The sequence below is a fragment of the Silene latifolia genome, chromosome 6 (assembly GCF_048544455.1).
Source record: "Silene latifolia isolate original U9 population chromosome 6, ASM4854445v1, whole genome shotgun sequence".
Taxonomy (NCBI): domain Eukaryota; kingdom Viridiplantae; phylum Streptophyta; class Magnoliopsida; order Caryophyllales; family Caryophyllaceae; genus Silene; species Silene latifolia.
Window position 1 is genome coordinate 136,124,482 of NC_133531.1, and position 72,089 is coordinate 136,196,570.

The window sequence follows — 72,089 nt, forward strand, 5'->3', positions numbered from 1 at the left end:
TGTTAAACCTCTATATATACCGCGTATGCATTACACGGAATCTATACTAGTTAAAAAATAACTAATCTCATACGAGAAGTATTTTAAATAAGGATAATTGATAAATAATAATTGAGATGAAGAAGCAATTTTTTGTAATTCATGGATTATACAACCAGTTGTATATGTTGTACGATGTAGAATATGAGCTTTGTGATAAAGTATCCGAGCTTTGTGTTAAATAATATGAGCTTTATTAGAAAGTATTCAACTCATCCATTTACACATTAAAAATATGAATGTTGAATTAGTACAGAAAAAATACATATAAACTCGGATTCTTATACCTTGGTTGTACAATGATTATGATACAACTAAATGTATTTGTGAATTTTTTGGGAGACACGAACAAACTCAGGTCTAGGAAATAGATTGACCGATCTATATATATCTTTATTTTCACGCATTTGATATGTGTAATGTACAAATACAAGTAGTTTTAATTAGGGCTGAGCATCGGTCCAAGACCGGACCGGACCGGACCAAACCGGACCGGACCGAAGACCGAAAATAAAATTTTTGTGGACCAAAGACCGGACTTAAAACTTTCGGTCTTGTACCGGACCAAACCCGAAATATTCGGTCCGGTCCGGTCTTAGACCGAAATGGACCTAGAACTAATTCTTTCACTATTTCGTGTATGATAATTACATTTAAGTTTCACTAAATTAAATGTCGATGAATAATTATACGATTGTTTTCGAGAAAAAAATACTCAATATTAATTTATAATGTCTTGTGAAGATAAAATGGTAATTTAGTTTATAATATTCTAATGATAGTCTTTAGAAACATAAAATTCGGTCCATTTGGTCCGGACCTAAAATATCCGGGTTTGGTCCGGACCGGACCAAAGACCGAAAACTCAAAAAATGAGGACCGAGGACCGGACCTAAAAAATTCGGTCCGGGTTTGGTCCAGACCAAATGGTCCGGTCCGGTCCATTTTTCCGGTCCGGACCTAAACTTGCTCACCCCTAGTTTTAATAGCATAGTGGACACCACCAATTTTTATAGACAACGAAATAATTAACAATATTTACTATTTATATTGGACATTATCTAAATTTTAATAACTGTCGAGTTCTTAATTAGGCCATGTTTTTTGGATTGAAACGGATTTGAACTGAACTGAACTGAATTTATAGGATCGGAACTGAACTGAACTTATAGGATCTGAACTGAACTTATTGGATCTGAACTGAACTTATAGGATCTGAATTGAACTGAACTTAACTTATAGGATCTGAACTGAACTTATAAGTTCTGAACTGAACTTACACGATACGAATTTAAATTAACTTAAATTAATTTAAGTTAAATATTATTATTATAATTGTTTTTGTTGTTGTTGTTGTTGTTGTTGTTGTTGTTGTTGTTGTTGTTGTTGTTGTTGTTGTTGTTGTTGTTGTTGTTGTTGTTGTTGTTGTTGTTGTTGTTGTTGTTGTTGTTGTTATTGTTATTGTTATTGTTATTATTGTTCTTGTTTATGTTTTTGGGCTCTGTTCTTTTGGACTTAATTTCAGCTCCATTAAGTTCAGTTCAGCTCCATTAAGTTCAGTTCAGCTCCATTCAGTTCAGTTCAGTTCAATTCATATTAGTTTATTTTAACATCATTATTATTATTATTATTATTATTATTATTATTATTATTATTATTATTATTATTAATGTATTTACTATTGTTATTACTATTTTTACTATATTATTTTAATATTTATTATATTACTATTATATTTATTAATAATTAATTCGTATTATTTATATTATTATATTTATATTTAATATACTTTATTATTATTATTATTATTATTACTATTATTATCATTATTATTATATTATATTTATTATTTTATTAATATTATTCATTATTATTAATATTATTCATAACATATTTATTATTATTATTATATTATATTTAATATTTTATTAATATATTCATTATTATTAATATTATTAATCACGTATTTATTATTATTATATTTAATATTATTATGTTAATAAGTTATTATATTAGACCTATTATTATTATTATATTATTATTATTATGATTATTATTTATTTTTTAGTTATTATTATTATTATTATTATTATATTATTATTCATAATGGTATCATTTATATTATTAATATATTATTATTACTATATTAATTGTTATATTACTATTTTATTTTTTATATATTTTATTATATTATTATTATTATATTATATTAACATATTATTATTCTTAATGAATAATATTATTATAATATTTATTATTATTATTATTGGTATTATTTCTATTATAATATTTATTATTATTGGTATTATTATTAGTAGTATAATCTTTTTATTATTATTTCAGTTCAGTTCAGATCAGTTCAATTCAGCTCAATAAGTTCAGTTCAGTTCAGTCCAGCTCCATTAAGTTCAGTTCAGTTCAGACAATTTCAGTCCAAAAGAACAGGGTCTTGTTCTTGTTCTTATTGTTATTATTATTATTATTATTATTATTATTATTATTATTATTATTATTATTATTATTATTATTATTATTATTATTATTTTATAAAACCACAACTTTTATTATTATTAGTATTATTATTATTATTATTATTATTATTATTATTATTATTATTATTATTATTATTATTATTATTATTATTATTATTATAAAAACGCAAACTTTTATTGAGATTAAACAAAAAATTTACAAGAACTTATAGTGGGCAGTCAAGAGAGAACACTGATAAGAAAATATAGTCTAAAACACAAGGTAAGATAATAACATTTTTCCGTTTTATATACATTGGTTTGTTCATACATTATACTACGGTTACATCACGATAAAAAATAATGAGAAGAGTGATAATTTTGTTTTAAAAATAATAATGTATATATGTATCGAATAATTAATAAAGTCAAATGTTTTTGCGTCGATTTTAAAAATAATACTTTGTATATAACTTTTCTAAACTAAATTTATAGGATTTGAACTTATAGGATCTGAACTAAACTTATAAAATCTGAACTGAACTTATAGGATCTGAACTGAACTTATAGGATCTGAACTGAACTTATACAATCTGAAGTGAACTTAAATTAAGTGACTTTAAGTCCAAAAGAACAGTGTCTTAGATCATCAAACTTTACACGTGGTTTTAATTTGGAGATTCAAAAATCTGAGAATCACCAATATATTTCAATACATTTGCTAATTACAGATACAAATTACTGATTAATGAATGTTGCAAGGTTTTCTTTCTTTTTGAATAATCGATACAGTACAATGTTAATTGTACAAATATTCAAGTCTCAACATGTGTCTTACAATGCTTTATAAACCGAATTCACAATATCGTGATAGTTTTAGAATATAATATAGATTTTGAAATTACCTTTAGATATTCTATTATTTATAGTTTTGTATATTACATTATGTCAAATATATCTCTAAATATAATTCTAATTAGATTATGTTTCTAATTATCGTGCTTTGTAAGGCCCTGTTCTTTTGGATTGAAATTGTCTGAATCGAATCGAATCAATGAATCAACTTAATGGAGTGAATCGAATCGAATCAATCGAATCGAACTTAATTGAGTGAATCGAACTGATCTGATCTCAATCAATCGAATCAATAATAATAATACCACTAATACCAATAATAATAATAAATATTATAATAATATTATTCATTAAGAATAATAATATGTTAATATAATATAATAATAATAATCTAATAAAATATATAAAAAATAAAATAGTAATATAACAATTAATATAGTAATAATAATAATAATAATATAATAATAATATAAATGATAACATTATGAATAATAATATAATATAATAATAATAATAACTAATAAATAAATAATAATAATAGGTCTAATATAATAACTTATTAATATAATAATATTAAATATAATAATAATAAATACGTGATTAATAATATTAATAATAATGAATATATTAATAAAATATTTAATATAATATAATAATATTAAATATAATAATAATAATAATAATAATAATAATAATAAATATGTTATGAATAATATTAATAATATTAATAAATATAATATAATAATAATTTTAAATATAAATATAATAATATAAACAATATGAATTAATTATTAATAAATATAATAGTAATATAATAAATATAAAAATAATATAGTAAAAATAGTAATAACAATAGTAAATACATTAATAATAATAATAATAATAATAATAATAATAATAATAATAATAATAATAATAAGAATAATAAGAATATCAATAAGAATATAAAATAAGAATAATAATATTAATGTTAAAATAAACTAATATGAATTGAACTGAACTGAACTAAACTGAACTTAATGAAGCTGAACTGAACTGAACTGAACTTATTAAAACTGAAATTAAGTCCAAAAGAACAGGGCCTAATTGCTATATAAGCAACCTTTGTCATTAATAATACTCAAGTAATTAATTAATTCAATTTTATTTTCTACACCTTACACAAACACTTGTCCACTATCCTACACAAACATATTATAAAGTAGGTTAGATTTGTAAATATTTTTTCACGAATATGCGTCACAATTTCTTGATTATCCGTTTGATACTAATTTGTATAAAACGGCTTTATAGGAGACTGTTGGATGGTATACTAGACTAAAGTACTTTATATCCATGCATTAACGTTGTTTTTTTTTTTCACATTTAGACAAATTTTTGTCGTGAGAGACAATACCAAAAAATGAGTACATAAAAGAGAACCAACTAACACGGCTTTAATTTCCATGTGACACATTATTCATCTTTTTTAACTCACCGTACCACTTTTAATGAAATGACCCTACTAATAATAACCCCAAGACGAACTAATTAAACACATAAATACACTTATATGGTGAAATGGTGATGACTCGATGTGGACCTATTGACGATAAATTGATAGCTGATTGGCTGCTGACTTGGATTTTATTCAAGTTTTTGTACTCTTGTTTAGTTCAAAGTAGAGGATATACAAGTGGGCAACTAGAAGATAAGGGGCTTAAGAAGAACACCAATGAAATGATGGGTAATTTAGGTTTTGTTTATACCGTTGACGAGATTTGAACTTAGGTTATAAATAACATTTTTTTGTGATTTTATCAGTTAAATTGACTAACTTACTAACTTACGTTGATTTGGATGTTCATTTTAACTCAAATTTATTACGTAGATGTCCGACAAATAAATTAGACGGGCCAAACTGAATTACAATATAATAAAAGCTAATGTAAAATAACGAAACACTATTAGACCATGCAAACCAATAATATAAAGTAGAAAAACAATAATTGCTCCATATTATGTTAAGATATTACATTACTTGTTACGTCATGTCTTTTCGGCTGAACACAGCTGAATTGAATTAAATGAAACTGAGTTGAACTTAACTGAATTGGCTAGAGCTGAGCTTAACTTAATAAAGCTGGAATACGAGTTAATTTGTGATGAGATCAGCTGAGTTGAACTGAACTGAATGAAACTGAATAAAACTGTCTAAACTAAAATAAGTTGAAATTAAGCTAGAAAGAACAGGTCTTAGCCTCTTCTAAACATTGATCAATATTTACCTACATTAATTTCAAATCTTATATAATGTAGGCATTGTAAGTTGTAACTCTTGTAAAACGAATTGGTCCTAACTCCAAAATAATTGAAGCTATTCCCTTCGTCCCGGTAAATATCTATTTTTATTTTGAAGTGTATGTATTATTTATTTGTTTATCTATTTTTATTTTAGGCAAATGTTGAACAAGTGATTGACGTATGCAAGTGGAATTAGATTCTTTATTTTACTAGTTTTTGAACCCGTGCATTGCACGGGTGGTAGCGAAAATTTTTATTGAAAGTAAAACTTGCGCGTAATTTTTGGATTTAGAAAATAACTAAATTTTAGGAATATATTGTCTACACTCTACCCATACATTTTTGATGAGTTTGTGTTGCTTAGTTTTATTCGAAGTATTCTACTTTTTTTTCCTCAACTATTCAACTTATGAGAGGTGAAATTGAAAAAAATGGATATAGATTTTATAAGCTGTTTACTTACGCAATAAGCAATTAATTTTACTCATTCTGGTACACTTTTTTTTTTTTTTTTTTTATCATATTACCCCACTTATTTGTCATCCTCTCAATTCTCTACCTTCTCTCCCATTTCCTCTCTCACAAACACCATCATCAGGACATCTAAGCAGCGTTCGCCATCATTATCACTAACCGACAGCCTCGAAACCCACCTGTAAACCCTCCGCAGTGGTGACCACACCCAACACCTCAGACGTCAGCCCCCACATACCTAACCACCACCCTACAAACCATACTCGTCCTCCAACTACATATCCCCACTACCATATTGCGTCTCGCACCTCCAGCATAACCATATAACCATAATCTCGGCCCTACTCTATGCGTGACCCCAAGCTCTTCTCGTAACGGTATGCGACTTCCCACCCTATTATTACCCACCCACCGCGACCCCTCATCTATCACGACCTCCCACCATCAACATACACCACCCATTCATTCGCTTTTCAAGTCTCGAAACACTAAATTTTTTATTTCTTTTATTTTGTTTAGTGAGTCATGTTAAAAATCCGCCTCTCAATATTGGAAATCTTTTTGTCATGCAACACAATTAATTTGAGATATTTAAAAGGGGAGATTGAACAATCCCCCTTATACTAAAAGAATAAGAAAATTGAAAATTTTCTCGCCTAAATGCTTTTAGCTAGAAATTGGGCCTAACTTTATCTTTGATATGTATTGGACCTAATATAAGGCCTTTGTGTGTCACAATATCTTATCAAACACCGCAGCTTTTACAGTTGGACCCAATTTACTTTATTCATTATTATCTCATTAGTCCAATATATGTATCTTAAATGTCGTAAATTTTATATTTAAAACGTATGCAGATTTTACTCATATTATTAAAATTAGTGTGTGTTTTTCACTTTTTTATTTGTTAAATTTTTTACTCCGTTTAAATTGTTACTCCGTATATTGTAACAAAAATTACAAAAATAGTTATATGCTTCAAATGCGTAAAAATAAGTATAAGTTTTTGTAATTAAACTAACAATCTTATTTTTTTAATCATAAACTTATTTCGAGTACAAATGTAGAATTCGTTCTATTTTAATTCTTCGTATTTTTACACATTAACAATTGTAGATAATTAAAAATAAAATTCAAAGTTCATTTATATAATATTATTATTACTTTTTTTTTTTTTTTTGCTAAAAGGTAAGAACTTATATTAATCAATGAAGAGCAGCAATTACAAAACAGTTTTTAGTACCATACAATTTCAGTGCATATACTTAAACTAATTGCACTCTAGACAACCAACAAGTATCTTTATCGTAGATAACTTGAGGTTTACTGACTATGAAAACGTTGAGAGATGCTAGCCTTAATGAAATTAAAAACATAAATGACTCTACGAACTTTGCCATTAATCCAAGCCATTCCTCTCGAAACCAAATGTGATACCATCTTTGCCAGGATAGTAATGGTGCGGACTTTCTTCCTCAATTTACTCCACCTCTTCTTTGGCTATCTTGTTAAGTATAGAAGGATTTCTTGAAATCAAGAATCAACCAGTGCAAGCAAATTGTAAGATCATTCTTATCGTAAACACACTCGGTGAAGAGATGCACATGAGTTTCAGGATGATTCAAACAGATACAGCATAATTCATCAGAACTGATATGAAGCTTGAATAATTTCTGTTTCAGCATCAAGGCTTCATTTGCAATTATCCATGCTATAAAGGAGTGTTTTGGTATGGCCATTGAATTCCATACAACATTACTCCAAGCAACTTGATTCCTTTTAATTCTCAACCAGTTGTAACAAGAACTAACCTTATAATCACCCTGACTGATACTCCAACTTTGATTAATAAACCCTTCCTGAATTAGATCACGAACCTGGCAAATCTTCCTCCAATGCCAGCTAGCACTAGAAGAAGGTTGATGTTGATGCCAAGCTTGATCCTTACAATAAACATGATGCACCCATTGCACCCAAAGCTTGTCTGGTTTCTCTGCCAACCACCAAACAAGCTTACCAATGATAGCTTGATTCCAAACCTGACTTTGCTTGAGTCCTAATCCACCTTCCTTCTTAGGAACACACACTTTTGACCAAGCAATAAAGGAAGCCCTGTTATGCTCTGTGCTACCCTCCCATAAGAAATTTCTACAGATAGCATCAACTCTGTGCAAAACTCCTTTGGGAAGAACAAACATAGAGGCCCAATAATTATACAGTGAAGCAAGCACAGAATTAACCAGGACAAGCATGCCTGCATAAGATAACCTTCTGGCTCCCAAACTCTTAATTCTAGCAACAATCTTATCAATTAACACTGCACACTCCTTCTTTGTCAATCTGCCTGCAGTGATTGGAACTCCAAGATATTTGAATGGCAATTTACCTTCCATAAAACCAGAAACAGAAAGAATATCCTTCTTGATCTCATCATTCACACCATTAAAATATGCACAAGACTTCTGTGCATTCATATTCAAACCAGATGCTACAGAGAAAGCAGAATAAGATCTCAAAATAACCATGATAGACTTAATATCACCCTTACAAAATAATAACAAGTCATCTGCAAACATAAGATGAGTAAGTTTCATTTTGTGACATAAGGGATGATAAGAGAAAGGCAGCTTCCTAGTAGCACACAAGAGTATCCTACTCAAATACTCCATGCAGAGTGTGAACAACAGAGGTGACATGGGGTCACCTTGTCTAAGACCTCTATTCCCCTTGAAATAGCCAAAAGTTTCACCATTTAAAGCAATTGAAAAGGAGGTACTCCTGACACATTCCATAATCAGCTGACAAAATTGAGGAGGGAAATTGAAGGCTTGCAAAATCTCATCCACAAATTGCCAACTCACAGAATCATAAGCTTTCATCAAGTCCATTTTAAACATGCACCTAGGAGAGCTAGACTGTCTATTGTACAGCTTAACCAAATCCTGGCACACTAAAATATTTTCAATAATGCTCCTCCCCTTGATGAAGCCACCTTGATTTTTACTCACTAACTCAGGCAACACATCAGCAAGTCTAGTACAAATGAGCTTTGAAATACATTTATACAAGACATTACAACATGCAATGGGACGAAATTGGGACACCTGAGTAGGCATTTTACACTTAGGTATGAGGGTAAGAATAGTAGAATTGAGCTGCTTGAGAAGCTTACCATTGATAAAAAAATCATGGATTGCATCACATACCTCAGTACCAATGATATCCCATGAATCCTTAAAAAAAGCACTAGAAAAGCCATCAGGCCCAGGAGCCTTGTTGTCTGGAATTGAGAAGATGGCAGCTTTGATTTCTTGGCTAGTGACAGGCCTGAGTAACTGAGTCCAATGCTCATTATTACACACAACCCCTTGCTTAACAATCTGAGGATTCACAGAAGTTGTAGCTTTCTCTGTCCCTAAAAGCTGAATATAATACTGAAGGAAGGCATTCTGAATCATTTGAGGATCCTCATGCTCCTTCCCAGCCATATCAGAAATGGACAACACTTGATTCTTCATAAAGTTGCTTTTGATAACACCATGAAAGTACTTAGTGTTACTATCACCATCCTTAATCCAAGCGACCTTAGCTTTTTCGACTCGGGAAGAGAGTGCAAGCGTCTGCAATTCCTTATATTCACCAATAGCATCCTGCTCTTTTTGCAGCCACAAGGAATCTCTAGGATCAATAGCAAGTGGGCTTGGATAAACTCCAGGTTTTTCAGGGCTAGAATAGCACTATTCTCAATATCAGAAAAGTAATCCCTATTGTATTGTGCGAAATAGGGCTTCAATCGCTGCGCATTTTCTTAACAAGACAATACATCTTAATGCCATAGCCTGAGTTTTTCCACCATCCTTGCAGAGATCAAGAAAATACGGAGATTTTCCCACATATTGAAGTACTTGAATGGTTTTTTAAAACTATTCTGGCGACTTAACTCTTAAGCGGACAAGGGGTGTGATCAAATATGCCTTCAGGAAGAAAATGAGCATACATAGTAGGCATTTGATCACTCCATTCCTGATTAATTAGAGCCCTATCCAGTCTGCTATAGACTCTAGAACTGACATCCTGCTTATTGTTCCAAGTGAAGAAAGAACCTCTAGCAGGACTATCCACTAACCCACAGCTGGTCAGACACCCTTGAAAATCATCTATTTCCTTATCACTACTATTACCTCCTAGTCTTTCAGCATGAGACAAGACACAGTTGAAATCCCCACACACTAGCCAGGGGTCCTTGATATGAACAGAAAAATCTACCAACTGAGCCCATAATTCTTCCCTTGCTTGAATATCATTGAAAGCATAAACCATGGATAAGTAAAAGAAGGTAGTAGAAGCCAGTTCAGTAACCTTCATATTAATACATTGAGCAGAATAATTAAGAAAGTCCACATGAAAGATAGAAGGATTCCATAAAATCCACACCCTACCACCCTTATGAGAACTATTATTAGTAGACAAGCTCCAACCATCCATTAATAAATTTTGCAAACTATTCAGAGCCAAGGATTTAACCTTGGTCTCTAGGAGACCAAACAACCCCACTTTATTCATATGCATAAACCACTTTATATGCCTTTGCTTAGTAGGATTGTTTAACCCCCTGACATTCCAGAATCCAAGGTTATACATTCTCCACCACAAGGTGAGGAACACTACCACTCGTCCCAATTCCTACCTTGGGTGTAGTCTTGGATTTGTTCAAGGCTTCCAGAAAAGATTGTTGACCAAATTTGTGAACACTATAAGCTCCATCTGTAACCTCTTGTCTACTCATCCTCATGATAGGCCTGGCTTGAGAAGGACCAGAAGTATAACTGCCATTCTTATGCCATATGACAGGAGTCTGCAATTTTATTTCAACTCTGGGAGTATACTGACTGGTTTCAGCAGGATTGACAACTAGAGGTTCTTTGTTCTTCTCCACTACCTTAGGTTTCCACACTTTAGAGACAGGCTTTTTGGATGGCACAGTGGGAGCAGGTTGCTTCTTGGCTTTCCTGCACTCATTTGCAGCATGACCAATACCCTTACACACACTGCACACTATTGGTTTCCACTCGTACTCCACATCTATCTCCACAACTTGCCCATGTTCATCTAAAAATTTAACTTTGTCCTTCAATGGTTTCCCAAATTCAATATCAATCATAACCCTAGCATATCCAATTCTCACCTTGTCATCTGTAGCAGGATCACACTTCACAAATTTACCCAAAAGCCCAGAAATTTTAGGGATTCCTTTACCCCAGAACTTAAGAGGCAACTTGTGTAATTTAACCCACATAGGAACAGATTGAACAGGATGCTTAACCAACTCAATTTCAGGGGTCCAAGGTTTAACTATCAATGGTTTGTTATCAAATAGAAAATGCCCCTGTTTCAAAACTGCATTACAAGCCGCCAAAGACTTAAAACGCACTAAGAACACACCATTAGGAAGGAAAGAAATCTTATCCACCTGATGGTTAGACCACAATCTCTTAATAAATCCATCGACAATTTCCCAGGGAGGATTAGCCCCAAGAATGAAGCAATAAACAGAGTTTTTCCAATAATCAAGTTCGATTTTTACCTCTGCTTCCGTAAATTGCAGCAATTCCTCAGGCTCCTCTACAATTGTTTCCAAGACAGCAGAAGCAGCAACAGTCGGACCCTCTTCCACTACTGGCTCTTCCACTAAGTTCTCTAAATTCAGAGGCGCAATTCCAACCACCTCACTCATAGACCGTTCCTTGCTTGCATCCGCACTAGACGGACCTGTATTACGTGACAAAACTGGAAATTCATCTGCACTAGTTGAAGAAAGGAGATCAAATTTATTCGAATTAGCTTGTGTTTTTTGATTTTTTGTTGAAGAAACCGGAGATTTACTCTTTATTACAGTCATTTTGTTGGTCTCAGATCCCTAGGGTTCCTTGTTTTCAGAGCTTTCAATCGCCTTTTTTTAGGGTTTTTTTCTCTCTCTCTCTCTTCATTTATTATTATTATTATTATTATTATTATTACTTCTAATTGTTAAATTCTCTACACATGACAATCTAAAATACCGTGCATTCGCGCACGGGCTCTATACTAGTAAAATTAAAATGGATAAAATAAATTTAAGTTAAATATATTTTCAAGATAGAAAATATATAAAAGACATGATCAATTTTCAAGTGTCTTACTTTGAAATTGATCGGTCAAAACTTTATTGAACCTGATCGGCCCGTTTTATTAAGGTCTATTCCCGTAAAACTTGACGCCAAACCTGTAATACCCGCCCTTTTTAGAGACCCTTTGACCAGCATTGACTGACCTTGGGAGCGGGATTAGTCTTAGAATTGTGTGCCAAAACCATCTTGGGTTGCGTGTCATGAGTGGTACTCGATAGAGTAGAGGCTACTCGATCGAGTAGCTAGGTTACTCGATCGAGTAGGGGGTCACTCGATCGAGTATGTTGGGTACTCGATCGAGTACCGACTTTTCAGCGACGGTTTTATATCGCGTTTTGTTAAATCCGCAAATCACTTCCGCCACTTTCCTCCTCTCCTTCAGTCGCCTCTTTCCTTTCCCTTCACCTCAAAACCTCCATGGAAGCTTTTTTGAAGATCCTTGAGCCTTAGGAGGGCGTCACTTGAGTCGGGTAGCGGTCTTTTGCTGAGTTTCTCCCTATAGGTATGTCATAATCATCATCCGTGTCCTTGTTCTTCGCGATTAGGGTTTGCTTGGTAGTAATAGATGATTGTGTTGTGCTTATAGGCTTTGCTTGATTGCTGGATATGTCATATGTTGGCATGGATTGGTTGCAGTTGCTTAAAGGTAGGTTCGCCTACTCAGTTTCTGTAGATGGTCTAGCGTGTCGGTCGTTGTGATTGTTTTGTGATCGCTTAGTATCGTAATTGTTTGGTGACGATTGTGATGGTGATTGTGGTTGTGGTCTCTGGTTCTCGAGATGCGTTCTCAGCTTAGTGGAGTCACTTGCGGGAGTGACTTCACGCCCTAGTTTCGCCCTTCGTGGAACCCGCCACGGGAGGGGATGTGCACATTAAAGGACAGGGTTGTCGCTCGATACGATGAGCGGGGATTTGGTGGGAACGGCTGCGGTCCCCCACTGGCAGGGCTGGTCCAGTGGACAGTCAGTGTTAGAGTATAGTTGGTTATCGTGACTATGTTTGAGATTGATAGCTTTGTATCGAGTTAATGTTAGTGGTTGCTGTTGTTGTGTCTTATCTCGGTACTGACCTTGTGTGGTTGTTTGTTTGTTATGTGTCTGCCGTGATCCCTTATGGTGAGCAGTTGTTCTTAGCAGGTGTTGATATTGTTGATAGCTGAAGTCCGAGCAGGGATGAGTCTTCACGAGATATGATGGTCATAACGAGTAGACTTTGAGTTGTATCTTTTATACCGTTTGTTGATTTAAATCACTTGTAATATAACTTAATAGTTCTTTTATCGACATTTGATTATTACTATCCTTGGGCAACCGAGATGGTAACGCCCTTATATGCTAAGGAAGGCCTAGTTAAGGCTCCTCTGAATATGGGGGTGTTACAAAGTGGTATCAGAGCCACGATTTTGGAACCTGTAACAAATGAATTTAATGAACGTAGCGAGTCTAATAAAATGAACCTGGTGAATGTATAATGGGAGCCCCAGCTGATGCTAGGTTTTGGGTGAGTAAGCGCCCTCATTTCAAAATCTTGGCCCCATGACACTTAAGCCAGTCACATGGTATGGGAATGTGGAGTCCGTGTGTCTATGTGTGATATGTATGTTAATTGTGCCGGAGCTACCCCCGGTTAAGTCTTTGTTAGAGTTAATAGGGATGTGATAGTGGTACTTGGGCCGCGTATAGTAATCGTTGGTGAAATTAGTGGAGTTTTTGGAATGATTAGTGAGTTTATACGATGGTTATGAGATATGTGACGAAAGTTTACGTAATAGGGATGCGTGAAAAGGTGGAATTGAATGTCGTGACATGAAGAGTGAACATGTGGGTGTTTGCTATAAGTTAATGATGACGGAAGTCATATACGAGTTTATAAATCCTACCGTAATTACAATGATGATAGTTATAGTATGGTTGAGTTATAATTCGAGTCATAGCATATAGTAATGCGTTTATGCCTTATTCGTTGGTTGGAATTTTTCCGCTGCGTAATATTTGATTCGTGCAAGATGAATTGCTTATGATAGAATGTAAGACATGATTGAATAATTTGTTTGAAAAGTATGTATTTATGTGATAAGTGAAAGAAAGAATTGATGTTAATTATATTCTTCAAATTGAAGTGAACACGAGTTTAGTAGTAACAAGTAAAGTAAGTTTAAGTGTAATATGATGGCATGATTATGTTTATAAATAATTCGGTGGCAGGTAAACCGAGTTGGGTAACTTGTATAGCGTAATGTGACGTGTATCTTATTTGTTGAAGAATTGCATTTTGCGCGATAATGATTGTAATACGTGATGGAGTATGACAATTCGTGCCAAATTCCGAACTTAGTTTGGAATCGACACACAATGTTGTTTTGCAGGAATCTTCAAGTTACTTCGTATTTCTAACCGAGTACTTAACCATACTTGACCGAGTGCGAGTGCTTACTAGACCGAGCAGACCTCACTCGATCTAGTTAGGAAGCTATGACGTCGGGATGTGGGGAAAATTCCTGCAGATACTCGATGAATTAGCTCCTACTCGATCGAGTAGGGTGGTACTCGATCGAGTACCCTAGGCACTCGATCGAGTAGGTTACTGTACAGTGAATCCTACGGGTTTCTTAAAACCCCTAATCTTTCTATTTCTTATTCTTCTTCCCCTATATTTCGAAACACCTAAACACCTAAGCTACTCTCAAATCCTTATTTCCTCTCAAATCCTCTCATACTCTTGGGTTAGTGGTAATTCTTGGGTTGAATTCTTTGTTTAATTTCGTTTCTTTACTTTGCTACTCAATCAAGGTATGATTTCCTTCCTAAATTACATGGTTTATTGATTTGAATGTGTTAGAATAAGGGTGCAATCTGAAATTTTCGATTCATATGGATAGATTGTTGCTTTTAATAGTTGAAATATGATTCACATGCCTTCTTTCCATGTTTGTTGGTGATTAATTGTTGTAAATTAGATTAGAAATTGCAAAATTGAAATCGAGATTTCTAGGGTTACGAAAAATCAAAATCGATTTTTGGGTATTTTACACGGATTAGATGATGAAATTGAGTATTATACCTTGTTTATATCATGTTGAAGGATGGAATTTGATGATTTGTACCTTAGAAAGTTGCCCTAAAACTCCGTCTTAAAAGTGCCTCAAATGAAAATTCGTGATTTATAATTGGAATTTGGTGTTGTGAATGACATTACAAGTATAAGTTGAACTTCAAGATGATGGTAGCGATGATAATTGATGAAAATATGCCAAAATTTTTACAGCTGTAAAGACCGTCTGAAAAGTTTACTGAAGTTATTTGTTTCTAATATGGAAGGTGATGGTGATAGGTTATAAGCTATTCTTTTTCATGAACTAGTAAGAATGCCTCACATGTGATTAGGAGTGTGTATGGGACAACCTTAGAATCATGCTAGGATATTCGAATTAGTTGAACACGTATATTCACTATGAGAAATCATCCACAACTGTGGATTATGAGTAGTTGTAAACCGAGTTTATATATATCAAATTTGGGAAAACTGCTGGTGAATGTGTGTGCCTAGCTAAGTGTTCAATGTTAATGGCATGAATTATGTGCTTCACATGTCGAATTTGTTGGCGAAATTTGTGTACTTAGCTGAGCATGTAAAGACCGAATTACGTGAAGTATATGTTTGCATGTTTATACAAGTTTGTTTGAACATATGCCGAAACAGATGCCGAGACTGAACCTAGGAATCCGCCAAAGTAAACGGGGAGGGTAATCCACCGAGATGGGGGAAGGGAGTGGACTGTGGTACCCGAGTTCAGTACCCTTGAGTGGTTTTTGTTGATTTCAAGCAGAGAGAGCGTTTTGTAGCCTTACAAAAACGCAAAATGAGACCTACGAGGTGTATAGACACTACTTTGTTGGAGGAATTGGAAATAGAGACGGATGTCCGTCACATATTTAAGACTTTGGGTCTTCTTGGGTTGTATAGGCTGAGGAAACACACTTATCCTTTCCTTACCTTGGAGTTCATGAGCTCCTTTAGCTATAACCATGTGGGCAGATTGTTGAGTTTAGATTGATGAATACCGTTTTCATTGACTATGGATTTGTTTGCCTCTCACCTTGGGTTGGCCAAGCCTCCCAAGGATTCTATCACCGACATCCCCCGGTGAGTGCGGCGTCGCGCCTAATGCCTTGCTTGACCGGAAAGCGGCCCCCACCTCAAGCAACATGCGATTAATGACGTTCAAAGCATGTTACCTTGAGGGTCTTTCTCCGATCTCTTTCAAACCTCCTTTATGACGAAAAGGATATCGTGATGGTCGAACAACCATGAGGTGTTACTTCTGATGTATTACTTGAACCCGGAGCGGACCAGGAAAGTGGTCTTTAATGCTTCTTCCATGGTTTGTGCCGCCCTTGCCTTGATGGCTACTGCCTCTTCCAGATACTTGAGTTGTGGCGCCATCGCCACTCGGTTAGCTGAAAAGCTAACCTCTTTCAAGGCTTCTTCGGAGTACGTGCCTCTAGTTACCCCGGTGCCCACCATGGACCGTGACTACTATCTCGACCTGAAATGGTTGAGGACTTTGGATGACGGTAGCCTAGCTTGGAGGGTGTGGGGCATGACTTGGATGAAGATTCCAGCTCCTGAGCACCTCCCACCCACGGAGCCCTTAGAGCCGACGGTAGTGACGGTGGACTCCGATGATGAGGAGGAGGAGGAGGATGATGATAGACCCCGTCATCTGCAGACCTACCTCATCGACGACACCATTCTCGAGGTGATGCAAGAGCCGACAAAGGGCGAGAATGCATCGGTCGTGGCGGTGGAGAGACCTAGGTTGGGGAGAGGACCCCGTCGAGTGAGGGAGAGGACCTCAGAGATTAGGCCACGGCTGGTGGCACCACAGCAGCAGCAGCTTTTTCCGTGCTACCCTTACCTCGACACCCCGGAGACGCGATCCAGCTACTTGGCAGAGAGAGTGTCATCTACCTTGACACTCCGGAACATGCACGAGATGGCGTACGCTCAGGGGATAGGGACCGAGGGACCGCATCCGGTGTGGTGGAGTGGAGTTGGGGACTACACAGGGGTTTTCCATTCCTACGGGGTGGATCAGTCGACGTGGGGGACACCTCAGTCCTTTGCCTACGGTGGCTTGACTCCATGGTACGTAGGCCCGGGAGCAGGAGCAGGAGGGGACGCGGGGATTGGGTCATCGGGAGCAGGTGCTTCTGGCGGTGGTGGTGATGATGAGGTGATGGAGGAGCAGCAGCAGGAGGAGGAGGAGTGATACTCCTTGTTTTATCTTTGTTGATGGTAGTTGGTGTTAGTGGTTAGTAGTGTTGTTAGACTTTAGTAGTTGTTTTGTTGCGACTTTGATTTTGGGACTTGTATTGTTGGCCATAAGGCCGGATTTGATATTTTAACTTGTTGCAGGATGTTAGAAGTCGGGGAGTCGTCCCGATTCGATTTATATGACAAATATGTGCATGTATGTTGCCTTATGACAGGTTGTATAGGGGAACTTGGCCTGTAGGTACTCGACAGAGTACCCCGTACTCTATCGAGTAGCTGCAGGAAGGTGGGATAAAAAGCATTCTGACCTGTAGGCTACTCGATCGAGTAGCCAAGACACTCGATCGAGTAGTATGGCACTCGATCGAGTACCGCTACATACTCGATCGAGTAGCACTGTTACAGGAGATTTTCGAAAATTAAAAATGTTCAATTGTTTTATAATTGCAAGTTCAATGTTTAATGTGGTTATTAGTGCGTAGTAACACCTTTGAACCGTTAGTTTCATATGTTGGAAGTCGTGTTTGAAGTTTTATAAGCGTATTTGTCACAATTAGTGAAGCGGTAATAGTTTCTTGTTACTTTAGTGTTGCATACGACCTATTACAAGCTATTTATCGGAGTTATAACTTGTACACTTGTGCATACCATATTAACATGTGTTGTCGACGGTGACTATATATTCTGGAGGTTTGTGTATGAATTCTAATTTAACGAGTATATAGTTAGTGAGTAATGTCCATAACAAATAATATGGTTTTCTTTAATGTTATGATGCAAATAATAGGTAATATGTGTTGTAATTTTGGTGGTGAACTTCGGGGACGAAGTTCCTGTTTAGAGGGGAAGAGTAATGTCGCGAAAATTATCGCGAAATAAAAGGCTGATATCGAAATTATGTTTTGTTTGCCTATAATGTTTTGTTGTTTAATTGCAAAATTTTCTAGTACCTTGGTTACTTTACTTGTATGAAGTGTATTTGGTTACCTCGGTTTGTGGAGTAATTCATGCGTTGAAGTGAAAATGATAGAATGAATTGTAAAGGACCGTCATAAAGAGTCTTATCTCGGCGCGATGCGTCGTAATAGAATGAATTGAGTAACACGGTAGTGTTAATTGTGCAGTATGAGGTTGATATGAGATACGTTTCGGGTTGATAAATTGTTGTCACGTGATGAGCGATGGTTGTTTGTGTTGGCTTATATGGCAAAGTCGATGTTTGATACATAGTCATTAGTAAGAATTGATGCATACATGTAGAGTGACAATTAACGGTGATAATGCTTGCATGATAGTGGTAAGAGATAGGTATAAAGTGTAGACGGTGATGATGATGACATGGGGGGGATGATATTTCCAAGGAGTAATGGTTTGAGCGGGAAGATGGGTGAGGTCGTGTTGTTTCCGTGTCTTGAGCGGGAGATAGGTGAGTTGAACTTCGGGGACGAAGTTCTTTATAAGGGGGGAAGACTGTAATACCCGCCCTTTTTAGAGACCCTTTGACCAGCATTGACTGACCTTGGGAGCGGGATTAGTCTTAGAATTGTGTGCCAAAACCATCTTGGGTTGCGTGTCATGAGTGGTACTCGATAGAGTAGAGGCTACTCGATCGAGTAGCTAGGTTACTCGATCGAGTAGGGGGTCACTCGATCGAGTATGTTGGGTACTCGATCGAGTACCAAGTTTTCAGCGAAGGTTTTATATCGCATTTTGTTAAATCCGCAAATCACTTCCGCCACTTTCCTCCTATCCTTCAGTCTCCTCTTTCCTTTCCCTTCACCTCAAAACCTCCATGGAAGCCTTTTTGAAGATCCTTGAGCCTTAGGAGGGCGTCACTTGAGTCGGGTAGCGGTCTTTTGCTGAGTTTCTCCCTATAGGTATGTCATAATCATCATCCGTATCCTTGTTCTTCGCGATTAGGGTTTGCTTGGTAGTAATAGATGATTGTGTTGTGCTTATAGGCTTTGCTTGATTGCTGGATATGTCATATGTTGGCATGGATTGGTTGCAGTTGCTTAAAGGTAGGTTCGCCTACTCAGTTTCTGTAGATGGTCTAGCGTGTCGGTCGTTGTGATTGTTTTGTGATCGCTTAGTATCGTAATTGTTTGGTGGAGATTGTGATGGTGATTGTGGTTGTGGTCTCTGGTTCTCGAGATGCGTTCTCGGCTGAGTGGAGTCACTTGCGGGAGTGGCTTCACGCCCTAGTTTCGCCCTTCGTGGAACCCGCCACGGGAGGGGATGTGCACATTAAAGGACATGGTTGTCGCTCAATACGATGAGCGGGGATTTGGTGGGAACGGCTGCGGTCCCCCACTGGCAGGGCTGGTCCAGTGGACAGTCAGTGTTAGAGTTGAGTTGGTTATCGTGACTGTGTTTGAGATTGATAGCTTTGTATCAAGTTAATGTTAGTAGTTGCTGTTGTTGTGTCTTATCTCGGTACTGACCTTGTGTGGTTGTTTGTTTGTTATGTGTCTGCCGTGATCCCTTATGGTGATCAGTTGGTCTTAGCAGTGTTGATATTGTTGATAGCTGAAGTCCGGGCAGGGATGAGTCTTCACGAGATATGATGGTCATAACGAGTAGACTTTGAGTTGTATCTTTTATACCGTTTGTTGGTTTAAATCACTTGTAATATAACTTAATAGTTCTTTTATCGACATTTGATTATTACTTTCCTCGGGCAACCGAGATGGTAACGCCCTTATATGCTAAGGAAGGCCTAGTTAAGGCTCCTCTGAATATGGGGGTGTTACAAAACCCATAGTTGAAAACTACCCAAACTCAAAATGATTCAGTAATTTAAAGTCAACCAAGAAAACCTATTATCAAGCCTAAGATAAATTTATGGTCAATATAGTTTCAAAACAAAGAAAATGAAAAATTGAAATGACGACCCCGCCCATACTTGAAGAATGCTCGATCAGAATTAAGCAGTATCTGAAATGAAGTCTAAAATACATCAATGACGTGTAAATATTAGTATATTACGTCCAACATTCCATATTGAATTAACTTTAGACAGTCTGATCCATAGTGTATCAGTTCCTTTGTACCTTAATGTATGTACTCCCTAGTACTCCTTATTCTTTAAGATCTTTCACATTTCCTAAAACAGCAAATTTACAAAGATCTTCCACTTTCCTTAATTGTCTATCTTTTGTGGTTATAATAATTTATGACTTCACATTCTCTCTCTTACTTTCATTTACATACACATATCATCACACCACTAAATTTTACCCAAAAAGTAATGTAGAAAAACATAGAGAATAGGAGAGAGTATGTTGTTACATCAACTTGTATTGTGAGTTATAAAAATTATGGGGTACGTAAAATATGCTACATTCATTAAAGTAGAAGGAAAACGTAATTAGTAATGGAAGTCAACCAATTTATACAATCATCTGCTAAATTTGAATTTGAATACATAGTATTATAGTAATACTTATATTTAGAAGGAAGTGGAAATTTGCAAGAAGATTATATTTTAAAGGCTAGAAATGATTTGTCGCCATTTATAAGAGATTAGAGTGACATCTTACATAAACTGTCATAGTATATGCAGAAAGAACACTCCATATTTATAGTAACTGCTTACTTTAGTTAAGTACATAAGTGACTTACAAAATAGAAAATCACGCTTGCATAGTATTTTTCCTGTGAACGATGGCTAATACTTGGGATATGGAATGTAAAATTAAGGATCGATTTACAGTAGAACAAACCGATGCTAGCAAGTCAAGCAAGACGTAATATTCCCATGAAAATACACAACATAATGTATTTAAAATTTAGTATTTAATCAACTACACAACTTTTCCTTTTATTTATAACGATCTCATAATCATACTAAATCCGTTACTAACGCATATTGTTTCCAAATCATATATGGATGACTTACTTTGTACGTATGTTTTTTATTCTAGATGTGACAGTGCTAATTTTTAAAATGCATCATATATGGAAAATTTTGACCTATAAAGTCTAACTGTATTAGATTTGCTAAAATTGTGATTTGTGATTTTAGTAAATATTAAATTCAATTATATTGTTTCCAAACATAATATTCCACTATTCTAGGATATATGTATTTGAATTTAAATTGCAAATCATTATAATATTTAGCTCATAATTTTTTTTTTAAAATAGAAAATGACACGTGGCGTTTGAAGGAGTTGTGACACGTGGCGATCAAAGGGGTTAACGGTTATTGCTTTAATATAATATATGATTGGTTTGTTTAATATACATTGGTCTGTAAAAAGAAATATATAACAATTCACTGAGACTGAGGAAGAATTATCCGCATACATGTAGACCTTGCTTTCATACAAATATAAAACCATAATGATAAACATTACTTCCCTTAACAAATCTTTCGCAACTACAACGATTAGGTGTCAAGCTCATGTTCAAAGTAAATAAATGTAAAAAACAATTAGCATTTGTACCCGTGAAAATCACAGGTGTATTTGAGATTAATTGTGTAAGATTACGCATAATTGTAACCTCATTAGTATGAAATATGTTGATATTTTTTTTACATGACTTTAGAAGAGTATACGTGGCGTTCTCTATGTTAGTCTTGTATTATGATATTTTAATTTACTAAGCTATATAATATTTGAAGTACGTTATATGAAAAAAAAATGTTATTTTATTTTTATAAGCTCTCTTTATATGTAACTAATTCATTTGAATTAATGGGTACAATTATACAACATAATATTGTACAATTAAATTAATATGATGTTGTAACAATAAAATAATAAAAGACTATTTATATGTTCTAGTAAGAGAGGATAACATTTATAAACATAGTAAAAGTTATAGTGATGTAATGTGATTTTTTTTGTACGAGATAACTTATTTTACAATAAAATCCTAGAATTAAAATTTAGAATTTACTTTGATGTCTAACTGTTGTTTAAGTCGTTTAATTTATTTTAAAGTTAAAAAGACAAAATTTTTTAAATAACAAATAATAGTGTGACATGCTAAAACTTATTTAAAAGAGAGAATGATGTTATTTAGTGCTTTGAATTTTGTATTGTCTTTTCGTCTTTTCCTAATAAGTGACTTGGTGATGTAGAGGTGGGTTGTGTAAATACTTGAAATGTTTTTTTTTTTTTTTTTTTTTTTTTTTTTTTTTGACAGCGGTAAAGAAAGTTTTTACAGAGCACCTACCCGACTCTCCGACGAGTCGGATTCGGATTTTATTGATACATTATAAGCATAATTAAATAAACTACAGATGGGGTTGACATATAACTTAGGCTTCTTAACGGGACGAACACAGCTAACTGATTGAGCGAACAGATCTTTTCTCTTCTTTATTGGCTGAGCTTCAGAGGAGTACCTGCAACAAGACACACTTACGCCACGAGGACGTAGAAATTTATGGGAGAGACATCTACTTTTTTTAGAAAATGTAGATAAATTGTGTCTTGAAGATTCATCCCTTCGGCTATGATTTTTCTTGGCAGTGACCATTCTCCATTTCTCGTGCAAATGTTGAGTAGAGGGGTACCTGCAATGCATAGGTGTAAAATGGGTGTCTGATGGTTTCTGAGACGAGTAAATCTTACACTTTTTAGGACAAGCTGAGAAAATGAAAGGTTGATGGTCATTAGAATCCTTCTGATCTGGAGAGCAACTAGAAGTAGCATTTTCATTCACCAGAGAGACATGGATACTTGCATCATTAACACCACCCCTAGTGTTAACATGTGGGATATAAGCACCAGAAGAAGACAAATTATCACAAATTGAAGACGCGCTTGAAGCCACGACCCTAGTAGAGGACGCGTATAAATTTCCGCTACGAACAGTGGTGTTTACATTGATATTATCAGAACGAGTCATCTCTTCATTCATTGCCTCGAGCATCTTAGATTTCCACTGTTTAGGACATCTCCTCCTCCTCCTCCTCTTCTTCTTCTTCTTCTTCTTTTTCTTCTTCTTCTTATATTGTTCTCTCATATTGTCTCTCTCCTTACAGACCTCAGCCTTGAGGATCCTAATTGTTAAAGTTGACAAATCACGTCTACGGTAAAAACTCACCATTTTACCATCCAACAACTTTTCATAAGATTGTGCAGGGATCCTTAGACGGGAACTACCGCCTCCCTTTTTGGAGAACTCAAGAACTGACTTATTAGCACAAATACTTTGAGCCTCTGTCACCTCCATATTCACACTCTCATTTTCCTTTATACTCGCATCACTTTGATCTTCCATCACCTCCGTAATCACACTTTCACTATCTTTTATACCCACGTCAGATGTCAAGATAGGAACATGCTTTTTATTGGTCCCAATTACGCCATCTTCAGTAGCAACCTCTAACACTCTTTTGCCATTTTCCTTGATGAGAAGGTAACCTTTCACCACATCTAATTCCCTTAACACATCCTTATTACTAGGTTCAACAACTAAAGCCTCAACCAAATCCAATTTAGCTAACGAAAACCTTTTCAACTTTATATAAGCAACCGCCCTTCGAAAAAGTGCCTTAACATTACGAGGAAATGTGTCCAAAATCATGGAGCACATACCCGCAGCAGCTCTATATTCCTCAAGTTTAAGGGCACATGCAGCCATATTAGAAACAAGGGAAACAGCAAGGTCAGATAGTGATTGCATATCTTCACCTCCAATATTTCCCAAACTCAAACTAAGCAATTTACAAGCTTCATCGTAACATGCTGCGGCCATATCAAAGTCATTTTGCCTAAAAAAACCATTCCCCTTATCCTTAATTTCCCTCACCTCAGCTAAAACTAACCCCTGCGTTATCGTACAAAAGCCTAGCATCCTATCCCCATCCTTCTCCATAAACCCATCGCTAACATGGGCACGCCCAAAAGCTTCAAGAAATTTATAGTGATCCATAGAAGTCATAATTCAACTACCAAAGGGCGAAACAGTTGACAGCGAAGAAACAGTTGACAGCGAAAGAACAGTAGCCCCACAAAACTGTCCAAAAATCCAGCAAAACACAAACAAAAACACCAGTCCCTCGAACAAAAACCACTAGAGAAAATTGCTCAGAACAGAACTGGCTATAAAACGAGAGAAACAAAAGGCAAGAGACAAACAACCAAACCAAGAGACATTAAAAATCAGAAATTTATTAAGCCAGAACAAGATTAGAAACAACCAAACCCACAAGGAGGGGGAGATGAAGTCGCCAGTCAAGTTGCACAACGCAGATCCCAGCGGAAACAGCGCTCCAAGGTAGTCGCACCAGATTATGGTATCCGCGACAAAAGATCGATTAAAAACCTTGAAAGCAAACTAAAAGACCGGACGATCAATCAAAAACCCTCGTAATCCAACCACGATTAAAGCCGCCGATTGATTATTCGAGAGCAGGAATTGGAAGGGTAGAAAAGAATAGAAAAGGCCTCGCCGGCGACCTAAAGAGGCGGCCGGAGTAGTCGCCGGCGAGGAGGTGATCGAATTTTTAGGGTTTTTGAGTTTGGGGATTTTTTTGATTTTTTTGATTATGTGTCCAATTCTAAGGAGCCCGACATGGCAAGTCAAAATGTGTGTTTTTTACTTCTTTTTTTTATAATAAAAACAAGTCCGAAGCTTCGACATTAAATACTTGAAATGTTGATGTGTCATTAAGATAGATGGTTAGTTTGTCTTTTTATTATTATATATAGATAGATTTTTTTTCCTCAAATGAGAGCCAATATACAAATGTGGCAATTGCCAACCTACCATTAAACCAAAAACCGTGAAATAAAAGTAACCTCCTTGACAATTAAACTTCTTTACTTTAACTAATCGTAAAATTAAATCCCTTAAATTTCAATTGGAGCAATTCCCTTAAGCCTGGCAACAAATGAAATTTAACCCCTTATAAAAAAATCATGAGAAATTGAAGCTAATTTAAAACAATATTTATTTTTTATAAAAGAAATTAACCTTTAATTCTTTTATATTTTTTAGCAATTCCTTAAAAACTGTACAAAACAAAATTTGGAAAAAAATTAAATTTTTCAAAACTTTAAAACCCCTTAAAAAGTTTTCCTTTCTATCAAAATTATAAGAGATTGGAAGTATAAAACTTGCTATATAGCATGCAAAATATATTTATTTTTTATTAATTTTCATAAGTGTTACAATTTTCATTTTTTTTTTCTAAATTTTTATTATTTTTCTCAATTATAATTTCTTTCTAAAAAAAATATTCTAGTTTTGTTATTCCTATTTAGGATTTTTTTATATTGTTGACGGAATTTGAAATCAGGTCATGATGACTCATGAGTATGATCTTTCATGACGTTATTAACTAAACTAGCTAATATTTGCATTGTTGAAATTTATTTGGATGTTCATTTTGCACTTAAATTTATTAGGCGGAGACCCAACAGATAAAATAGACGTGTCAATACTATGTAAAATAGTACTCCGTAAAAGCTAACGTAATAATAACGAAAACTATTAGAGGATGCAAAAACCAATATAATTGCTCCATACTAAGTTAAGGTATTCCATTACTAGTTGTCACTTCTAAACTTTAATCTATATTTTACCACCCTTTAACCGAAGTCATTATCACCCTTATATAGTTATATTGTAGGAATTGTACCCAACTCCAAAATAATTGAAGTTAGAATCTTGCATCCCCGTAGACCTTTTGCTTTCATACAAATATAAACCATACTGAGAAACATTACTTACCTTATTAACACATTTTCCTTCTCATAATTATCACTTATCTTATCGCTTAACTTTTACTTATGTGGCCGAGTTACCAACTCTAGCACGAATGTTTTCTTTTGACATCTTTTTATATTTATTGACACAAATTCTGGAATAAGATTAACTTAAATCATAAAACGATACTATAAGATTTAGAAGTATGAAGGTTATTGTATATATTGCAAATGATAATTACAACATTATATAGGTACAAACCTAGTGTGAAAGCTATCAATAATATCCTACAAAAGTGGTAACTAAATACATGAATCAAGGGAAGATAAAAGCTAGACTAATATACAATGATATGCAATCAGTTGGTGCAAGATTTACGTAGATTAGGATCTTTATTGTTAGTATGAAGAATATCTTCAACATTCCCGCGCAAGATGGACGGTCGTTGTCGGAGTCCAATCTTGGATGATAGTTCGATGAACCGCTGCGTATGAAGTGGCTTAGTAAGCGTATCAGCGAGTTGGTCACTGCCATTGATATGTTGCACGCGGACTGTACCAAGACGAACTTGCTCTTTAACAAAATGAAATGAAAGAGCGAGGTGCTTCATGCGAGAGTGAAATACCAGGTTGGCAGAATAGTGGGTAGCACTTAGATTGTCGCAATATATAGTTGGTGCTTTAGTGACCCGAATACCGAGCTCATGAAGGAGGGATAGAAGCCATAGAACCTCGGAAGTGGTGTCAGCCACGGCTCTAAATTCTGCCTCGGTGGATGAACGTGAGAGAGCTCTCTGTTTCCGAGAAGACCAACATATTGGGTTGGAGCCAAGATAGACGATATAGCCTGAAGTGGAGACGTAGTCACTAACATCACGACCCCAGTCCGCGTCACAAAACGCGTGAAGGCAGAGAGGAGAGGCGTTGTTGAGGTGAATACCCATGTGAAGAGTGCCACGAAGGTACCGTAGCAAGCGTTTTAGGGCTGTCCAATGGTGGTCAGTGGGGTGGGTTAAGAATTGTGCAAGCTTATTGACGGGAAAGGCTATATCAGGCCGAGTAAGGGATAGGTATTGGAGACTTCCAATTATGGCACGATAGTTGGTTTCATCAACGATAGGTTGATTTGGTTGGGCGAGTAATGGTGGGTGCGGAAGCATAGGAGTGACAGAGGGGTTGCAATCTTGGAAGTTAAATTTATGGAGCAAGTCGAATAGGTATTTGGTTTGGTTAAGGTGAATACCGGTTTTGGTCGGAGTAACCTCAATGCCCAAGAAATATGATAGTGGACCTAAATCTTTTAGAGAGAATTTTGTAGAAATTTGGGTAATAAATTGGTTTATATGATTTTGGTTTGGGCCGGTGACGATGATGTCGTCAACATAAACTAAGACAAGGAGGGTCGTTTGAGTTGTGGATAGGATAAAGAGGGATGGGTCCGAGACGGAGTTTTTAAAACCATACGTGATGAGGTACGATTTTAATTCGGTGTACCACGCTCTCGGAGCTTGTTTAAGGCCATAAAGAGCTTTGCGTAGTTGACATACGTGGTCGGGTTTTTCCGGGTCAGTGAAGCCAGGGGGTTGTATCATGTAAACGATTTCGGTGAGTGTGCCTTGAAGGAAGGCATTGTTAACATCGAGTTGGTGTAAGTGCCACCGTTGAGTGACGGCAATGGAAAGGACGAGACGGATGGTGGTAGGTTTGATGACGGGACTGAAGGTCTCCGAATAATCAACACCCGGACGTTGGTGGAAGCCTTTAGCAACAAGACGGGCTTTATGTTGTTTGAGGCTACCGTCGGGATTGTATTTTATTCGAAAAACCCATTTACAGCCGATGAGGTTTTGGGCATGGGTGCGAGGGACGAGTGTCCATGTGTTGTTTTTGATCAAGGCTTGGTGTTCGTCGAGCATGGCAGCTCGCCAACGAGGGTTGATTAGTGCTTGTTTAGTGGTTGTAGGAGTGGTGTGAGTGAGTGGGGCAAGGGCTGTTTTGGCATACTTAGGATTAGGTTTGATGATGTTATGGGAGAGACGGGTTGCCACGCGGTTGGGAGGGGGTGGAGGTGGAGGGGGAGGAGGTGGTGAGGGTGATGGTGACGGGTTGGCAGGGGTAGAAGTAGAGGGTGGGGAGGGTGCGGGTTGAGGAGAGTGCGGGGAAGGAGGAGGGGTAGTGGGGGTGGGAGGGTGTTCTGGTGGGGGGGTTGATGGGGTGGTGAAGGGTGGTACAATGTCGATGAGGGGAGTGGAGAGGGAGCACCAACGGTCAGTGGTTGGAGTAGGTGTAGGAGAGGTTTTGGAGAGTGACGGGTAAGGAAATTCGGTCTCAACGAATCGAACATGGCGAGATGTGTAGAGCTTGTTGGTGGAAGGGTCATAACAAAGGTAAGCACTTTGTGTGGATGAGTAGCCAACAAAGATGCAGGGTGTGGATTTGCTTTCAAGTTTGTGGTGGTTATAAGGGCGAAGCCAAGGGAAGCAGAGACATCCGAAGGGACGAAGTTTATGGTAGTTTGGTGGAGTGCCGTGGAGTATTTCATATGGAGATTTGTTTTGAAGCGTTGGTGTTGGGAGCCGGTTGATGAGGTAGGCGGCAGTGGTGAAGGCGTAGGGCCAAAATGTAGTGGGTAAGTGGGCTTGGGTAAGGAGAGCTAGTCCAGTTTCGACGATATGACGGTGACGGCGTTCGGCGAAACCGTTATGTTCGGGTGTGTGCGGAGGTGAGGTAAGGTGGGTGATACCGTTATCGAGGAGGTGTGGGGTGAGTTTCTTGTATTCCCCACCATTGTCCGAGTAAAATGTGCGAATTGGTTTGTTAAAAAAATTTTCGACTATGGCACGGAACCGAGTGAATGTAGGTAGTGTGTCAGATTTGTTTTTGATTGGGTATAACCAAAAATAATGGCTAAAATGGTCAACGAAAATAACATAATATTTGAGGTTGTCATGAGATAATAAGGGTGCCGTCCAAACATCCGAATACATGAGGTCGAGTGGTGATGTCGATGTAAGGGAAGAAACGGAGAATGGTAATTTGGAGCTTTTATTCATTAAACACGCATTACAGTGATCGAATTTGGAAATACGGAAATTAAAATTGGTGTTGAGAAGCTTGAGAGTGGCGGTGGAGGGGTGGCCAAGTCGGTGATGCCAAGAGGTCGAGGAGGTTGCTGTGTATGCGTGTTGCGGAGGTGGAGGACGCCATTCATAGATGCCGTCATGGAATTGGCCCTGAAGAAGGATTGCCCCCGTCGAGAGTGCCTTAAAACAAAAGGAGGTGGGTGAGAAAAAAGCAACAGCATGATTGTCTTTACAGAATTAAGAGACGGAAAGCAATTTACGAGCGATATTTGGTACGACTAATACATTATTAAAAATAAGAGAGTTGTGAGAAAAAGAACCATGGTGGGTGATTGGCAGAGAGGTTCCATCGCCTATGATGAGATCATCGGGGCCGGTGTAGGGAGCATGGAGGGATAGGGTGTCGAGGTCGTTGACAATGTGGTGCGAGGCACCACTGTCAATGAGGTAAGACGAGGTGGGGTGGGTTGCAGCAGTGGCGGTGTGGGCATGAGCACGGGGTGTTTTGGTGAGTGGTGGGGGAAAGGTAACATTTGGGTAGTCTCGTTTGAAGTCGGGACAGTCGCTAATGACGTGCCCTTTGCTTCGACAGTATTGACACCGTCCGAGAAAGGGTCGGGGTTTCTGGTTGGTGGGGGTGGAGTTCTGTGGATAACGAGGTTGGGTGGTTGGTGGATATTGGGAACGGGGTTGGGTGGTGTAGGGTTGTTGTCGTGGTTGGTGAGAATTGTAGTAGGGTTGGCGAGAGGTGGCAGCGTGAGCAGATGGCTGGAAGGGGGTGGATATGGGTTGGTTTTTGACGAGAAGCTCTTGGTGAATAAGTTTCTCGTGGAGGTCTTCAAAGGTTATTGGTGTGTCACGGGCTCTAACGGCGTCAATGACGGATTTATATAGGGTTTGGTCGAGGCCGTTGAGGATTTGGGCAGTGAGGTCCTCGGAGTCGACGGGTTTTCCGAGTTGGGCTAATTGGGCAGCGCACGATTTGATGGAGAGGACATAGTCAGTGATAGACTTGTCACCATGGGTAATATTGCGGAGGCGATCCTTGAGTTGAAGGATATGGCCGCGGGATGGATTGGCATAGGTTGTGGCAAGGAGTGTCCATGCTTCTCGAGATGTGGTGGCATCGAGAATGATAGGAGCAACGGATTCGTGAAGGGTTCCGGTGAGAGCACCAAGTATAAGTTGGTCTTGCTTGAACCAGGTTTGGTACGCAGGGTTTGGTACGGGTTCAGGGTTGGGTTTTGCGGTTGTGGGTTCGGGTGTGGTTGTGGTTGTTTTTGGTGGTGGTGATAGGGAGCCATCAAGGAAGGCAAATAAGCCGAGGCCTTGAAGGAAACGGGTCACTTGGAAACGCCATGAGCGATATGTGGTGGGAGTTAGTTGATGACAATTAGGAAAGGAGATGGAGAGTAGGGGTTTGTTAGGTTCATCGACATTTGGGATGAGGGCATTGGAGTGGTTGGCCATGGTGATGAAGCTTGCGGTGAAGAAGACGATTAGGGTTAGGATCGTTTGGCAGGATGATACCATATAAGATTTAGAAGTATGAAGGTTATTGTATATATTGCAAATGATAATTACAACATTATATAGGTACAAACCTAGTGTGAAAGCTATCAATAATATCCTACAAAAGTGGTAACTAAATACATGAATCAAGGGAAGATAAAAGCTAGACTAATATACAATGATATGCAATCAGTTGGTGCAAGATTTACGTAGATTAGGATCTTTATTGTTAGTATGAAGAATATCTTCAACAGATACTTTACTAGACAAAGCTATAAATTTATAACTATCAACAAAAAAGTGATTTTAATACTTATGGAGCGTCTTAACTGCGAGACCTCACATCACAAGCTCAAAACAACTAGAGCTAACAAAAATGCCCCGATCTGAATAACTCAGCCCGAATAACCTGATCCGACACTTGAACTCAAGACCTGAACTTGAGTTGAACTCGAATTGATCCGATCAAATATAACCCGACACGAATGTTTATTGTTATACACTGATTCTTATCCATTTAACTTTTAATAGTTGACCCAAAATTGACCCGAACCCAAAATGACCCGAGCGAGGCCCACCTGATCAACAAGAAGTCTGCAAACCCCGGATCTGACCCGACCCAACCTGACTATGTTAAACCGTGTACCAGGTCTAACGACAACTAGTTAAAGGGTTTCATCAATACTTAAAACAGGAGACTTCAAACATAAATCCAACACTAGTATTATTAACCGTAAATTGAGATATATCAAATATTCATCAGTTGGTCTGGTCTCCCTTTATAGTCATTTCGGTCTGAAACAAATAAACGAAATTTTGAGACCATTTTACAAGTAACTAGCTATAACATTAGCTAGTTGGATCATTATAGTTATTAGAGAATATATTAGATATTATATTAGAGATATTATTATATTATTATTAGGAAAGATATTATTATGGTTATCATAATAATCTCTTATAGAATATTAGGAATATTCTTGGAGTACCCTTCAAGACAGTCTCTTATATAATGTAACTGATCCATCATTGATAATCAAGTCATTCAGTTATATCTCTCCTCTATTATTAACAATAGTTACACTTGGCTATAAAATGATCATAAATCCCGTCATTTTATAAAACGGAAATAATCCTTCTGAAAACAAGAATTTGCGAATATTCGTCTGGCTTTTTTTCCCTCGTAAAAACATGCACGTAAAAGAATTGTCGGTGCCTAACTACAAAATTTTGGAGTTGTCTTAGTCGGTCCTTTGAGCTTTGGTTAGTTCAAGCTAAGTCATCCTAAGACAAACAAGAAGCTTTAAATTATTTCATGGTCAAACGTACGAAAATCTTAGACATATAGGAATTGGAGCATGTTGATTGGGTGATATATAGTACTCCGTACTAATTTATTGTGTTCACATCTTCATATAATTTAAGTTGTGACCGTCACAAATAAAACGGATTTAATATAAAATTATATCTACTTGGAATTCAATTTAAGTAATACTCAATATAGAATTTCTTAATTTGCATGTCCATGCATGCATTCAAAAGGAACGTAACCCCACCTAATGAAGCGTGCTGATGAGGCATCTACTTGGAATTCAACTACCATGACCATAGATTAGTACTTTAGAGTTCTTCATTATATATCCAATCCCTCCGTTTTGGCGTTATCTAAGATTATATCCGTCTTAACCTTAATATAGGTCAAATACTAATTCAACTACCATAAGCATATATTTGTACTTTGGAGTTATAAAAAGTTGTTCATTACATATCCGATCACTCTGTTTTGGTAGTTGTCTTCTTTAAAATGGTCATATTCGTTTTAACCTTCAAATAAATCAAATAATAACTCGTATTATTAGATGTGAATTGTGACAAGCTCTGTGACATTTTCAAGGCAGACTGCTTTTTGTCCTATCTAATTATTTAACTCATTTTTTGTTTAAAACAGATATAATCAGTTTTAAGTAAGAATTTGTGCTTTTTTCGAATGACGGCTGAACTTGTGATTTTGTATTTAAAAAAAAATCGTCTATGTATAAGAAATTATATTGCGGATTATATCACCAGATTTATGTGTTCATATATATAATTTGAGAGTAGAGATTGAAGATTTATAATGATGTTTAAAAAGTGAAAATAACATCTATAATACAAATTTGTGTGTGATCCGCATTACAACACAATAATAATCGGACGTTCTTAAGTTATATGAAGTATTCAATTTCTCCATTACTATTTTTATAATGATGTTTTAAAAAGTGAAAATAACATCTCTAATACAAATTTGTGCGTGATCCGCGTTATAACACAATAATGATCAGACGCTCTTAAGTTATACGAAGTATTCAATTTCTCCATTACTTCGTGCCATGGCTATGTAAGAGGGTATACCAAGATTGGAAATCACAAAATATCATAATACCATTTGCTATGTTTGACAAACCGTAAAAATCTAGGGAGTACTAATTTTGGGTGCCCGAAGTTTCACTACGTGACATCCACTTAGATATTATTCCGTTTGTGTTTCAAAGTGACCATTAAATTCTAAGAACACCCTTCCACCTCTTCAATAGCCAAACCAATCAAATGATGGAAAACCACATATCAAATTTCCATGAACATTTCATACTTACAACGATACACTCTTCCGAGTCTCGATAGTACTCTCTCACGTGCCTTTATGTAAAGTATATCATTTTAATGAACAACCATACATGATGTATGTAAGACCGTAAGAGGATGATATCGAAACTCGGTATCAAGCAACGCATTCTCATTTTCCATTTTGAAAAGGTCAAGAAAACATTTCAGTATAATAGGCCAGAACTCTAAAGTCTTTTAACCAAATAGTATACTTTGGTTAAGATAACATTTAATATGTAAAACAAAGGATTTCTGGCTGTTCTAATTAAAAGCATGATAGTTCTGATCAAAACAGTAATGCAAACTGTCTGATTTTAATTGCATTATGTGGTGGAAGCTTATATATATTTATATCACATGATAATGGTGAATGTAAACTAATGAGAGACCATCTCTCCTAAGTTTTTGTGACTAATGAAGTCTTTCGCTAAAATAACAGATATAACTAAATAAAATAAAAACAGGATTAGTTAACGAAGATTTACTACTTTTTCTCGCTTTGGAATAAGCAAATGTTTCACTTAATCGTCTGCACTTCTGCGAGGCTGCAATTAGTCGATGCATATCTTCAAGTTCTCAACGCAATTTTCATCATGAATCCAAAAAACAGCGAGCATATTTAAGGAATATGGCCATCTTAATATTATGTAGTTCTTATGACCAGGGTTCAAATTTGTCGAAATTGTATTGTAGCTCCCTTTGGAAATTAAAAAAAAAAACATGCTTAATCAGACAACACCATGGCAGCACATTTCCACTAGTAAATATAATATCATGTTCATGTGCATCAGGTAGCAAATAAAAGAACTTGAAGATATTAATAACTACTCCGTAGAATACAACTATCTCTTACACAATGTCTTTTGAATATGAGAATCTGAGATATTAATCAAATATCTAAGATCTAAGTCCAGATATTTGATTTGAATATGAAAGTAGATTGTATTTTGCGGGGTGAACTGATGCCGGTTTTTCTGAATGATAAGTCCGTGTTCAGAAACTTGGAACTGTAGCGTATAAGAAATAGTACAAGTTGGTAATTCTGATAAGATTAACAATTAATTACATTGCGAAACGACAAATTATAGCAGATACTAGTTTGTTATGCTCTAACGTTGATGATAACAAACAAAAGCATTAAAGCTTCCACATGACAGTCTAATTGCAAGCTACTGTTCTATATACAGGGTGTATTAAACACAATAACATTATTCCGCATCCCCGTGCTTCAAAGCTTTCACCTAATGCGGCATATGAACTGATGCCCTTGTTTCTGAATGATGGATCGAACTGTCTTCAGAAAAATCGAACTAGAGGGAATTTTAAATACTACAAGTTGCTAATTCAGATAAGTTTAATTACTAATTACATAATACTGTAAAACTACAAGTTCTAGCCTAGAGTTTTCAAATTAGTTCCACTTGTACTTTATTATGCTGCAATCAATATTGATGATAAGAAAGCATTACAGCATCCACATGACACAGTGTGTAACTGCAAACTGTTCAATATACAGGGTGTATTAAACCACATTAACAACATTATTCTGTCGTCCCTGTGCCTCGAAAAGACTACCACCTATACCGCTTACCCCGGCCTGTTAACAAAACCATGCGTGCTCGCCCCAAACGTACATTATCATTCCTAGTTCAGGATTACGGTGTTGCTCGTGTTCCCCAACTATCCATTCATGAAAATTCTGTCAAGTATCGAATCAGTGAAATAACATGTACACAGTTTAATTTATCAGTTCGCTTTCTTCCTGTCATATTTCATATTTCAATACCAAAGAATTATGATAAAGTTGAAAATCAAAAACCAACTTTCAAGAAATGTAGAGACCCTAGGGAGGGGATTTTACCATTCTTATGTCTGAATTAACATCAATGAATTACACTGTGTTTATTGCTAGTGATCAATGTCACAAAACCTTCAATATTACTACCGTTTTATAACCTTCTTATCTCCTTATGATCAATAATTCAATACACAAATAAATGTGATCATTTAATCACAAATCTCTTCATCTCCTACGCTAATTCAAAACTGATTACCTTAAACACTATATATATAATCACCACAAACCATCTCCTCCACAAAACAATTTCCACTCCTTACTCAAAATTCCTGCTTTTACCACTCGTTTTTGTCTTCATTCCACAAACAAACCACCATGAGGCCTCTCAACATCATCGTGACAATTCTCATAGCACTAGCAATATCTACACCAACACACACCCATGCACGTCCTATAGACACCGTTTTAAGTCACACCGAGCCACATCCACTTGTGACACGACTAAACCTGGACAATAACGCCACAAACTGTTGGGGGTCATTGTTCAAGCTTCAGGCTTGTACCGGTGAAGTCATCAATTTTTTCTACAATGGCGAAACATATTTGGGCTCGGAATGTTGTAATGCGGTCCATACTATTGTCCATGATTGTTGGCCTTCTATGCTTAACTCTTTGGGCTTTACTTCTGAAGAAGGTGATCTTCTTCGCGTTTATTGTGAGGCCCAGGCCCAACATGAGTCCGGTCCACCACATTAAGGAGATTGATTTACCACGGAAATAAATTACGAAGATTAATTAGTTTCGTTGTTGGTGTAGTAGCTTTATTTTCGGTTTGCTGGTTTTTCAAGTTATGATACGATGTCCAGATTGCTACCGCGTCTGTTCTTTCATTAATAATGAGCTCCCTTTTGTATTTCATTAATCATAATCTTATCAATGCCATCTATGATTATTATAGAGGTTTAGCTCAGGAACTTCACTTAAAACTTCAGAATATTGACAGACCACAGACTTATATAACATTATGCACAGGATGATCAAATATGGTCATACAGTCTCGAAAAATACCAAGTACATACCTTGCTGTTCTTAGAGAGTTATACAAAGCAACACAGTAGAAATCTTTATTTGATATAAGAATCACGACTCACGAGTAAACGAAACACGTCTGTTCTAAGAAAAAGGCCATATCTTTGTCAAATAAGACTACTAAAAGTCTGTAGAATACAATTTATGACATGAATTCAGTGAACATGCAAAAAACGACACATGACCAAAGGAATTAGGTTCTTCATACTTCCGGCTTTTCGCAAGGTACAGCATAGACCATATAATCAACATCTCTTTGCTGATCTAAACAGAAAATTCGTACATCGACACTTACATTATGAATTCATGATTATGCTCCTCATTCAATTAACCAAGGTTTATCAGCTGGATAATTTCCTGTAGACAAAAAAAAAACCAGTGAATACTCGAAACCATTAATTTACATCTATTAACACAATCACGACTTAGAATTATGTCGGTTAATCTCTTGAGAAACGGTCTCACATAACAATTCTGAGAAATAACATTAACTGATAGGCAAACAAAGTCGTCTCACAAGAAGTTGCGTAAGACCGTCTCCTAAGAGAATTTGCGCAAATGAGTGAATAAAACAAACAGCAGTAGATCAAGTCACTCAAAACTATGAATCAACTGAATAATTCTCACAAAAAGTTATGTGAGACCGTCTCATAAGAAAATTCGCGCAAACAAGTGAATAAAATAACAATATCAAACCCACCAATTTACATAATAACATCAATTATAAGCAACAACAACCAGTAAATCAACTTACTCAAAAACTTGATTGGCCAAGAGACTTGTTAAAGTGATCTGCCAACTTCGAATCCCAAAACCCGACATAAAACTGAGCAAGTCCATGAAGAAAGAAAGCAGCTTGATTAACATTCAAAACACCAACAATATCACAAACAACACTCCTTCTCAATCTATTAGCATCCAAGAAAACACAAGTCAATTCCTCAAGAACATCACCAACCACCTCACCCACATCAACCCCAACAGCCATCTTTCTAACCACCTTAGCCTGCGCCTCTCGAGCCCGTTTCGCAATAGCAGGAACCATCAACCTTAACCCACACTCAATGTTTTCTATCTTATGTCCTAATGACCCATCCAAATTCCTCCAAGCATTACAAGGCCTGTTTAACGATTCCGGGTCGAACCCATTATCGTTCTCGTCACTGTCGTCGGTTTCCAAGAATGAACGGAGGAGATTAGTGAAGATATAAGGGTGGAATTCTCCTAACCATAAGAAGGGTTTTTCGACATCGCTACGCCATGAAGGGTATAGAAGCTGATCAACACCGTCATTGGTGGTGGCGGCGTCGAGGGCGGCGAAGTAGGTGGTGAAGTGGGTGAGGATGAGGTTGACGTGGGTTGCTAGGGTAAGTGGGTCCGGCGGCGTGGCGATGTCGAAAAGAGTATGGGTTAAGTGAGGAAGGAGGGTGGTTTTTAAGGTTGTGATCCAATCTTTGTAGAAATCTTTGAATTGTCGAGTGTTCTTGAATCGGTTAACTATCGATTTAATCATGTTTGATTGATGATGAATTTGAAGAATTAATGGTGAAATTAGGGTTTGTTAATGGTGGTTTCTTGATTTGGGGAAAATGGGAATGAAAGCAGAGGAATTGGGAAGTGTGTGTGATTTGATTGTTGGGGATGGTAGTTCGTTTTGTGGGGTCGGAGTAACTGATTTGGGATTTTGGAGGGAAGTTTTAATTTATTATTCTAAAAACCCTAGGTCTCTTGTAAGGGGCCCATGGGAGATCGATTTTTCCGTTTCTCTTTATTTGTTTTTCAGAACCGTTTTATTATTGACCGTGGCTCAAAATGACTCATTATAACAAAAAAATGTGGGCAATAACTCCTTATTTCTTTTCGTGGAAAAACGGTAACTTTCTTTTTTTTTTTTTTCCTGGTGTAACGAGTCAACGGAAGTGGAGACGACGGTGTTTGGATTAGTCTCTTGTATTGGCTGTTGGATGGAGATTAAATGGGGATATAGTTTTTGTGGTTCAAGGCGGGCTAATAAAATGGTTAATGATATGTTGAATTTAAAGACAGTGGTTATGGATGGATTATACCATCAGTTGTAAATCTGGTTTTATGTTTCTACTCTTTGCTATAAACACTAAACATGATAAAGTCAGGATTTATAAGAGGAGAAAATTTTCAACAAGGCGGGCAAGTAATGGCACAAGGTAAAATTGAAAAAATTTCGAAAATTCCAATTTAATTTTTTGAAGTTTTCATTCTTCAGCGGGTCGAGCCTTATAGATTCTCCGTGTATTTTTATACATGGCTTCTTTGGTTTGAGATGTACTCGACATATATCGTCTTTCCCATAGTATATCGATCTGCAAAGCCTTATATGAGACACTCTCACGTAGCTAATTATATTAAATATAAATAAATAAATAAATAAAATGTATGAGTGAGTACATTTGGTTTGATAACTTTGCAAAGAGTAGTACAACAAAATCAGTTATACATAAATGGGGGTGTCTAGCTTAAGGGATATGAATAGCTGCTTGCAGTAAAACCTAGTTTTGCTGGTCTAACCAAGAGGAACCGCTATGGCATCAAGTTCAAGACTTATTTGTCCAGGGAACAACAAACACAATGAAGACGATATGCAACAATTGAACAATAAATATGGTGTCTAAACAAATAAGGTTACACTCATTTTTGGAGCTTGTCGAAATTCCAACGTCATGCTCCCTCTAATCTTGTACAGCCGGGGCTTCGGTTATGTCCCCTTCGTCGTCAACATGCCATCTCATAACAAAGTGTCATGGCAGACTACTTCATCCCCATCTAATAATAGCCGAACCCCATGTGAGGCCAGCACCAAATCCTGAGGCAGCAATGACGTGTCCGGGCTTGACTCTCCCACTGCGAACAGCTTCATCCAATGCCAAGGGGATAGATGCTGCACTCGTGTTTCCGTAATTTGCCAGATTTGATATGACCTGCTCTGATGGGATTTCCAGACGTGTTGCAACTGCATCTATGATCCTCTGGTTTGCCTGCACTTCCAGTTTATACCATTGTATTGGCATTTGGCAGAAATCATAATTTGTTTAACAGTTACATGGAAAGATAGGGGTATGAGGTAGAGGATTAAGGCTTTGCGGAAAGTTATTAAATTTCCGTGCTGAAGACTCACAATCAAGACATGAACAGCTCACCATGTCTTATATCAGTATGGTCTTACTCAAAAACATGTGCAATTGTGAAATTAACCCCCATAACTTTCAATTGAAGTGATTAGGTCCCATAACTTACATAATATGTGAAATTAAACTCCTTTATCAAAATCTCACGAGAAATTCAATTTATTATATCATAAAAGTAAAAATGGTTATGTTCTTATGAAAAATACGAAATAAAAGTTTTAATAATTTAATCAAAAAAAAAAACATAAATTATATAAAATAGAAATAAAAATATTTTACGAAAATCAACAATTTATTATTTTTATATAAAGTACAGATTTTTCAAATTTTTGTAAAAAAATTACAATTGCAAAATATTTTGTTAGGTAGTTGTGTTAAAATCAGAAGTCGGAATAAAATATTTTCATGACAAAAAATAAAATAAAAGGGTAAAAAAAATATTCAAACATTTCTACTTTTCAACAATTAAAACAAGTTTACACATAAAATTGTTAATTGTTTTTTTTTTTCCAAAAAAATCAAACCGAATTACATACGTATGTAAAAAAAATGGTTTTACTATGTGAAACGTATGATTTTAGTATGTTATATGTACACGTGTTGGTATAGCTGTTGGTATATAATGATATTTTGGTGAGATTTTTGATTAATTTTTAAAAAATTTTATTTCGTATTTTTCAAAAGAACATAACCATTTTTACTTTTGTGATATGATAAATTGAATTTCTCGTGAAATTTTGATAAAGGGGTTTAATTTCACTTATTATGTAAGTTATGGGACCTAATCACTCCAATTGAAAGTTGTGGGGGTTAATTTCACAATTGCACAAAGTTATGGGGGTTAATCACCACTTCCCCGCAAAACATGTAACCAAATTCATATCTATGCCTAGCAAAACAGGGCATCCGGGTCTACTACGGGATCAGGTCAATCAGATTTTAGTCCATTTAAGTGTCATACTGTCATTATAGGGTCATTTTGGATATGGTCGTCTGGGACGAGTCACTTATGTCGATCATGTGTTATGCAGATAAATTTAGGGGTAAATTAAAACTGAAGTGAGTTATGGATGATTACCTGATGAAGTAGCAACCAATCAACATTGGAACTAGTTAGACCGGCCTTCTGAAGAGCAGCCTCAATGGACACTGGCACAGATCGGGCAGCGAAGCGGAAGACTTCTTTACCATTCATATTAATATACGAGTACGATGAACGCCGGGGAGGAAAACCCGTCAAAGCACCATTTGTACCTACGGCCTCGTTTGTTTCATCGGGCCTCCAAGATGCATTTAAGTGCCTGCAACGATTACGATTAGGATTTTGAGAACTCACATACATAATGCTCGCCCCTATAGTCTTACTCCTTAAGACAAGAGTACAAGAGTCATGCATACCTTATACCATCACCATCACTATGTAGGTCGAAAGAGAAAATACCATCCTCTTCAACATCACAAGCCTGCAATAATATCAGACACAAAGTCACTAAGCAACATTAAGAGGTTTTTTTTTTTTTTTTTGGTGAGACACTACCTACGAGGCTACAAATCAAGTAATTTTTGTGAAAAAGTACCTAAAAGTTCTATTTTATGTCAAACACTTCCTAAAGCTTAATAACTCTTTTCGTCAAACACTACTAAGATCACTTTTCCGGCATGAAAAAAGAAAAAAAGAAAAAAAAAACCGACATTGACTGACCGATATTATAGCCTTTGTCGTTTATTTTTATCGGAACTATACTAGAAGTAATTCTTAAGTTCTTCTCTAAAATAGAAGATACAATAACTAGAATGAAGATAAAGATGGATGATAGAAGAATGATAAATAGTTTGAGAAAATAGCGCAAAACTTGGGTATTAATTTACAAAATAGGAACAGCGTTAGGTAATTTTTTAAAAAGATACGACAAGTCAACGTAAAAAAAAAAAAAACTTGACCTTTTTCGCCGGAACAGTAATTTTCATAGTTAGTTACAAAAATAAGATTAAACATTAGGTAGTGTGTGACAAAAAAATAAAACTTTAGGTATATTTTCTCAAAGTGGCATAAATTTTGGGTATTGTTTGACAAAAAGTTCGTACTAAAATTATCAAGCAAACAAAAACAAAGCCTTAGTCCCAACATGGTTTGGGACCGGCTAACATGAACCATCATCCGAATCCGTCTAAGTTTGAATTCACCAATACTGTCAACGGTAAATAAACCAAGTAAAAGAAAATGAAAAGAAAATTATCAAACAGTCAACCATCAACACTATTTACCGAGAAATCAAGGGTAGTTATCATATTCACACTGGATAAAATAGATGACTTTCATTTCCTCTGCTTGCTGAGTAGTGGAACCAAGCCATGTACGAACTAATTTTTTTCACCTTTACTACCTAGCTATGTGTTCCCATAATCCCATAGGCCATAACCACTTCTGTTTGCTTTTCGCTAGATTTTTTTTTTTATCCAAGCGCATGTCATTACTCTCATACATATTCTCCAACACAATAACAAAAGGGAGCGTAAACTATTAACTATGATGGATAAAAATAGAATACATCAAATCTTTGCTGGGACAACTCCGTAGTAAATTAATACAAAAAAAAAGTTGTAACTATGAAAACAGAATACAAGCACACAAATCCCATTGTTGTAATTCCGTATACCAGATGGGTGATCTCTAGACATACAATGAACCTGAATCAAAGGCGGAGGTAGAAGGGACTGAGAGAAAATAAGAAGCCTACCTGAACTACCACCGCACCTGCAGCATCCCCGAAAAGAATACAGGTTCCTCTATCAGTCCAATCAACAAAACGCGAAAGAGCATCTGCAGCTACGACTAAGACATTCTTAAATCCACCACCTGGAATTCACAAAGAAATTAATAAATATTTGGAAGAGTGTAAGGCAAGGTAACTAAAATGTTAAAATAATGAGACTTTTCTAGATTTATTTAGATTCATGCATTTAGTTAATACCATAAATCTAGATTATTCAGGCATATGTATGTACAATGAATCAAGATGATTCATGTAATCTAGATCATTCATGTACAATGTATGCATGTACTATGAATCTAGATGATTCATAGCATACATCCTAGAATATGAAAAGTATGCTAGAATGTGAAAGGGTGCGTATCACCTATAAATATCGTGTCATCCAAGGCATTGTAATTTAATCAAATCAATTCAATCAATTCTATTATCAATCAAACTAAAACATTTCAATCACAAAGTATTTCCTTCTATCAAACATATTTTTCTCCACTTTCTCACATAAACTATCCAAATTCCCAACATTTGGCATCAGAGACATTAAGGATCTTAAAGGGCCCCTTGAAGTATGGCTTCAAGTTCAAGTGTTTCTCTCCCTGCAATCCCAAACTTTGCAGGAGAAAGTTACGATTATTGGAGTGTCAAAATGAAACTATTTTTAAAGTCTTGTGATTTATGGGAGATTGTGGAAAAGGGTTTTGAAGCAAGAGTAGAAGGAAGTGAATATTCCGCTGCAAAATTACAACAACTGAAAACTGTTGAAATGAAAGATGCAAGGGCACTTTCATATATCCATAGTGCTGTTTCGGACAGCATAACACCAAAAATCATCCGGGCATCATCAGCAAAAGAAGTCTGGAACACTCTTTTGGAGGAATTTCATGGGTCCGAGAAAGTAAGGATTGTAAGACTCAATAAACTAAGAAGAGATTATGCAAATATAAAGATGAGAGACGACGAAAACATTAAAGAATATTCGTCAAGAACGGAACTTGTAAATCAAATGCAAATTTATGGAGAAAGTACTAGCGATAACACAATCGTTCCAAAGGTGCTAGTAACTCTCAATAGTAAGTTTAATACTATTGCCTCTATGATTGAAGAATTTAAAGATCTGAGTACACTCGGCACTACCGAGTTGTTTGGTTCACTGTTGGCACACGAGGAAAAATTCATCAAAAGCGATGAAAGCCCAACTGAAGGTGCTTTCCAAACTAAGCACAAATCAAAGTTACCTTATCTAAAAGAAGGTAATGGTAAACATGTGGAGGGTAACAATAGTTCATCCACACCTAGAAAATTTCCTCCATGTGGCACTTGCGGCAAAAACAATCATTCAGAACAAGATTGTTGGTTTAAAGGGAAACCCAAACTACAATGTAGATTTTGCAAGTAGTTTGGCCATTTTGAGAAAAATTGTAAAATTAAAGCCAAACAAAACTCACAAGATCAGTCCACCCACCAAGCAATTCAGGATCATCTATTTCAAGTTTGTCAAAAAATTGCTTATCGATAGTGGTTGTACAAGCCATATGACTCATGATAAGAAGATTTTCAGTGAACTTGATACTTCAAACAAGTCTCATGTTCGTGTGGGAAATGGAGCTGTCTTAGAGACACAAGGAAAGGGAACCATTGCTGTCCAAACTAAGAAAGGTACTAAATTTATCAATGATGTTCTCTTAGTACCTGATCTTGGTGACGTGAAAACCTGTTGAGTATACCTCAAATGATGCTCCATGGCTATTCCGTAATCTTTAAAGATGAACATTGCATCATCTATGATCCACAAAAAAGGGAAATTGCTAAAATCAAAATGCAAAACAAGGCATTTTCTCTATTTTGGGATACATCTTTGGATCAGGCTAACAAAGTCCAAAGTGATGAAACATGGCTTTGCCACAAGAGATATGGGCACTTCAACATTGGTGCGCTTAATTTCTTATACCACAAGAACATGGTGCGTGATATTCCCTCTTTGCTTCCTATCCAAAATCTGTGTGATGCATGTCAACTTGGTAAGCAACCAAAGGAGAAACTTGAGCTTGTTCATACCGATGTTTGTGGTCCCCACAAAACTCCTTCTTTAAGCGAGAATAAGTACTTCATTTTGTTCATTGATGACTATACTCGTATGACATGGGTATATTTCATGCGTGAGAAATCAGATGTGTTCAATGTTTTCAAGAAATTCAAAGCTCTAGTGGAGACACAAACAGGGTGCAAGATGACTCCCAATTTGATAAAGTTTGTGAAGACGAGGGTGTTTTGCGAGCATCAACTCACAGTTGGCTATTCACCTCAGCAAAATGGATTTTGAGAAAGAAAAAACAGAACAGTCATGGAGATGGCTCGTTGCATGCTCGCAGAGAAAAATTTGTCAAAGAAATTTTGGGCAAAGGCCGTGTATACTTCGGTCTATTTGCTAAACAGACTCCCTACTAAAGGAGTTCAAGGAGTGACTTAATTGAAGCTTGGAGTGGAATTAAGCCGACAGCCAAACATCTTCGAGTATTTGGATCAGTCTTTATGTTCACATTCCATCTCAAAAGGGGACCAAGTTGGATGAAAAAGACGAGAAAGGAATTTTTCTCTATTATAGCACACAATCAAAGGGCCACCGAATTTTCAACATTAATACTGAGAAAATTATCATTAGTAGAGATGTGGAGTTGGATGAAAATTCTATGTGGAATTGGGAAGAAGAGAAAGTTGAACGAAGAAGTGTGATATTTGAAGATTCTGGTTCATCTCCTCAAGAGCCAGTAGAGTGTATACCAAGCACTCCTCGCAAAGCTGGTAACACGCCTACCTCCTCTTCCACACCACAAAATAGCGATTCGGAGCCATCATCCCCTCATTCCAGTGATGAGAAGAAATCTCTATCTGATTATCTATCAAAATTGTCCTATTGTTCATTTGGATTCCGAGTTGTGTGAATCATGCTATTTTGCAACTAATGAACCATATAACTATGAAGAAGCCGCCAAAACCAAAGAGTGGCAGGAAGCAATGAAAAATGAGATTGGCATGATCATCAAAAATAACACTTGGGAGCTTGTTGATCCACCACAAGACAGGAAAGTGATCGGCGTCAAATGGGTATATAAGACCAAATTAAATCCCGATGGCACGATCAACAAATATAAAGCGAGATTGGTTGTCAAAGGCTATGCAGAGGAAGCCGGGGTTGATTATGGAGATACTTTTGCCTCGGTAGCAAGACTAGACACCGTCAAAACTCTTATTGCTTTGGCAGCACATAAGAGTTGGAAAATATATCAGCTTGATAGTCAAATCGGCTTTCCTCAATGGTGAACTTGAAGAAGAAATTTTTGTTCATCAACCCGAAGGCTATGTTGCCAAGGGAAAAGAAGAATGTGTGTACAAATTAAAGAAGGCTCTTTACCGTTTGAAACAACCGCCTAGAGCATGGTACACAAAAATCGACTCATATTTTATGGAGCAAGGTTTTGTGAGAAGTAAAAATGAACATACACTTTATGTGAAGAAGGGAGGAGCCAATGAATTTCTCTTAGTCTCCCTCTATGTTGACGATCTCCTCGTTACTGGGAATAACATGATTGTTACTTTCAAGGAGGAGATGAAGAAGATGTTCGAGATGACAGATTTGGGTCTCATGAACTATTTTCTTAGGATGGAGGTTCACCAATCTCAAGATGGGATCTTTATTTCTCAAGCTAAGTATGCTCAGGATATTCTTAAAAAATTCAAGATGCACCATTGCAAACCAGTAGCAACACCACTGGCCATTAATGAGCATATATCCAAATATGATGGCAACCAGAAGGCAGATGCAAGGCTATACAGAAGCATTGTGGGTAGTTTGCTTTATCTGTTTGCGGCAAGCCTACTTTCTAGGTTCATGACTTATGGGAATAGCGAAAAGAATCCTGAGATATCTAAGGGGAACTTCAAATTTTGGAGTTATGTTTGAATCCGGTGTAGAGCCAAAATTGACAGCCTATTCTGACAACGATTGGGCCGGTTCAGTTCACGACATGAAAAGCACTTCTGGCTATACCTTCACACTTGGTTCCGGGATGTTCTCATGGATGTCTAAGAAACAAGGTGTTGTGGCTCAATCTACAGCTGAAGCAGAGTACGAGGCAGCAAGCGCTACAGTTAATCAGGCTATTTGGCTAAAGAAGATACTCGCCGATATGGGTCACACACAAGACGATTCAACAGAGGTTCTAGTAGATAGCAAATCAGCGATCGCTATTACTAAGAATCCAGTTTGTCACAGCAAAACAAAGCATATGAAGATCAAATTTCATGCCATTCAAGATGCAGAGCAAGAGAAAGAAGTCAAGCTTATCTATTGTCCTACCGAGTATCAACTTGCTGATATCTTTTACTAAAGCTCTACCAAGAAACAGATTTGAGTTTCTAAGACTCAAACTCGGAGTTATGGCCACATGTCTCTAAGGAGGAGTGTTAAAATAATGAGACTTTTCTAGATTTAATTAGATTCATGCATTTAGTTAATACCATGAATCTAGATTATTCAGGCATATGTATGTACAATGAATCAAGATGATTCATGTAATCTAGATCATTCATGTACAATGTATGCATGTACTATGAATCTAGATGATTCATAGCATACATCCTAGAATATGAAAAGTATCCTAGAATGTGAAAGGGTGTGTATCACCTATAAATATCATGTAATCCAAGGCATTGTAATTTAATCAAATCAATTCAATCAATTCTATTATCAATCAATATCAATCAAACTAAAACATTTCAATCACAAAGTATTTCCTTCTATCAAACATATTTCTCTCCACTTTCTCACATAAACTATCCCAATTCCCAACATAACTAAAATAGAGCAACGAAATTAAAGTCAGTACCCCTTACGTGACAAGCAGCTGAGACCAGTCCGAGCATGAAGCCACTGCAAGCTGCGGTAATATCATAGGCCAATGGACTTTTGCTGCATCCCAGTGCTCTTTGTACCTAAATGATAATAATAAAAAGGCTGGCGTTATATTGGTGTATAATAAATTTACAGAGCAGGCATCTGAAGAATATACGCAGATGATGTCAACATACATCCCAATATAGGCTCTGATTACTGTCATAGCCTCTACCAATTATCAGTTATCATTGTCGGTGAACCTTTATTGCATACATGCATAGAGCATGTCAGTGACGGATGGGGTCCTAATAGATTTAAAATATATTATTAAGTGAATCTACGTATTTATATTTTTTTTGCACAAATAATGGACAAAATCACAAAAAAAAAAAAAATCACGGTGTACCGCGACCTCAGAAGCCCTAACATGCATACTTCCGTGTAGCTTAGTAGGGAGTATGGGATGAGGCCAATGATCTATAAGCAGTCAAAAGCAACAGCCGCTTTACTTTCCGACCTCTAACAAGAAAATTTTCAAAGTAGATATAAGGGAGAATTCTTCCCGAGGAATCTGATAGAATATAACCAAGTTCCAAAAGAAGTGAGTAGGATAGAAACTCTTGTTCCTGACTTTCTTTCGAAGAATATGAGAAAAAGTAGAATATTGTTCAAAAATTATAAAAGAGAACATAATGTTAGCACACACCTGAGGAGCACTGCCAAAGAGGTCTTCAGGAGTAGATGAGCACATCAAGACAAGATCAATATCATCAGGATCGAGCTTGGCCATCTGAAGAGCTTTTTTTGCTGCTTCCGAAGCCAAACCTATTAAGCTATCATCACCTATAATATTAAACGAGCAGACAGCCATTTTAGTCTTTAATTAAGAGATGTGAATGCCTCGTAAAGAAACAAAAAAACTTTGTGCTTTTAACTGTTTGATTAGTTTTGCATTGTTTACAGCTCTTATTCTTAAAACTAAAACAGATATAAAAGCAAAAAAAATAGTCTGAGAAGCTATCGTATCATGGCTCACACCAAGCAGTATTTAGAAAGGGTAGAAAGTAATTCAGAACAAGAAATCTATCTGTTATACCCCTGTGAGCAAGCTGTACACAATATATATTTGCTATAGGAACGGAAATTTAGGAAAAGCAAATACAAATGAAGTTGTTGGCCATTAGGGATGCAGCTTAATAACTTAATAAGAATCGGAAAAGTGATGCAAGTGGGGTTGGGGGCGGGGCATTTTGGGTGTTTTGGTCATTTTCAGAAATGAAATTATACCAACAAGATCTGCATATACAACATATGCCGGAACACCCGCAAAAAGCACATGTATACGACCTATTTGAATATAGGAAGTAATTGTTTGCGTCTTGAACTTTCATAAGCTTTTTTTTTTGTCACATACTCAATCCACTCCCAACCATCTGCCAAAATATTTATACCTGAAAGTACACGGCGGTTGCGAATCCCAGTTCGAGTAGATATCCATTCATCAGAAGTTTCAATCATTGTGGAAAGGTCATCATTGGAGATCTGCAGCTTCGGTACAGCTGAGCCACAGCCAACAAGTTTGCAACCTTGGTATACGAGCCTACAATAAAAGACATACATCAGATGCTTCATATTATAGGCAGAAGAATAAATGGAGCGCCCAGCCCAATTACTTCATCAGAAGTTCAGGCGTATAGAATAGGAGAGACGAGAAAGAGATCAAACAACATCTAACAAGTACACGTATAACTGAGCCTGTGCCTTAAATACATTCTCTCATTCATAATAAGATTAAAACAATTAAAAAAAAAAGCCTGAAAATTCCCATACAGCGTTCACAACAAAGTTACAGCAGAGTATTTGTCTATTTGATATACAGTTTTCACAAAGTGATCCAAAAGACCTATTGACAGGGGGTCCATTTAGGTGTACACTATTGCAGTGCCCTACTCATGAACAAAATCACAGTGTTACCTTCTCAAAAAAAGTAGCCTTATTTGGTAGCAAATTGTTGTATTTACATTTAGGAGAAATCGACATTGCAAGAGTGTGGGTTATCACACATTCACACTATCTACATCTACTTGGCTTGTGGGACATTACTCAAAATAAGGTGAGCTCTACAGTAGCATGTTCAGCTATCTCATCCGAGTCATCCGACTTACTTGAAACATTGAGCTCTAAACTTGCATGTTCAAATGCCTCACAAACCTAACTTTTAACACTGCTCGATAATATCCAAGTTTGGAGCATGGTGAGCTGGATCAAAGGATTACATCTGCTCAAGAAGTATGTTGGCTACCTAAAAAGAGACCTTAAACCTCCAAATGACCAAGCAAGATAGCTAAATTCATATGGACATACACTCTAAAACATGCACTTATATAAACATTGAGCAAGATTCGCTCTTACAGAAAATCGAGAATCTTCAATCTTCATCCTAAACCATATGCTCAAGAAATTTAAAACCTCATCAGTGGCAGTTACCCACAGAGGAACGAAAAAAATCTCCATTTCCAGTTAAAAGTTACTCGTAATACTTTCTCCCCTAACTACAAATCCTGGTTCCGCAACTAAATCCCATATGATGCAGTGACTTCCTCTTCAACAATTAGCCTTTTAATTGTTGATATACACTTTTCTAACATCCAAACATTTCCATAGATCATAACTCCTATCTCTAGCATTGCCCTCTCTTTCACAGACGCGCGCGAACGCGCCACACACATGATTAAATGAAGCCCCAATGTGCTTATAATTGCCATTTTTTACAGTCTGAAATTTTTAGACATCAACTTGCACTACACAAATCCCATAAAAATGCAACCACCTCATTTCTAACTGCATAAAAGTACTAATTATGAAAAGAAATTATGAATAAAATACAATAAATAAAGTAATTAAAATTACCTTGGAGAAATTGATACAGTGGGAGAAACACCAGCTGCTTGTTTATCAACACCGCCACTAATGGAGGAAATGAAGAATACCCTTTTGCGAAAACTAACATATGAACAAAACCCAGATCCATTTAACCCAAAAGATGAAGAAATTCTTTGTTTTAGAGAAACTGAAGGTGAAACCATGAACCCATTTCCATATGCAGTCGCCATTGATGCAGTAACAGAGATTATAGAGGAAATTTGTAATTGGTGAACAAAATTAGGTGAAATTGCATTACAAAGGAGAGATCTTTAGCAATTGGAGTGAAAATTAATGTATTGAATTTGAAGCCATGAATGAATGAAATAGAAAATGAAAGTAGTTTATTTTAGTTGATTAGTAGGACTAATAAATTGAAATTGAAATGCAATAAAAGATCACTTTTTGCGGAGACTCCAAAGGATGGTGAGTTGGGTGAGGGGATGGTAGGACCTTTTGTTTTTCTTTTTTCTTGTTTTATTTAAAAATCGTGGTGTTAACCGTTGATAATAATGAGCATACATTTTCATTTATAATCGTTGCAATCTACAAAGAGGGTGTAAATTTACTCTTTTTTTTTTTTTTTTTTTTTAGTAAAGATCAATTTCATTAATAATAATAATAATAATAATATGTCATACAAGAATTGCAACAAAAATTAAAATTAATTGAATACAAATTTGTAAAACACAGCAAGACAAACTCTTCTTAAAACTAAGATCGTTATTAGATAAAAGCATTTCTACACACCACCCTCTAAAATATCGTTGTTTCTTCATACAGCCAACTGCGAGGGGATCCATAGATCTGATAATAAAGTTTTGAAAGAGATGAATCTTGTCCGATCTCACAAATCGTAAGCAATAATCCAATATCCATTGCAGCACCATATAACTATAGATAAGACCATTGATCTTCCACATAATTCTTGAACCTCTCAAATAAAGGGATGAATCTCACACAAAGGCGAGGACAAATCACCAATAAAGGAGAGGCAAGAGTTATTTGCATATAATTAATAATTAATAGATATTTAGTAAGGAAAATGGAAAAAATTGGGGCTTACCTCCACCAAAATTGGTAGATGGTAGCCCCTAATTGATGAACTTGAAGGTTAGGGTTAGGGTTTTTAGAGGTTTTAGAGAGAGACTTTTTTAGAGAGAAGTAAAAAATCCTCGGGTGTAAATTTACTTCAATCACACGTTTTTTTTGGGTTGATGTACGGGATGTGCATCTCATTCTCTGTTTTTTTGTTACAAGAAGCGGGATTACCCCAATACGAGAACGAGAAAACAACACAATAAACTAAAAAACATAGAAAGGAACGACCCTAGGTCACGACACTCCACCAACATCCTGTTGCATTAGCCGAAACAAATGGTTCTGGGTATCCTCTGGTTCCAAGATGAGGAGTTGTTGCGATTGAGTCACCCCTTAGTTCGTTAACTAATCCGCGCAAGCAGTTGTCTCCTTATAGAATGCACCTCGACCTTCCATGGTTAATCATTCAGAAAACACTTACAAATTTGGACTAGATGGGCAGGGGCAGAAGGGGCATTATCATCTGATTTCAACAAATTAACCATCACTTGGGAGTCCGTTTGGATAATAAGTTGGGGGAAGAGTAACTGAATAATGAGTAATCTTTTTAGTTTAGGGTGCTCTCCAAAGAAGTAAACAACTAGCAGGTGATAGGACCTTTGTGAGTATTGACGGTAGAATGTTGTATTTTATGAGTACATAATGGTGGTTTATGTTATTGCCTTTCATTGAGCAATCAAACAAGTATAAATATTTATTTTTATTTTTTTTGTAAAAGTTAATCTTCCATTGATAATCAACAATTACAAAACGAGAACCGATAAAGATATATTCACCTAGCTAATTAGCTGGACAATGATATCCTCATTTGGACAATCATTAAACCAAGCATACAACCGAATACAAACATGGTACTTAATTTTTGCTACAACTTGTTCCACGGTTAAAGACACTTCTTAAAAAAGTCTGGAATTTCGTTCTTGCCAAAGTGTACAGATAACCGTGGCCAATGCACATCGAGCCCATCTCTTTCTCCATTGCATACCCCTGAATTTGCCAAGTTTGTACAATTCATGCTTCAATGAAACAGGCCTCCTATACAGTCTCAACCAAGTCAAATTTTGTTGCATGACCTGGCTAGCAAAGGAGCATTCAAAGAATAGGTGCTTACCTGTCTCAGAAGCAGCCATGCAGAGAGCATACCTACTGACCATTATGACAAACCCCATCTTTAATCATATTATTCTGTGTAGCCAGGGCATTCCAACCAGCAGGACACTAATAAAATGATGTCTAGGAGCAATTATAGGATCCAGCAAAGGCTTAACCCAGCCCACTGGAGCTCCACCAACACAGAACATCTCATATAAAGCTTGAGTTTTCATGCCTTTTTCTTTATAAGCCAGAGCAAATGAAGTGGCAGCCCCAATAGGCCTTATCCTCAACATGAACTCATTCCTTGTTTTAAGTAAAGAGCTCCACAAGACAATACTAGTTAAAGTAAGTGATACATCCCAGACTCCCTTGCTTTTTAACAAATAGTTGTTACACCATCGAGCCCAGACTGTATCACTGTATCAGGTCTGACAATAATTCTCAATAAGGTTTTCAACAACATTGCTTTGTTCCAACTTAATAACTCCTTTATCCCAATACCACCATGTTCTCTCTTCCTACATAGATTAGTCCATTTAAAATAGACCACCTTCTTATGAGATACAGTGTATCCCCGAGAAAAGCTTTTCACATTTGAGCTATAGACTTAATGACATTCCTGGAAAAGAGAAAGCTTGCCCACCAAAAGTAGTTCTCAATACCAAAAACAACAGAATTTAGTAGTTGGACCTTGCGTGTATAGGACAGTTGTTTATTCAACTAAGTATCGTTTTTACCTTTGATTTCCTCCATTAGTGGCTGGAACCGACCCCTAGTTAGTCTTGCATAATGCAAAGGAATTGTAACACCCCATTCTTATCCGGTCAAGGTAATTGGGAGATATTACCTTCTCGGTTTCCAGAGGCGGTGAACCGGAGTTACAATAAAGAAATATTTATTATAAATGATAAGTTTAGTGATTACAAACCATAAACTAATGAATAACATACAACTCATGACTACTATACCCATCTAGCTAGCTATACTCATCTCGTGACTCATCAAGCTCGTCCCATCTCCCGCGTACTATCCAACAATCTGTATCTAACCTGCTCCCCATATGACGAAAGGACATCACATGGATCAACACAAGCCACCCCAAAAGAGACAGGTGACATTTACACAAAAACACAAACGTTAGTTTCAATAAGCAAATAAAGTACGACATGACTCGAATGTGTGAATATGCAACATGACTATGATATGAATGGACTACCATCAACAACCACCACCACGATACTGGAACACGCCCAGACATACCGACAACCACACTGGTACCGGGACACGCCCAGACATACCGATAACCACAAACAGTGCACCGGACACGCCTGCACGCACGGGCCCGAACCCAATCGGATCCTCTAGAGACGTCGTGTCTCAACCACACGAATCCCTCCGTAACTCAAGCCATTAATGTGCACACCCCTCTTGGGGTGGGAATCTCCAAGAGGCGACTTAAGCGTAAGGCGGTCTCCCAACCATCTTACGTCTCCGAAACAACAACAACAACAACAACAACAACAACAACAACAACAACAACAACAACAACAACAACAACAACAACAACAACAACAACAACAACAACAACAACAACAACAACAACAACAACAACAACAACAACAACAACAACAACAACAACAACAACAACAACAACAACAACAACAACAACAACAACAACAACAACAACAACAACAACAACAACAACAACAACAACAACAACAACAACAACAACAACAACAACAACAACAACAACAACAAATCCTTCAACATATATGATAATGACCAATACATGAACCACAACCAATATATCATAATTATTCTCTTAATGATGCGATTACCACTAACATGTTATAATGCAAATATTATGCAAGACTAACTACAACATCAACATAAACAACCTCACATTATTGAAATCGAGTAGGATTAACCTAACTTTTAGGAATCTCCTCAAGCTACTCGAATCCGGACCGAAACCGTCTCAAGGAACCATCTCATCCTATACAAATCACATGATAACTATCACAATACATCCTATTCTAATATATACTATAAAGCCCCTTATTATTACCCCTTAATTACCCCAAATACACATACTCATTGCTAATTAATTACCCATGACGAATTCCCCCAAAAATTAGGGTTTAAAAGACTAGAAAAGGGAAAATATTTACTTACTAGGTGAAGGAGATGAAGAGGAAGGTGGTAGATCTTCTAATCCAAGCTTAAATCTCAAGTAGGAGGTGTTTGTGAGGGTTTAGAGAGAGGGGAGAGAGTTTGGAGAGATAAGGAGGAAGGTGGAAATTATTTTAGGGTTACGGGAGAAAGGGATTAATCCCGTGTTCTGAAAACAGTGGCACTCGACCGAGTGATGAGTCCACTCGGTCGAGTGGACTCACTCGGTCGAGTGTACACTTCACGCGACCGAGTAGACTCACTCGATCTGCTGCAACTAGGGATGGCAATGGGTCGGGTCCAATAGGACCCGGACCCGGACCCGTGCCACCAACCTTGGACCCGTACCCGACCCAGACCCTACAGGGTCTAAAATTATTGGACCCATACCCATACCCAACGGGTCCGGGTCTGGGTCGGGTCTACCCCGGGTCTGGGATTGAACAAGAAAGAAAACGCCTGTTTGCAGTAATTCAACTTTTGATAATTTTTTTGATAATTAAACAAATTGGCAGAGGTATTATACAAGTAATTATAAGCATCTGAAAGTACGAGAATTTATGATTCCAATTACAGTAGACAAACAGATCACAAATTGAACATGCTAGAAAGACAAATACATAGATCTAACCCACTAAAAAATCAAGAAAATTTATGCATAAAACTCCAGTGGTGTTCTCGTCTTGAAGACGAAAATAAATCGTGGCTACAATCGTAGATCAAGAGTAACCGCAAATTAATCTCATAAAACGAAAACAAATAATGAAATCGATTACAAAAACTTAAGATCCGTACATAATAATTAAAAGGAAGAATGATGAATACTCCGTAATAAAAGAGGGGTTTAACTTCTTGCTCTTCGAACGCCTATGGTGGCTTGTCGTCATCGTCGCTGATCGCTGGTCGCCGTCGGACCCCGTACAATCTCAGTTTAGGTTTAGGGTTAGAAGAGAGTTTAGGGTTAAAGGGGTAGAACTTTGACTGAAGAATGAAATGAATTAAAATGGAACAGTGTGTCTTTGTGTTTGTATGTTAAAACTTGCGTTCTTTTTTTTTTTTTTTTTTTTTTTTATTATATGGGTCTAGGGTCGGGTCCGGGTCCTATAAATCAGACCCAGACCCAGACCCGAAATATTTGACTAAGACCCAAACCCGACCCATACCCGTTCGGGTCTCAAAAATTCAGACCCAGACCCGACCCATTAGGGTCCGACCCAAAAGGTCTGGGTCGGGTCCCCGACCCACTGCCATCCCTAGCTGCAACTCCACTCGGTCTAGTCCAGGTCTAGTGTAAGGCTATCCTTTCCTCCCGAGTGATCTCTTATCGGTCTAACAGTCCTCTCACGCGTCTCAAGGTCTAAGTACGGGTCCCACAAAGGCAGGGTATTACAATCTTCCCTCCTTAAAAATGAACTTCGTTCTCGAAGTTCGCCTCACCCTCACTTATCCTTAACACTTTCTTACGTCTCATTCTTGTCATGCCTCACTCCCAATCTCTTCCTCAAGCCTTCACTCGTGTCTCTTGTTAGTGCTTACGCATAGTTCTTTATCGTACGTGTTCTTTTATATTCTCATGTCCTTTCTTATTCCTAAATGTTACAGTCACTCCCCCCCTAAAAGAGAACTTCGTCCCGAAATTCGCCGCCCGATCTCTCGCAAGAAGGATTCTCTTATTCACTCGATCTTGGCTCATGGGTCCGAGTACAACTTAAGCTCACTTTTCATCCCCACTATCATGGCTAAGGTCCAGTCGTATCGTGCATAGTTTGTGACTCTAGGTATACGTGTATAACTCATGACTCCGTACATGATAATCATAACGCGGTCGGGTACCTCTCCTACTGTGGTTCACTCTCTTCTATATTCCTTATTCCTGACTAATTCACGTTGTGCATAAACCACATGATCACGCATTTATTCTTATCCATCCTCGTATAATATCATCTCACTTTAGTTGTCAGTTGTCACAAGACTCGATCGTGTCTAAGACTCATAGAATTCTCACATATGCTTACCGATTACCGCATCATTATTATCCTTACTAAACATGTTAGGTCTCATCCTTCGACTAAACATATTTCATGTTACCACATATAAAATGGCACATAATAATATAAACAACTCATTTCAATTCATTCGTTACTGATTTCTACGCTTACACAACTACTAGGGTGCGGTCGGGTTATAAAACGGGAGTACTCATTCCATGTCGGTTCAAAACAATCCAAACAAGGTCAAAACAATCTACTCGATCAAGTGGAGGCTTACTCGGTCAAGTAGGGATGTCACTCGGTCGAGTGAGAATGTCACTCGGTCGAGTGCGGGTCTTTACAGAAGGTTTCCAAGGTCTGTTTTCGGCTCACTTGATCGAGTGAATTAGGGCACTCTGTCAAATGGACCGCCACTCGGTCGAGTGAAAATGGCACTCGGCTGAGTACCACCTAATAGTCCAAAATCCGGTCATTCATGGTCTCTAAACTTACCTATGGTCGATCATACTTGAAAAAAGGGTCTCAATGGTGATCATAGCATCATCCCACCACACAACATCTACTAAGTTTTGGCCTTATGGCCGAGTTTACAACGCGAGAAAAACAAATTGTTCGAGACTCAACCGACACAAGGTCACACAAGTTTCCACATGAGTGGATAAAACTAAGAAGATGACTTCCTCCTCTTGCCAAGCCTCTTCACCCACTGAACCAGGACTCCTTGGTTGTTTACCGGTGACTCCTCCCTCTGCGTGCTAAGCTCTTCACTCCTTGTATCGCTCGAGGTGTCCATCATCGCGTCTTCTACAATTGCGTTGACATAGCGGCCTTGATACTCCATAAGTCCTGGTGCCCAACTAGATGCTCCACCTCCACTCCCGCTTCCATAGAAAACATTGCTCCCACCCTTGTGAGAAACACCTCCCACCTCCTCTTGGTACGAACTATCCACATTACCTTGGTAACCACCACCCACATTCTCTTGGTAGCCTCCACCTTGATGTGTATCATTAAATAAACTCCCGGTGGTATAATGCGGTCCCGCCCAAGGACCAAGCAAGTGCCCGTCACCGTGAGGAATCCTGTGACCCCAATCCGAGGGTTGAATACCATAGGCCATGAATACTCCGGAAGTGTCTCCATCCCCGGACCAAAAACTAGGACGTTTGGTCGACCATACCCCTTGGCTATAAGTGAACTCATGCACATCTCTTAGGACCAAGGAGTTGTTCACTCTCTCAACTAGGTTCGCCATGAGATATTGGTGACCGTAAGCCGGCGGTGGTGGGTTATACCCTCCAGTAAAAGACGGCATGTGCATGGAGTGTCGGGGAGGGTCATGGTGCGGTGAAGGTTCGTGCATGAAAGAAGAGGACGGGGAGTAAGTGGAGTGTCTAGGGCGATCAAAGGGCGGCAAGGGCATGGGCACATAGGAGGACGATGGGGCATGTGGAGAAGTCCTAGGAGGATCAGAAAGGAGTTGCGGGGTTGATTCCCTTCGTACCGCTTCAACATCAAGAGTGTAAGTAAGATTTTCGGGAATGAGGTAGAATCGGGCCGGAGGGCGAGGTGGGGCTAGTTCGGGTGGGTGAGAGGTTTCGGAGAATCTCCCGTTTGCGGGAAGCTTCATGTATAAGTCCGTGTTCACCCTCTATGAGTACCCCTTTTTGTCTTTCATATCCACAACCCAAAACATGCCTTTCATGTAAGCAATGTCGAAGTATGGCACCTCCGTACTCATGGGTCTATCAATTGCCCCCGGTTCATAACCCAAGAGGTTCTTAGCTAGTCTAGTCACTAGGGCACCACAATCAAAGGAGCATTTGTCGGACTTGGTCATCCTTTCAAATGCTAAGCATACCATAGACACGGGACTAAAGTAAAAACGCCTCTCATAGTATGGATTGAGATAGGAGCTTAGAAGTAGTACTTCCGAGGAGTTGAGTTTACTAGGGTCATTTCTCCCGTAAAGGAGGTTGGTCATTAGGGGAAGGAAAATTTTCAAAACGGGGTGTTCCACATCATTTATTTTCATGGCACTAACGTCAGTTTTGCGGTTACCCGTGTAAAGGTTGATGTATTTTGTGGCTTTCATTTCCTTCCTCACCTTGTCAAGAGTAAGAGTGGTCCTTTTTCCTACACCCAGCCGCTCCGCAAAGACATCACTAGATAGGTGAAAGGAGGTGTTCTTAAGTCGAAAGCTCACGGTGTAGTCTTTTGGATTGTAGAGGAAGGAGCTCAAAAATTCTAAGGTAAGGGTGCGGTAGCTTATTTCCGCTAAGTTATACAATCCCTCCATTCCAAGTACGCTAAAGATATCATGCACTTTCACTTCTATCCCCAAGGCTTCTAAGGCACTCTCCGACACACACCTAGTGGCGTTCATACGTCTCTTGATGAGGGCTAAGAAGGTATTCCTATGGAGTTCACTCTCAAATTCTAACCCCGAGTATCCTGGATGGGTAAAAGTGGGTGGCGCTGCCAGTTCGGGTTGGGGTTGACAGTTGTTTCTTCCACGGGTGCTCCTCGTGTTCTTTGACATGCTACAAAAGAGATCACACAACACGACATAGAAAGAAGGATGAGACTTGTGACTAACATTGAAAGTGGATGAAATTCTCCCCCAATTCCCAAACTTAATACTTGACCAATTAGTGAGCATCAAAATGAAGTTTTTGACATAGTGAGTGTTAAATTTTGAGAAATTCATTTACATTTTTAAGATGAAACTTTCTTGATTTACCTCATAGTGTAATAATAATAACCATCAAACTCTTAACTTATCAACACTTCTCAAACCATTTTCAAGGCAAAATCAAAGTTGTTCATGGATACTTAGGAAGTTTTCAAGAATTTCACCCGATTTTCAAGATGAAAGAATTTCATTTTTGAGACCACATACCATATTACCAATTAGAATGGTAGTCTTGTAAGGCAATTAAACCAACTTTTACTCAAGGAAATTAAAAATTTGGGCATGACTTGTCTAAAATTAGAAAATTTAAGACGGAGTTTAAGGCGAAATTTTCACATATCTAAACAAAATTCATCCATAACAACAAAGGTTAAGTCTTTGTTGTCCAATTAGACACAACCACAAACATCAACATCCACATATAAGTTCATTATCAAAATCTCATTTTCCTTGATGATGACCGAAATTTTGACACAAAGTTTGATTTTTTTTTTGTAACAACAATAATGTAGAAAGCTATTTGTTTATATGAATTAAGTAAAATCATGAAATTAATTGACAAACTTCAAGCACATTAGTGTAGATCTAAAATTATTTTTAGAGAGATTTTGGTGTTGTTTGAATGAGGTGAAAATGAGACATGAAGAAGATAAGGAATGAAGAAAAGGGAATCAAACCCGTGTAAATCCCATCCCAGCTCCACTGGGTCGAGTGGCGAGTTCACTCGGTCGAGTGGCCGAGTTCACTCGGTCGAGTGGCCGAGTTCACTCGGTCGAGTGCCCTATTTTCCAGGATGTTCCCATCTTCTGGAAAATGGTCCACTCGGTCGAGTTTCAGAGCCCACTCGGTCGAGTGAGAGGTTACTCGGTCGGGTGCGAACTCGTACTCAGTAGAGTGGCTGCTTATGGTTGGAAATTTCGAGTCGAATGAGAACGATGAAATTCCTGCAACACAAAAAGAAGGTTAGGGAGTCCACCGGCTTTTAGTGACTCACTCGAGTTAGCTCATACGACATCCCATTTTACCGTCTTTGTACATTATCGTAGTACTAATAACTATTCTACCAACATAACTCACCAATCATATATAACAAATACACTAACATGCATTCATTTAACACTCGGTGCAAAATTTAAAAAGCAATGTCATCATTCGGATACCAACATATACTGTTATTTCTAAGCATACTACTCCTAACAACCTAGCATTCAACTTCCACACTTTCGTGTATCATGGCAAATACTATATCATACAAGAACTTAATGTAAATCACACATTTATGCAATCGTGCCACCACACTGTTGGAAAATGTGTCCTCAACAATAGTGCAATCACATGATTTAATATCATAATTAAATCTCATATTAAGAATACGTGAGGTATGGTTCATTTTATAGTCAACTGATCGTCATTAATCAGTAATGATTGGCTTGCTAGAGTTTGACGTTACTGTCGTGGGACGGTGGTGGTCAGTTGATCCCTTAAGGTCACACCAAAAGGATGATGCCCTTATCAGTAAAGTTGATTAATTGTATGATGATACAAGTTGATCAATTCCTTAAAATTGAACACTTCAATTGTGAGAGAGAATATTTATATCTTATTGTAATGGGATTAAATAAGATTTATTTTAGTGATTGAAATGCTTTATTACTAAAATTGTTTATTGTTTGAGAAACAATAGAGATAAGAATGAATGGTTAATTATAATTACAAGATGTTGTGAATTATAATTATATGACCCATTTTATTTGTGTGATCAAGTATCACTAGTCAATTTATTATATGTAATTTAATTAATTTATAAAATGATATTAATGTGATAAATATGCATTAAATTAATTAATAACATGTAACATACTACATGTGACATATTGTGTGACAAATGACAAATTGATAAAATAAAATAGTAGTCAATTTTATGAAGTGGACCGAAATGGAGGGAGTTACAATGCATTATGGTTGATTTATTTTATGTGATAAAATAGAGCTAATCATACCTATAGCATAATAGCCTTACACACCTATTTCTTGTGTAGACCAAAAGCAAAAAGAAAGATGCCATTCCTTGGCCTATTTGCATGCTCCCACCGGTTGCCTCCTCTTAATATAAGAGAATTGTTCTCTTATTTTGACTAAGACATTCATTCATATACATACACATGCAAAATATTCTCTCTACTCTTTAATCTTTCTCTAAAATTATGAGAAGATTCAATCCAAATTGTTCAACTATATTACTAATATTATTAGTGTAATATATGAGTATTAGTAATCAATTTTAAGGTAGACTACTAAACAAATATCTAGCAAATATTATTTAGTAGAGATAAGGGCTAATCTTGGGTGCAATCTAAGGAGGATTTCTATACTTGGAGTCTTAGGAGGATCATCAATCATATTAAGCTCAAGAACAAGTGAAGGAAGGTGACCTTACTTGTACCCAAAATTTCGAACCTATATACAATGTAAGGACATTGTTTTTCTTATAAATCTCTTATTTTGTTATGCGTGCACTAGATCTAAAGAATAAATAATTAAGAAGTTAATTATTTTACTACTAGAAGAGTCTAATAATAGGTATATGAACCTAACAAGTGGTATCAGAGCATAGAATGTTGCATGCATAATCGGTTATTGTTTTTCCGAGTTAAAATGTTAACATATAAAAGTAAAAATTTGTGATTTATATGAGTAAGCCATGAAATAATTATGCATGTTATATATTATGGTCCTAAAATGTTTTTAGGTCATCTTCATGATTTATGAAAATTTATTGCTCATTTTAATGATTTTTAGTGATTTTATTACATTTTTATGTTTAAAATGAACTTTTATTCACTAAAATAAGTTAACCTTCACTACTGGCCGTGGTATTTTAGTATAACCTCACATGAATATTTTATGTATTGCATGTAAAATATCATATTAATGTAATAAATATTTCATGATTTATGAATTTTTAGTGTAAAAATGGCATAAATGGAGGTTAAAATGACTAAAAATGGTTAAATTTACTCTCTGACCTTAAAAATTTTATATGACCTCACATGAATATTTTACAAGTTGTGTGTAAAATCTCGTATTAATTGGATTAATATTGCATTATTTATGATTTTTATGAGATAAAAATGGATTAAAAGAGGTAAAATGGTTAAAAATTGTTAAATTTCGAATTGGGCCATGAAACTTTAATATGTTGTCATATGAATTATTTAAAGAGTGTATGTAAATTTTGAGATGGAATGATCTCATTAGCATGATTTATGAATTTTTAGAGTAAAAAATGGCATAAACAGTGACTATTTTAGCATAAATAGCTAAAATGAATTGCATGGCATGAGAAAATTATTTTAGGTTACATAAATATCCCACTTATCAGATATAAAGTTGTAAAATTAATAAGAGTAAGTTTTGGATACTTTAGATGATTTATGAGATAAAACCGATAAATTGCAACTATATTTTCTCAAAATTAATTCAAAAATTTTAACCATGATTTTTGACATTATGAGTGTCATGGAAATATTCCAGAATGTCCAAAAATTTAAAATTCAAATTTTGAAATTATTGAAATTTAATTTGGATTTATTTCATAAATGTTATGATTTTAAGGTAAAAAATGGGCATAAAACTTAAATCAAGTTGAATTATTGTCAAAAATTGAGTGATGACTAATTTTTGAGTCCTAAGAGTGTTAGGATAATTAATTTGAGCTTAGATGTGATTTAAGTGTTAATTTGTGATTTTAAGAAGTTACGATCACGAATTTCCATAAAGCCGGGTTATGTAAACGATATAAGTTAAATAGGGCGATTTGGCACATAATTTGGCATGATAGATACATATAATAATGCAGCATATTTCAATTGTTGAATGTCTTTTATTTATATAATTTTGAATTATGTAATTTTATCTTAGTATGGCCCTAATATTAATCGATATTACCCGTAATGAAAGGGAATATTAATTCGGTTGTAATTTAATGTGATCTCGTATCACTTTTATTTTTACTAGTTTTTCCATTTTACAAATGTATAATACGAATAGTTTTGTATTTTTATTATTATTTGTAATTATGGAATTGCTTCAAGACAGTGCCATTCGGAAAAGTGATCCGACGAAGACGGTGTTCTTGGGAGGCGTGCCACTTGGAGATTTAAGGGACCAAAGGAGTTGGTTTCCGAATATGTAATAGATTATTTGATTTTCTATTTTAGGAAGGTCATACTAGGAATTTATTATTGCTTTGCATTTCTTTTAATATGTTGCATGCATTGCCAAATCGCCATAACAACACATGCATATCATATCGAGTCATCGACCGTGTCAATTACAATTATCGTAGTTCACCGCTTTAGTTCACTTAAAACATGATAGATAATAAATTGACAAGACCTCTCACTTTTAATAATTGAGAATTAGCCTTACCAAATAGTAGAAACCATGAATCCCAATTTCATGAGGAAGTAGGCTCGGCTCACCGGGGTACTAAACTTGTTATGTTGGGTAAGTGGGTAATAAAATGTTATTACATCGAAATTTGGATTGAGCTCAACGGAAGTATTCGTGACCGTAGTTGCATGTGTTCCGGGCTAAAGATGAAAATTAGAGTAATTTTTATCGACCGAGAGTTTTAGAAGTAGAATCGATTAAGAGGTTAATCCACCGAGTTATATTAATAAGGGATGACTCGGCTCACCGTACCCGTATTAATATGAATTTGAATCTCGGAATCATTTATAATAGTTGGGTAGAGGTCACTATATAAATGCAATACTTGTTTACAAGTATTATTAAAATGATAGATGTTAATTATTTCCTTCACTTCCTATTTTTGTAGTCGAAATCGTTTTTAAAATTGCAATGGCAACTCCAATTTCATCTAATAATCATACACCGATCACCATTAATTCATGGCTCCAATCATTCAATGAAAAATGCTCCTCGTATGACAATGACCCGATTAGAGAACTACGCTTTGGCATTGGTGAGGATGGAAATCTTTGCTATTTTACCACTTCTCCTCCCACTCCATACTCATGCCCACCTCTTTGGTAAGAGGATTATATGAGTGGAATCTCACAAATTCCAAGGTATCCTTGTTTGATGAAACAAGGAGAAATATCAAATTGAGTGGGAGTTTTTAGCAAGAATGTCCTTGCAACCGAAAGAGGTAATGGTATTTATAAAGGCAAAGAAGGGTTAGAAACCCAAATCCGATTGTGAATTGGAAATTGATAGTGAGACTACCACAAAACCAAGAAAGATGCCCAATCCAACCATGAATGTCATTATTGTAATGTCATGGGCCATTGGAAACGTAATTGCCCCAAGTATTTGGGAGATATCAAAGTTGGACTTATTACTCCAAGTGGGACTTAGAAATGTGGAAAAACTAAACAAGAGTGATATAAATCTCCGACAACGAAATGGAGCAAGGGTAGCCGCCACTTCAAGAGAGACTTGTGTACTTGTTTTAGCTTATAACTTTGAGTTGTTATCAACATAATGGTGATTATGTACCCATTTTGTCTAAAACATTATTTCCATTTCTATGTTAGCCATGAAATGATTTGTATTTTGTTGAAAATAGACATGGCTGTGAGCCATGTCACTTATCTTTATGATATATACAAGTTTTAGACACTTCCAACTCAAGCAAAGGTATCTTCATAATACAATCCAAAAGACTCATAACTAGTAATCCAAATGATTTGTACATTTGGCCTTTTCGATTAGGTTACATAAAAGAGAAATGCATTTAAAACCTAGTGTCGACTAGATTTATTGAACCATTTGATTTTTCAATCATATGGAATATGCGAATCTTGTCTCCTTTGCAAAATGATTCGTACATCCTTTAGTGGTAAAAGAACATGAGCAAGTGATTTGTTAGGACTAATACATGCCGATGTATGTGGTCATACGAGCATCACCGCAAGGACATATTATGACTACTTCGTCACTTTTATCAATGATTTAAGTAGATATGAGTATATTTACTTAATCAAATATTAAGTGAAGCTTTTGGGAAATTTAAAGAATTTATAAAATGAAGTAGAGAACCAATTGTACAAAAGGAATTAAAGCATTACGATCCAATCGTGATGACAAAGATCCAAGTAATGAATTTGATTTATTATATATGGTTTATGACCTTGTGTCACTACCCATAAGATCAAACTAACATGAGTCAAGTTGAGTTGTTGAACTCACTTTTGGGGATTTTTAATCTGGAGGGTCAACCTGGAGATACCTAAAATAGAGAGTCTATTTAACAAATGACATGGATAAGACTCGCATATGACGTGTATCAAACTGCCATAAAAGAGCCGGTCTTTTAGGTGCTAACATGTCAATCTATGTAACACCCCCTCATACCTAGGTACCTTACCAAGGACTACCCTAGCATGAAAGGCTGTTACCATCTCGATTGCCCGAGGTTAGTATATCAAAAGCAACAATCCAAAACAACTTTATTAAAGTATAAGAGTTTTAACGATTACATAAACTCAGACCAACTCAAAATAAAAGTGTAAGGAACTCAATACAACTGAAATCAAAGACAGCTAAACTTGTAACAGCGGAAGCTAGACTCAAGGTGATGACTCCACATGACTGTCCCATAGCTAAACATTTGCATTACCTGTCACAATCTGCTCACCATCCCCAAATGGATCACCGCAGGTTTTACAAAACAAAAACACGGGGTCAGTACCGTTCAATCAAGATAAAACAAACAAACAATGTAACCGGCTGATCATCCTCCGTAGTAACCGACTACACACCGAAGTGTGTAGCCCTGCCAGATTACCCATCGCAACAGGTAATCCACTCCACCCGCGATGGGTGACCGCAGCCCATCCCCACCAAGTCCAGCTCATTAACGAGCGACTAACAATCCCTGTCCCTTAATGTGCACATCCCCTCCCGTGACGGGTTCCACGGAGGGCGAACTAGGGTGTGAAGCCACTCCCGCAAGTGACTTCACCACAATCACACACACTACAGCATCATAGCTGTCACAACACCACAACCATCACAACACCACCACACCAACACCGTCATCACAACATCCATCCTCCGATGATTAGCAGATAACAATAATTATGAAACATATACAAATCTAAATCAATTAACAGTACTGAGTAGGAGAAACCCCACCGCTTCGCAATCAAAGCACACACAAGCAATAAATTATGATCCGTCACATATCCATCACCTACATAACATAAGTATGTATAATTAACACCTACTCAATTAATTAATCATGCACATAACCTAGACTCATCATAACTTAATAGGAATATCAACTTAAAGAACAAACACGACTTTTCCTGATTTTCCAGCACATGGCAGACTCGGTATAAAATGCATAACTAATTCCAGAAAAATAGAATTGATGCAAGGACAAATGTATTGGAACCTCATGAGTCTTAGCTACAAATTATATCTAACGTACTTTTCTCAAATTCCAAACTTATCAAGGGTTTTCAGACTGATTTCAAAGAACTGACAGAAACCGTCGCATAAAAAGTATTGATTCATAAAATGAGTTTAAAACATTATTTTTCAGTAATTCCAAATCCTATTGTCATCTAGCCTCTACAAAGATGATGTATGAAAAAGCCCCATAACTGAATCGACATATAAATTAGGGTTTCAAATCATTTTCCACAACCAAATCAGATTCGCGGACTTTTCAGCGACATGTTTTTAAATAAATCACCTAGGACAAACCATAAAGAATTTGACTACGAGATTTTATATGCATAAACTAGACATCAAATAAACAGGACTCTGTTTTCAAACTTTTCGAATATGAAGACTTTAAAACAGTATAAACAATGGAATGAAATCGACTTACAAACAGGGAAATCGAATTAGGTTGAAATCGGTGAGAAATCTTCAATCAAATGAAAGGCTCGACAATTCTTCTTCCTCTCCCTCTCTCTAGGTTTAGAAATGGTTTTATAAATGATAAAATAAAATTAGAAATGACTCAACTGTTATAAAAAAAACCTTGGCCAAAACATAAATTAAACCGTCTAACTCGCTGAACCGGTTTACTCGGTCAAGTGCACTCGGCCGAGTAACACACACTCGGCCGAGTACCAACCAAGTACTCGACCGAGTACTCCCACTAAAATACGGAGTATTACAATTTTCCCTCCTTAAAAAGAACTTCGTCCCCGAAGTTCGCACCAACTACAACCAACGACACCCAACATCACATATAATTAACACAATATAACTCATACTCATAATATAACTCATATGCATAACTAGTAAAATATATGCTAATTCATATAGACTTGAGTAAACTCTGGTTGTCACATTTTATCCCCCATAAAAGAAGGCTACGTCCCCGTAACCTAACTCATATAAAACCACGCATCACAGTCCTTCCATATAAATACAATTCATAATAAAACATATAAACAACATATGCAGCTATACAATTCTAATAAAACATATAAACAACATATACAACTATAGTTCGACCACACACGAAAGTTATCATTCAATATAATAAACATGGTACCGCATTGATTGAAGTAGTAATTACTAATGGAAATCCAAATAACCACATAGAAAGACATAGTATCACATTACATCTCCCTAAAAATAAACTTCGTCCTCGAAGTTTACTCACACTCGTAAACATCATACTACTACAAGCACTGCCATTACCTGTAATAAAATCAACCCCAACACAAATCCATCCTTTACTCTACACCAACGCTCAAACTTCCAATTATACTATAACATGTACAACCATCAAACTCTCTTTGTCGCATCCTACTTCTCTTAAGATACATGTTACGTCCTCGTAACTCACTAATACTAGGTCCTTTGCTATACCTCCCATAAACCTCATTACCATCGCATGTCAACGACCACCCACTATAACCTCAAGACCTACAACCATTCCTATATCCAGGGCTCTCTTTCTCTCACAGTTCTCGTACCTCCAATTATTCTGTACTCACATAACATATAACATAAAATCCTTAGTATCACCATTCCTCCATCTCTTCCACATTACCGCAAAACAACATACTCCTATATACATATACACTCACCTCCACAATCATATATCACAATCCTCAAGTGTTACACATACCTACATTAGCTTCTCAAGTTCATTTCCTTTATTACCACAAAACTCACCCTTAACTTGACATGCTGCTAAGTCTCAAAACTCCGTACTCGCTGTCCTAAGAAAAGGTGTTAAACCACAGGTAGTTCCAGTCCAATACCACACATGCTCCGCATTTCTCTTGCCATAACTATGTCCACCAACGTCTCATCTAAAACGAGATCAAAAGTACTCCACAACCTCTCACAACTGTGTCCCATTAACAGCTTATTACTATACCATGACAACAACAGAATCATACCCAACTCTCTTTCATATCATACTCTATAAAAACCAACAGAACCATACCCATACCGACACTGGTAAGAAACATCAAGAAACAAAACAACGGTTTATATGCCCCGACCGACACTGACAGGAAATAGCAGTAAACAAACAACAATCTATAACACCACGAAAATACTCATATCACCACACAATTACCGTGCTCAGATCGCCACTCGAGACACAACAACCATATCGATAGCCATCACAACTTTTACAATCTCATAACACTGACTGAGCAAAACTTCCTTGACCACATGACTTTCTTAAAACTGTTCTACTAGATCACCATACAACATATTACACAGAATCACAGATACCAACCTTATGAATATTATCCATATCATGAGGTCAGAACCTCACACTAACATTTACACATATCAAGGACCCATAATCGAATGTAACTAGCCAATCTTGATTACGTAAGTTACCACTTGATAATGAATACCTCTCATCCGGACTTAACTCAGGTGCTCTTTATAACATATCCTCTCATACACTCAATTATCACCACCCAGCGAACGTAGCCATATCATCAGTACCCAATTACCAGCGAACACCTCATATATCCACATTTTATACTCCGTCAAATCCACACATACCAATCAAGCCTCCACAAAAACAATCTTTTTAGAACGACTAACTTCTCTATTTAACCTCATCCTTAACCACTAGACAACATTATGACACCACCATCTCCCATGCAACTATTCTTTTACTATCACTTCTTAATATAACAATTTGTTTCCTCTCTTTGGTTATCATCCCAAATAACGAACATCAAATCCATCAACAAAATCTACCTCATCATTATTTCAAATTCTACCTTTTACTGCATCATCACCTAACTCTCCACCAAAATCTCATATCGTGTAAACACTCTACAAGCTTCTTATTCCCTTAATACCTCGAATCTCACGGCTAACATATCGTCCTGCTCTCCTATATAACCATTAACTCACACCCTCTAGTGAGGCTATCGTACATTTCCATAATTTTCTACCTTCATGCTCCTTAACTCAGGTCAACGTTCTCTCAACTTACTTCCATCCCTCTTTCCCCCTTTTTACTCAATAATACCAATTAATAATTCATCTCCTTTCTCTTTCTACCTAAATCTATAGTAATTTGTTTATTTTCCCATAGCTCCACAACTCTAATTCCATTAATTCATATCAAGGGTTTTCAGACTGATTTCCAAAAACTGACAGAAACCGTCGCATAAAAAGTATTGATTCATAAAACGAGTTTAAAACATTATTTTTTAGCAATTCCAAATCCTATTGTCATCTAGACTATACAAAGATGATGTATGAAAAAGCCTTATAACTGAATCGACATATAAATTAGGGTTTCAAATCATTTTCCACAACCAAATCAGATTCACGGACTTTTCAGCGACATGTTCATAAATAAATCACCTAGGACAAACCATAAAGAATTTGACTACGAGATTTTATATGCATAAACTATACATCAAATAAATAGGACTCGCTTTTCAAACTTTTCGAAGATGAAGATTTAAAACGGTATAAACAATGGAATGAAATCGACTTATAAACAGGGAAATCGAATTAGGTTGAAATCGGTGAGAAATCTTCAATCAAATGAAAGGCTCGACAATTCTTCTTCCTCTCCCTCTCTCTAGGTTTAGAAATGGTTTTATAAATGATAAAATGAAATTAGAAATGACTCAACTGTTATTAAAAAAAACCTTGGCCAAAACATAAATTAAACCGTCTAACTCGCTGAACCGGTTTACTCGGTCAAGTGCACTCGGCCGAGTAACACACACTCGGCCGAGTACCAACCAAGTACTCGACCGAGTACTCCCACTAAAATACGGAGTATTACAGTCTTCCCTCCTTAAAAAGAACTTCGTCCCCGAAGTTCGCACCAACTACAACCAACGACACCCAACATCACATATAATTAACACAATATAACTCATACTCATAATATAACTCATATGCATAACTAGTAAAATATATGCTAATTCATATAGACTTGAGTAAACTCTGGTTGTCACATTTTATCCCCCATAAAAGAAGGTTACGTCCCCGTAACCTAACTCATATAAAATCACGCAAGCCACGCGATATCACGGTCCTTCCATACAAATATAATTCATAATAAAACATATAAACAACATATGCAGCTATACAATTCTAAATAAAACATATAAACAACATATACAACTATAGTTCGACCACACACGGAAGTTATCATTCAATATAATAAACATGTTACCGCATTGATTGAAGTAGTAATTACTAATGGAAATCCAAATAACCACATAGAAAGACATAGTATCACAATCTAGACAAACTACTATTGCTCCACCATGTATGTTTGTGTCGCACAAAGCTATCTCTTAAGAATATAGAGGTATTTCTAAGAGATAGAGTGGGAGTTCATGAGATCGTCACAAACATATTTTATAGTTAAATGTTACGTTGTGAAAGTAATGGAAATATAATCTATAAAGATAGAGTGGGAGTATTGCTCAGTGGGAGTTTAGCACACATGTCTTGTTGTTAAAATATTACTTTGCGAAAGTAATGGTATTGTCCAAAGTCGACTTTGTTACATACGAGCCATAGCATTACAATCCGAAAATTGTTACTCAAGAATAGATTCACTTAAAGGCGAGGGTCTCCTTAAAGTGAATAGAGCTTTAGAGTACTTAAATGCATAGATTGACATGAAGATGTTAATCAAGATAAATAATGTTAGGAATTGCCGCATTTCATTTTAATGAAGAATGGCAAATGAGATTAAAATTCGCTTTTCTAAAATGGGAATTTAGAGAAGGAGGTGTTTGGAACACAAAACCTTAGATGTAGATCTAAGAATCCTAACATATTATGCGTAGCTATCTTAAGTGATCACAAGATGGTCTTAAGCTAGCATTAAAGGATTATACTTTTCATTCATGTGATAATTGTGAACGGTATCATTCACATGATTGAAGAATCAAGATTATACATGAAGCTAAGTGGGAGCAAGAATTATTTTTCCCGTGTCTTATATGTTGATAACATATTACTTATTGAGAATAATGTACCAATGATCTCTTCTGTGAAAGAATGATTGGGAGACTAGGAAAAGGTGCGATATATTCTAAGATTTTTGAATCTATGTGAGAGAATATTGGCATAGAGTTAAGTGTCTTATGATGATAAGATCTTTTAATCTGTTTAAAATCAACAAGGTTGAATAGGTTATTCATGTTGATGGAAGTGGAATTACTATGATGGAGTCATGGTCATTCACTGAACCTATTAAGTTGTTGATTATATGAAATCGTTTGCTAATGTTTCCGCCATTAGAATGATCATGTATGCCAACGGACGCACACGCTATGATGAACTATATGCTAGGAGCATAATAAGTAAATAACAAGTTAATTCATAATATGGTCTTGTGAAAGCCTTAAAGAACAATTGAAGACTTGTTCAAATGTTTGGATAATAAACTAAGTTAGGTGTTGAAGG

The 72,089-nt window shown here is 36.6% G+C and overlaps 2 protein-coding genes across 2 annotated transcripts; both read right to left on the reverse strand.

The window, feature by feature from the left end:
* Positions 1-36,633: 36,633 nt before the first annotated feature.
* Positions 36,634-37,972, reverse strand: LOC141585781 (protein INAPERTURATE POLLEN1). Its single transcript, XM_074406831.1, has 2 exons — positions 37,118-37,972; positions 36,634-36,720 (listed from the first exon to the last, which is right to left on the reverse strand). Exon 1 carries the CDS (start codon positions 37,874-37,876, stop codon positions 37,118-37,120), a length of 759 nt encoding a protein of 252 aa, XP_074262932.1. The 5' UTR covers positions 37,877-37,972; the 3' UTR covers positions 36,634-36,720.
* Positions 37,973-38,774: 802 nt separating this feature from the next.
* LOC141587356 (beta-ketoacyl-[acyl-carrier-protein] synthase III, chloroplastic) lies at positions 38,775-50,500 on the reverse strand. The gene is made up of 8 exons (XM_074408822.1): positions 50,097-50,500; positions 48,638-48,786; positions 47,893-48,029; positions 47,179-47,284; positions 42,263-42,381; positions 40,923-40,987; positions 40,603-40,825; positions 38,775-39,374 (listed from the first exon to the last, which is right to left on the reverse strand). The coding sequence occupies exons 1-8, from the start codon at positions 50,297-50,299 to the stop codon at positions 39,153-39,155; spliced, it is 1,224 nt and encodes a 407-aa protein (XP_074264923.1). The 5' UTR covers positions 50,300-50,500; the 3' UTR covers positions 38,775-39,152.
* Between the last annotated feature and the right edge of the window lie 21,589 nt (positions 50,501-72,089).

Excerpts from the sequence above, each read along its gene's own strand:
- LOC141585781 (XM_074406831.1), bottom strand. The coding sequence starts at position 37,876 with ATGATTAAATCGATAGTTAACCGATTCAAGAACACTCGACAATTCAAA.
- LOC141587356 (XM_074408822.1), bottom strand. The coding sequence starts at position 50,299 with ATGGCGACTGCATATGGAAATGGGTTCATGGTTTCACCTTCAGTTTCT. Across the intron at positions 48,787-50,096 it reads ACTGTATCAATTTCTCCAAG|GCTCGTATACCAAGGTTGCA; the intron begins GTAATTTTAATT and ends CTTTTATTGTAG. Across the intron at positions 42,382-47,178 it reads AGCTGCTTGTCACGTAAGGG|GTGGTGGATTTAAGAATGTC; the intron begins GTACTGACTTTA and ends TGTGAATTCCAG.